This window comes from Molossus molossus, unplaced genomic scaffold (genome assembly GCF_014108415.1).
Source record: "Molossus molossus isolate mMolMol1 unplaced genomic scaffold, mMolMol1.p scaffold_m16_p_1, whole genome shotgun sequence".
Classification (NCBI taxonomy): Eukaryota; Metazoa; Chordata; class Mammalia; order Chiroptera; family Molossidae; genus Molossus; species Molossus molossus.
Genome location: NW_023425344.1, coordinates 229,331,944 through 229,402,847, shown reverse-complemented (window position 1 = coordinate 229,402,847; position 70,904 = coordinate 229,331,944). Strand labels below are relative to the sequence as shown.

The following is a 70,904-nucleotide window of genomic DNA, read 5'->3' as shown; positions in this document are numbered from 1 at the left end:
GCTATAATTTTTGGAAACGTCTTCCTTCTAGGCTACGGAGCACAAACTCGCAGATGCTGCGGACACACCTGGTAATGCACACACACATGTGCACACACATGTACATACAGGCACAAGATCTTTAACAGAGTTCCAGACACTCTATGGACGTTGCGCCGAGCTTCGCGGAGTCTCGCGGCTTTGCTTCATGTTGGGAGCGACGGGGGCAGCTGCACTGGACGGGGTCGGCGGGCTTTCGCAGCCAGCATGGTGTGCAATGCACGCACATGCGTGTTGTTGCTCGTGAGCCTTGTCCTCCCTCCCGATCTAGACTGTCACGCCGTTGAGAACAGGATGTTTTCTGGTGGTCCCCTTACTGCCTGACAGTCTGTTTCGGTTTGTGTCTGTGCACTGTGGGGTCGAGAGACGCCAGGTGATATGCGCTGGAGAGATTTTTGTTAGACGCGTCCGCCATCCCGGAGGCACCTTCAGTAGCCATCACCCCACCGATGCCTCAAAGGTCTGTCTATGCCAGCTCCTCATCAGCTGCCCCACCCTGCCTCCCGAGCCCCTGCTTTTCTTGGGTCCCCGCCAATCCCTTACCTCCCTTTTCCATCTCACACACAGAGCCTCCAGTACACTCCCTGAACTCCTGCCTCCCCCCTGTGATGTTTCTTTCCAGTGACTAGCTAGATGGAGTCTGAGGGGCTGCGGGAGAGGGGAGGACTTGGAGCTGTGGGGGCAGGGCCTGGGCCTCAGGGCACACGCCCCCTCTTTGGGACCTTCCTTCCCCTGAGGTCCGACTGAGGCACCAGAAGTGCCAGAACTGCAGCCGAACCTCTTGATGCTCGGATGGGAAGGGCCCGAGGAAAGGAAAAGGGTCCAAGTCCTGCCGCTGCCAGGTCCACGGTCTCCTGCTCTTGGAGCTTCGGGTTCAGAGGCTAGAGTATGTGGGGAAAAAAGTGTGCTTCCTCCGTCTCCCTCCCTGGGCCCGAGGAGGATGTGCAGGGCCTGCTGGTTTCTGGGTGATGTGCCTTCAGGGTGGGGCTGGAAATGACCACTTGTAGCCTCCCGACCCTGTTTGACTTGGAACCAGCTCTGCTTGGCGATGAGGCCTGGGCTGTGCTGTCTGGAGCGGATGAGAGGCAACCGGCTTCCCCGGGCACTGTGTGCAGTCTACCGCGGCCGTGACCTGCTGTGGGCGGGTGCTGGGGAGCCCCAGGCCCAGCCCCAGGAAGCTGAGCTGAGCTACGCGGTGGGGGTGTGCTAAGGGCGGACGGAGCCTCCTTGCCACCAGGGGCTTGCTGGGATGAGAGGCGTGGCCCCGCAGACAGGTTGGGAGTTGTTCTTCAGCCTCACACACATCTCAGTTCGACCTCGGATAGAGACCTCTGTCCCCAGGCTTGCAGAGCAAGACATATGCCTTCGCAAGTGTTCTTCTGCTGGCCATATGCTGGGGGGACAGGGTCACTGCTCTGCTCTACCTGGAGTCCCCCTTGCTGCCCAGTCCCCAGGGTGGTGCCAGTGCCAGAGAAAGCCTCTCGCCATCACCCTCTATCTGCTGGCGACACAATGACACCTGGTGGTCTTGGGCGCCATCACAAGGAGACCCCAGAGGCCCCTTGTGGGCTGAGCCCTGATTCCAGCATCCCACGAGACATCTGAGGGGGAGGGGGCGCCCCAAGCTCCGGGGATGCTGCCTCAGTACATTCCCCCAGGGGCTGAAACCCACCATTTCCCCCAGCCCACAGGCCTGGGCACGGGACCACTGGGGCAGGAGATGGGAGAATTCAATGCTCCATCACACGAGGACCTTTGGGGGCCTGGCCAGGTTGTGATGTTGTGGCACTTGGCCACTAGGGTGGGATGAAGCTTCCAGAAAGGTCTGGGAGCGACTGGGCTTGGGGTGAGCCCTCAGTTCCAGAGCCCGGGGATGTTCGGGGCAAAGCAGATTCTGCTGCCCTCCTCAGGGCCGAGTTGGAATTCCCGCCGGCCCTGGCCTGGGAGGACACACCGCTGCGGACGTGGACGGAGGGGTGGACTGGAGTCACCAAGTCCTCGCCCACACCGAGGGCCGCGCCTGCGTTTTGGGGACCACTGAATGAACGGGAAGGGTTTTATGTGGCTTTGTCACCCACCTCGTATTTTCATGACGTGACGTCGTCAAGGTCACATGGCTACTGAGTGGAACACGCCGGGCCACAGTGACAGAGCACGTCCCGTGGACCACGGGGAGCTGGGGACCCCAGCTCACCCCACAGCACAGCCTCGCAGGCCTCTAATACCAGCTGACCGGCCACTATTCGTGCTGGTGTCACGAGTGACCTGGCCTCTCTTCTCACTTTGCCGGGGCTGAGGCTGGATGTGGGCTGCTGGGGCTGGGGTGCAGTTTCACAGTGTCCGTGTGAGCCTGGTGAACTCTGCGTCGGCCGCCTCATCTGTGTAATGGTTATCCTGCCGCCCGCCCCCCAGGGTGGCCATGGGACCCCGGGCGGAGGCTGGGAGAGGGCTAGAACAGCGCCCCCAGAGGTAACCGCTGGGAACTCCTGGCTAACCGTGGGCTCCCACCCACACAGACGAGCGTGGGCCTTCCTGCGGGGTGGAGGGAGCGGGTCTCCGTCAGCTCAGGCCGCCACAACAAAGTCCCGCAGGCTGGGTGGCTCAAACAACAGACATTTATTTTCTCACAGTTCTGGAGGCCGGATCAGGACCAGGGTGCTAGCGTGGCCGGGTTCTGGTGAGAACCCTCCTCCTGGTGCAGACAGCTGCCTACTCGCTGTGCGCTCTCAGCCTTTCCTCGTGCACGTGCTTGGAGATCTCTCTCTCTCTCTCTCTCTCTCTCTCTCTCTCTCTCTCTCTCGTCCTCTTCTTATAAGGACACTACGCCTACTGGACTAGGGCCCCATCCTTTTGACCTCATTTAACCTTAATTGCCTCCTGAAGGCCCTGTCTCCAAATACAGTCACATTGGGGGTTACAGCATCAACACATGAATTTGGGGAGAACACAGTTCAGTGCATAGCAGAGTGGGACACGGCTCCAAGAACCCAGATACTGTGGGCATGCTGACCAGTGATGGGAAGACCTTCTCGGCCCCGTAGCTGGGGCTGTTTCCCCAGCCAGCAGCTTGAGGCAGTGAGAAGGACAATTCCAACTCACCAGGCATAGACCTGGCCTGGTGGGCTATTCGTAGCCCTGAGTCTCTGCAAATCGCAGTCAGGGACAGCAGACCTCCCATGATAGGGGCAAGTGTTGCATGCACAGCCCATGCTGATGTGCACTGCACCCTGAGAACCCCTGCTTCCCATCTCTGGGGAGAGCTTGCTGGAGGCAGTGCATGACAGACTCCACTTGCCTGTTTCTTGGGGTGCTATGTGATGAGGGGCAAGGACATCTGTTTTCAAGCTGCTATCAAATTTGAACTTGAAAAGTGTGCATGGTGGCACTGGGCCATGGGTTAGGTTAGGAGAGTGCCCCTCCACAGGCTGAAGCTAAGAGACTGTCAAAGCACATGGCAGGAGTGATGTGCTGGGGTTCTGGGGTTTGCTGGCTCAAGCTGGAGGCATAAGCTGGTAGATTCTACCCTTCCATGGACTCAATACCCTTCTCATAGCCCTACTGCGGAAGGATTGTACTTTAGGACTGTTTCAGTTGTAAGGTAAAGAAACCCAAACCAAACAAGCTTAAACAGAAAGGGAATTTATTAATCCACCTGAAGGCATCACCTTCAGGCACAGTTTGATCCAGGGGTTTAAACAATGCCATCAGGGCTTTATCTCCCTCTTGGCTCGCTCTGTATACTGGCTTTGTTCTGTAGATGGTCTTTCTTCCTGTGTCAGGAAGATGACAGCTGGTAGCCTTAGACCTACATCCTTCCAGCCTAATAAGTCCCTGGAAACACCATTTCTATCTTCCTATCTTTGTATCTTAGGGAAGAGTCTTACCTGGTATGCTCAGGGCCAAGCCCATTAATGAACCAATCAGCATAGGGAGGATCCTCTCACTGAGAGGCCTGGGCCACTTGCCCACCTTTACATTCTTGGAAGGGGGTAGGGCACCATGGCTGCCAGCTGCCTCAGAAACACCTGGAGAGGGACAGGAGCTCTGCAGAGACTCCAGAGGAAGGGGGAGGAGAAGGGAGATGGATATGCAAAGCCATGGCTGCCACACTCTTCTCAGGGGAGCTTGCCCAGGAGGACTTTCATCTTCAAATCAGAATGTCGGTCCAGGAATGTTAAAATTGATCAGGTCCACTCAACTCACTTGACAAATGAGAGCGCTGAGGCCAAGGTAAGTGCTTTGCTCAAAGTCATCCTCTGTTCTCCTGCAGAGGCATGACATCATTCCTGGCTCCTCTCTAGTAATTTCAGTCAAGAGCCAAGTGCAGTGGCCAAAGGGCTGTCTGAGAATCCCCTCCTCCACCGAGGAGCTCATCAGAGAGCCAGGAGGTGAGGAGGGTATTGCAGGAGGCTCCTTACTGATCAGCCCTGGGCGTCTGTCTCCCTGGCTCTTCGCCCTTCTCAGGGTTAGAGTCCAGGAGCCCCCACCCCTCTCTCCCGCTGAGGCCAAGGAGACTGCAGATGGCTGTCAGGGCCTGAGAAGGTGTGGCTGGGAGACTGGCTAAAAATGAGGAGAGATTACACAACAGTGAAGGAGACCTCACGTGTGTCTGTGTGATTCATCTGAGGCTCTGAAAGTCATGCTGACCTCTGCGGGGGGGCGGGGGAGGGGCGGGAGGGGTGGAGTGGGCTTGGAACAGCCTGGTAAATTCCGGTCAACACGGGATGCTCAACCAAAATCATCTCGTTTCAGGTGCTATCTTAATCAGGGGTCCTCACAGGGCAGGGCGTGCAGTCAGGAGAGGGACCAGGAAGGAAGGCAGCTTCTCCTCCTTCTTGACACATGACATCAGATTTCTCCTAATCTCTGTGCACTGGGCCACCTGGACCCACTTTCCCGTGTCCTGGTATGGCCACCACTTCCTGCTACACCCATGCCATTCAGGTCCCCTTCCCTCAGAACACTGTCCTCCTTCTCTCGAGCTCAGCCCACATCTCTAGATCCGGCTCAGATCGTGCCTGCTCCAGATTTCTGCCTTGATTACTCTAACTCAGTGATTCTCTGCTTCAGTTTTGCCCTTCAGGGGACATTTAACAGTGTCCGAGCCATTTTGGTTGTCACAAATAGACCCATCTAACAGGTAGGAATTATTAGCAGGGATGCTGCTAACCATCTTACACTGCATAGGACAGCCCCCAAAACAAAAGATTATCCAACCCCAGGGCCTGGGGCAGTGCTACTCAGATCTGATCCAATCCCTCAGCCTGAGCCTCCTCCCCAAGGAAAGTTGGCTTGCCTGGGGTTCAAATCCCTGCTCCCCGCTCACTAGCGGTGTAACCTTGGGCAAGTATCTCAACCTCTCTGGCCCCTGTTTCTCATCTCTAAGAAGGGTCTAATAAGAGCACCTACCTCCTAGTGTTGTGAAAATTAAATGAATTACTGTATGTCTCAAGAGTTTGGAATGGTGTCTGGCTCAGAGAAGGCGCCCACGATATGTCAGCTATCACTCTTCTAATCAGTGGTTCTCAGGGTCGAGTGTCCCGGAGGGATGGTGTGGGGAATGTGTGTGCCTTCAGAGGTGGCAGAGTCTCCCCTGAGCATTTACATATTGAAATTCCTGGTGTTTTATTAGAAACTAGTTTTTTCCTTTATAACACAGTTAGGGCATTAGACTGATTTAGAAATATTATGTCTGGCCCTGACCGGTTTGGCTCAGCGGTTAGAGCGTCAGCCTGCAGACCAATGAGTCGTGGGTTCGATTCTGGTCAAGGCCACATAATTTAGTTGCAGTTTGTCCCCAGCCCTGGTTGGGGTCGTGAGGGAAGCAACCAGTCGATGTGTCTCTCTCTCACATGGATGTTTCTCTCTCTCCCTCCCACTGTATCTGAACAAAAATGAAAAAAATATGCTTGGGTGAGGAAATATGTCTGTAGGTAGGTTATAATATGATTGACAAATTTACTTTCAGGTTGTGAAATTATTATGAAATATTTAAAAGTAAGTTTTCAAAGCAGCACTGGGTGTCGGGCCTCAGAACCACAGTTCTAGATGAATAAATGTAAGCTGCCACTCCTGTTTGAGCGAACCCCCCCCCGCCCCCGCCCCGGGCTGAAGACTTGGCCCAAAGGCACAGTTAAGCAACCTGACCAGCTCTCCACAACCCCTCCATGCACACCCAGGACCAACCCAGTCCCACTCTGCCCTCCCCCCGCCCGCCTACCCCAGCTGGCTGGAGCCTCCAGCCCTGAAGGTACCCTACCTTTAGAGCCGGGCAGGGGTGCCCACAGCTGGGGCAGGCACCCAGCCTCCTGCCCTCCTCCAGGAAGGGAGCTGCTTTCCCCCCATCCTCCTGCCTGCTCAGCCCCAGGGTCCTGCATCTCAGGGTGGTCTCCACTCCAGCTCCCTCCCGCGACAGGAACACCGCCTGAGCTCTGTCAGGTTCGCCTTTGCTGCAAAATGATCCCTGTAAGGAAAAAATGGACAAAGTCACAGAAGAGAAATCACACCTACTCTTGTTATCTGGCGAATGTTGCTGCTAATACTCTGTGTGTTTTTTTCTTGGAAATCATACCTCTGTATTTTATTTTATTTTATTTTTTAACAACCCATTTACACATGCTGTTTTGTAACCTGCCCGCCCCCCCCCCCCCCCCATTGTATATCTTGAACATCTTTTCAGGTCATTAAATATTTTTCTACCAAGAAATGTCAATGGCTGCCCAGTGTTCCATAAATAAACTGTGATTTATTTAACCAGTGTATTGATTGCTGGACATTTTGTTCCCCACTCCTGACCTTGTCTGAATCCTGGCTCTACTCAGTAGCTGTGCGATACCAGGAAAGGCACCTCCTCTTTCCGAGCTTCGGTTTGCTCACCTGTCCACCGAGCGGCTGGTGCCCCACGCCCTTGGCATTGCTCAGAAGATCCCACAGTGGTGTGTGACGCAGTGCCTTGGCACACGCCCCGGAGTGTGTTCTCAACGTGGGTATTTATTCTTTTCTCAGCTGCACCTTCTTCCGCCTGCTCGGTGGCTCTTGGCCACCCTGGAAGATTGCCCCGGGGTCTTCCTGTGATTGCCATTCTCAGGGTGTGAGTCTGCCCCCCAGCTGGCCAGGCTCCTGCCAGTCTCCTTGTTGCAGGAACGAGAGAGCATCGGATGGTCTCAGGACTGGAAACTAGCACCAGGTGGGGAGCGGACAAGAAGGCCAGGCTAGCTGCTCCATGGCTCGGTCTGGATCACGTCAGCTCTCTTAGGCAAGAGCCTCCTGGGAGTTGCTGTGCTATGAGTTCCGGGCCAGCAGGAATGACCGTCCGTTCACTTCTTCCAAAGCGAGTGCAAAGATGGGTTGGGCCCGTGACGGGCTACGTGTTCCCACCTTGATATCCAGAGACGTGACTGTCCTGGACAGCGACCATGGTCCAGGAGCTGTGAACACCTGCCAGTGGCTATTCCTCCCAGGACCGTCCCTGTGCAAAGGTCTGAGCGTGCCTGCCCTGGACCAGCTTGGGGAGCCTTGTCCCCAGCCAGCCCTCCCCACGCCTAGCCACTGGCCCCGCTACCCCCAGCACCCATTTTCCGGCAGGATGAAATGCCCAGGCCCAGCCCCTGGTTCTGAAAGAGGACTCTCCGCTGAGATACCTGCTTCTAACTAGAATGCAGGCCCTCAATAACCACGTCGAAAACTGTGTACAGGCCCTGTGTGCGTGTGCACACGTGCACGTGTTTCCTCCCAGGCCTCCCACACTTCTTCTCCCAAGCATGCCCACACTCACTCATACATTCTCTCTCTCCCTCTCACACACACGCGTGTTCACACACAACCACCCTAGGCAGGTGCCAGACGGCAGTTAACTCACCATGAGGCCCCTGATGCCAGACCACAGTCCACCTTTTTAAATTATGACTAAATTTTCTCTCCCCCTTAAGGGGCCTGCCCTGCCAACAAGAAATGAGACAGAGCTCTGGCTGGTGTGCCCAGTGGTTAGAGCATTGGCCCTCTCACCAAAGGGTCGCCGGTCCAATTTCCGGTCAAAGGCAGGTACCAGGGTTACAGGTTAGATCCCTGGCCCGGGCAGGGCACGTGCGGGAGGTAACCATCACCATCAAGGTGTCTCTCTCACATTGGCGTTTCCCTCTCTCTCCCTCTCTCCCTCCCTTCCACTCGCTCTAAAAATCAATGGAAAAATATCCTCAGGTGAGGATGAACAATAACACAGAAATGAGAGCGAGGCCTGCCCACCGTGACCCCTGTCTGTCTGTCTCTGTCTGCACCACGAGCAGGGTGCTGAGTGGCGTGTGACACGCTCACCTCCTCTTGACCTACATGATGAGCAAACCACAGGCTCAGAGCCCTGGGAGGGCGCCGAGGGGCCCTGGGCGAGGTGACGGCCGAGAGGCAGGCGTGGCCTCGAGAAGGAGGCAGGAGGGCGGGTGGGCCTCCGAGTATTGAGAAGATCTCATCAGATGAGGCGTGAACATCGTCCCCCAAGTTCAGAAACAATACAGACTCAGTGTAGAAATCCTTACCATTGGATTGAATTTAACTCAAGTGAGTGAGGGCCTACTGTGTGCCAGGCACTGCCGGAGGCTGCCAAGGAGAGGAAGCAAATCCCACGTTCCTTTCTCCCCAGGGCAGTGGGTCACCCTTTGGGGGTACATTTGCCCCACTTTCTTTCTGAAACAGGCCTTCTCAAATGTCATGGTCAGCACCACTCTGCCGCGGGGAGTTCCCATCAGGACGGCGAAGGGCCAGAGCGCGGGCCAGGGGAGCCCTGGGCAGCAGGAAGCACATGCGGCGGGGCTACTGCTGTCCACCATAAGCGCTCGCCCCGAAGGGGCACCGACAGACGCTGCCCCTGAGCTACGAGGCCTAGGCTGTTGCTCTCTTTTGGTTCTTGGGCATGTGTTTAACTGTTTCTCCTCTCTTGTAGCACACTGGTTCTCTGCCCTTGATGATTTTGCCTGCCAGGGACATGTGGCAGCGTTAGTGACATTTTTGGTGGACACCATGGAGGGGGTGCTGCTGGCACTTGGTGGGTAGAGGGGTTCTGGTGAACGTCCTTGTACACCAGACCGCTCCCTGCAACAGAGAATGCGCTGGCCCCCACGGTCACGCTGCTGAGGTGGAGAAAGTCTCCCGAGCCGCTCAGCTCTGGCTGCTATTGTGTGGTCGCTCTAGCAGCATCTCCCCATGTGTAACGTGGGATTTCCAACTCACTGTGGGCCCAGAAACCGGTTCATCCGGCTTGCCGGGACTGGTTCCCAAATAAGAGTAGAGAGGTGGAACCCAGCTCCACGGGCTACTATGAGTCAAGCGCATGCGCTCCGGGAGCCTGGCTTAGCCTGGGGTGAGGCTCGGTGGCTCTGACAGTGGCAGGGAGGTATCAGTGACGGGGGCTCTGGGCCTTTAAGAGGGGTGTCCAGACACCAAGAAGAGACTCTAGTGCCCAAAAGGTGGCTTCCTCCCTCCTGGTTCGACTCTGGCCTGTTTCTCTTCTTTAGTCTCTGCCAATTCTATTTGGCCATTGGATCCTGGTACCTTTGGCTTCTACTCCCCAGTGTTCCAGTTCCCAGCCACCCCCATGCCTTACGCTGCTCTGAGATTTGCCTCCTCCGGGTGCTCATCCTGCAGCCAGGCAGATGAAACAATAGGCTTCTTCCCTTCTTCCAGGCTTCCCACAGCGTGGAAAGGCAAAGAGGTTGACTGGTGACCTCTGGGCCAGCAAGGCTGCGTCAGCTTTGGTTTGGGAATGTGCTGTATATACGATGTGCCAACGCTCCATTCTTGGCTCGGGCTTGCTCACTCCAAAGTTTTAAGGACTTCTTTGGTTGTGAGGGATGGAAATGACTGGCTGAGCTAAGCAAAACAGGAAGTCTGTTTCTATTGGAAAGACCCCAGAGGTATCTCAAGAGTCCCAGGACAGTCACGGGGCCTCAAGGATGCACTGAATCCAGGGCCAGAGGCCCTGTGGTAGAACGGAGTCCTTCCTCCCCTCTGCCTTCTACTTCCGGCCTCCCCTCCCCATCTGTAGCCCCGCTTTCTGGGATGTAATTTTGGGATGGAAAATCCAGCGAAAACAATGGCAGCTGGGTTTACATGTCCTCCATTCAAAGGAGCAACCAGCCTAGGCTGGAACCTCTTGGTTCTGATTCAGAATTCCTGGGGAAGGTCTTCGACCATAGGTATGCAGCTAGTTGTCCATGGTGACATTTATCCTGATGGCCAAGACAGGACACTAAAGGAGAGCTTGCCAATGATGCAGAGACAGAGCCCCCCCCCCCCCCCCTCCCCGCACCCCCAGTTCTGAGTGCTGAGCCGTGAACAGCTGGGCTGGGTTGAATTGAAAGCAGAGACACTGTGCAGGGCAAGTCTGTGACGGGGAGGGAGGGCCTGGCTAAACTGTCCTCAGTTCAACATACTTTTAGGAGAAAAGACTATCCAATCCCCAAGGAGTTCCCCCTCTGAGGAGGGAGTCAGACAGAAAACTACAGTTCCGAGTTGGTATGTCCAGAACAGTGGTACAGACAGAGTGCCCTGTGCGTGCCAGGGAGAGGGGGTGGCTAACTACCAGGTCACATGAGCTCAGGAAAAGCTAGAGGAGGGAACAGCATTTGAAGGGAGCCTTGAAGGATGGAGGAAACATCTGGTTGGCTGACCGAGGGAAGAAGGACATGCCTGTGCTCATGGGAAGCCCTGGGACCTTGGGTGACTACAACATCCGTGGGAGGATTTCGTCTTCCCCTTTTCTCATAGTCCCCTCTCTTCGCAGCTCCTCCAGGAGATTCCCATCACTGCTGTAACGAATTGCCACCAGTTTGCGGCTTAAAGCAACAAACATTTATTCTCGTACTACTCTGGAGGCCAGAAGTCCGAAATGAGTCCCAGTGGGGCTAAAATCAAGGGAGTGAATCCGTTTGGCGCGAGAAGAATCTGTTTCCTTGCCTTTGACAGCTTCCAGGGGCCACCTGCATCCCTTGGCTCATGTCTCCTTCTTCCATCGTCAAAGTGCATCCTTCAGCATCTGCTTCCGTCACCGATTCTCCTCTTCCATCCTTGACCTTCTTGCCTCCCTCTTCATAAGTCCCTGTGGTTACATAGAATCCACGTGGATCATCCAAGATAATCTTCTCGCCTCCAGATGCTTAATCACTTCGGCCAAGTCGGTTTTGCCATGTAAGGTAATACATTCACAGGTTCTGAGGGTTAGGATACGGACGTCTTTGGTGGGGACAGGGTTACTTGGTCTACGAGAGCCTCCTTCACCACCTTCTCACTTTCCTCCCTGCTGGAGGCAAAGCCACCCATGAGGCTGGACAGCCAGGGGACAGATGACACTCCTGGGAGGGCACCCCTCAGCTGTGGTCGGGGAGCAGCTGGCGTCCGCTTTTGGCTGTCCTAGCTTAAGCAGACGGAAAAGGTCTTCTCAGGCTGTCAGGTGCAGCCAGGGACCCTTGTTCCCTGGGTCCTAGTTTCTCCAGCTCCGGCGGCAGGATGTGTCAGGGTTGTGTAGGGTCTAGATGGGAGGAAACCCTTCCAATTCTGCATCCAGCTGTGTTAATAAATCTCCCCCTGTGTGCAGGTCCCCCGCTCAGCTCCTTCTGGTCTGTTCTTTGTTGTTGTTGTTAATCCTCACCTGAGGGTACTTTCCATTACTTTTTAGATAGAGTGAAGGGGGTGGGCATCGATATGGAGAGACACCTAGATTGGTTGCCTCCTGCATGACCCTAACTGGGGCAGGGATTGAACCTGCAACCCAGGCACATGAATCAAACCCTTTAGTCTGAGGGCCAACGCTCTAACCACTGAGAAAACTATCCAGGGAGTGTTTTTTTTTTTTTTTTTTTTAATTCTTATTGATTTCAGAAAAATAGAGAGAAAGACAGAGACAGAAACATGGATGAAAGACAACATCCATTGGCAGCCTCCTGCATGCCCCTTACTGGGGATCAGGCTCACAACCTGGGCATGTGCCCTGACTGGGAATCAACCCAGTGGCCTCTTGGTGCATGGGTTGACACTCAGTCACTGAACCACACTGGCCGGGCAGCCAGGGTGTGTTCTTTCTTTTTATCCTCACTCGAGGACATTTTTCCATTTTTTGTTCAGACAGAGTGGGAAGGAGAGAGAGGAAGAGAGAGAGAGAGAAACATCGACCTGAAAGGGACATATCGAGTGGCCACCACCCGCACGTCCCAACCAGGGCCAGGGATAAATGGCAACCAAGGTATGTGCCCTTAGCGGGAACCAAACCCGGGTCTCTCTGGACCGCAGGCCTACGCTCTAACCACTGAGCCAAACCGGCCAGGGCCCAGGGTGTGTTCTTGATGGGCCAATAGCTCGTGGGGAGGAGAGGGGAGTGCAGAGCTGCCCATATCTGCCACAATCAAGGGTTCCTGAGACCCCCAAAGGCAGCTAGTTGCGTGAGAAGGAAGTACAGCCTGCCTGGAGCAAGGGAGGTCACCAGCCCCATTGTCCTCCCTGCTGCGGAGACACAATGGAGTTTGTGTTCCATCTGGGACTACATTTTAAAAGGGACCTTAAAGCCAATCCTGGGAGCGTGTCCAGGAGGAGAGGAGAGGGGAAACATGTCACATAATGAGCAATTACAGGAAGTAAGAGAAGAATTAACATTTGTGGAGTGTCTAAACGTTAAGGTCTGTAATCACTCCAGAAATCCTTGAGAGAAACACATTCATCCTCTTGAAGCAAATGAGCAAGAGCCTAAAAATATCTCCTGAAGTCACACGAGTAAGGAAGGTGTGGCACTGGACTTGGAGTCTCCCAGACCCCTCCCCTGCCTCCCCCAAAGTGAAGGCCTCAGCCTTGCTACAGAGCTGCCTCTCCCTATAAGAACTTCGGAGAAAGCTTTGGAAGCAACTGCTTGTTGCCCACCCAATGCTTATTCTCCATCTCCCCCCCCTCCCATTTTTTTCTTTACTAATAGCACCATCATTTTATTTGAGGCATCAATGAGTCCAGATTTAAACGAACAAAAGATGCTTTTTTTTTTTTTTTGCAACTAGCGCAGGTTGTGAACACAATTCTGGCCTGTGTGACAGAAACAGAAGTCTGCTGGGTGTTTCTGGGGAAGTTTTGTTTCCTTGAACTTTTCCTGTTTTTTTTTTTTTTTCCCCTGCTTGGAGTGTGGATTGAAGTCTGGAGGTGGAGCAGCCACCTTGCAACTGTGAGGCAACCATAAAGATAAGAGCTACCTATTCATGATGGTGGAGCAGAGAGATAGAAAGGACTAGGGACAGCGAGGAGCCCACAGAGCTGTTCCACCTCCGGGCTGCCCCGCCCAGGCCTATTGTGACGTCCAGCGACGTCTGCCAGTGCATTTGGCTAAGCCGCTGAAGTCGGGCTTCTGTTCCATGCAGCTGCACTCAACCCCTGTGAGTAAAGAGGGACACGGCATCTCTCAGTAAAGGCCTGAAGGACTGTCTTTGGAAGTGGGTTTGGACTTTTTCTGTTTCTGGGGACTGTGGAAGCTGTAGAAACAGAAACTGGCTCAGCCAGATGGAGGAAGAACCTTCTAGCCATGCTCTGGGTTCTTGGCTCAGTGGAAAAGTTGATGGTGAGCCAGGGAGAGTCCTCACCCATGGGAGAGTGTGAGCAGAAACTGGATGACCCCAGCTGGGGCTGGACTGAGACAATGTTTGGATCAGATAGAGGCTGAACTGGGTGACCCGAGCACACGTGAGGCTCAGCTATGTCATCATCACATGACTTTCCTAATTGTGCGTCTGCAGGATTGGGCAGTGGGCCTTTTTCTAGATGCACATGTAAGGGAATAAGCCTCCCTTGATAAAAACAACTATCAGCTCTAGGCTAGCCCCAGAGACAGAATCCCAGACAGAGGCTGAGAGTTCGTGGCTGGGTTAGATAACCTGGCTGTTCTGACTTCAGGAAAGTGTGTCATTCAAAATCCTCCCATTTGCCCTGGCTGGTCTGGCTCAGCGGTTAGAGCGTCGGCCTGCGGTCCGGAGAGGCCCAGGTTCTGTTCCCGCTGAGGGCACGTACCTCGGTTGCAGTTTGTCCCTGGCCCTGGTTGGGTCGTGCAGGTGGCAGCCACTCGATGTGTCCCTTTCACGTTGATGTTTCTCTCTCTCTCTCTCTCCCTCCCACTCTATCTGAAGAAAAAATGGAATAATGTCCTCGGGTGAGGATAAAAAAAACAACAAAACAACAAAATCCTCTCATTTATAAGTGGCATGAAATCCCTCAAAGGGAATTTATTTACTCAGTTAACTAAAAGTCTTAGGGGTGGTTGTTTTCAGGCATGGCTGGATCCAGGTGCACAGATGATGTCATCAGGAACCTCTTTCCTCCCATCTCTCCGCGCTGCTTTTCCCTGGGCCGGTTTCAGTCTTAGGCAGTGTTTCATTTAATGGTGGCCAGATGGCTATCAGCAAATTTAGACTTGCATCCAGCAGCCTAGCAACCCCAGCAGTGAGAGGGTATTTTTTCTCCAGTCATTCAGCAAAAATGCCCACTTCTGATTAGTCACAGTGGTCAAGGACACACAGTGCTCACACTAATTAGGCCTGGGTCACGTGCTCCCCCGTGGAGCCTGGCGGATGGGTAGGCCTACATGGACTCCAGAAAGATTTCAGCCTGGTTTAATGCTGGTTCCATCCTCTGAGCTGCTGCAGAAACCGACCACAATCCAAGCACTTCTAGAGGCTGTTGGTTGCCCACCACCCTCTTCCTATTTGCAGGTGAAGGCAGTTTGGCCACCCCTGGGTCCTGGGGTTCCTGCCTCCTAGGGGCTGTGCTTCACGTGCTGCTGCCGCCGACTAGCTCTTGCCCTGCACACTTCCCTGCCCAGTAAGCCGCCCCTGTCGTAATGACTCTCCACAATGCCCCTCCACTCCATCCCCCTGCCCAGTAAGCCGCCCCTGTCATAATGACTCTCCACAATGCCCCCCCACTCCATCCCCCTGCCCTTGCTTGGTTCAGGCCACGACTGCTCTCTCCCGAGGTCCTCCTGTTGTCTCCTAACTGGTCTCTGCCTACAGGTTAACCCACCACCTACGGCAGCTTTAAAACATGTCTGCAAATCTTTGACACTCCTCTTTCCAAAAGGTGGAGGCTAATGGCTCTCCTAGTGAGTGTAGGCTGGACTATTTCTAACGAAGGGAATGTAGTGCAGGGACTATGTGATTCCATCATAAAAACCCTGTGGCTTCTTCTTTTTCTTTTTTTTTTTTAGCAACATTACTCAACTTGGTTTTATTAATTAATCAATTAATTAACTAAATTGATTTGAGAGAGAGAGAAAGAGAAAGACTGGTTTGTTTTTCCACTGATTTATGCATTCATTGGCTGCCTCTTGTGTGTGCCCCGACTGGAGATGGTACCTGCAGCCTTGGTGTACCGGGAAACCACTCTAACCAACTGAGCACCTGGCCAGGGCTGTAGCTTGCTTTTTGTTCTCTTGGATCGCAGCTCGGATGTAGCTGCCACAGTAAGTGGCCCTGAGGGGGGCCCATGTGGGCAGGAAGTGAAGCCTCCTGCCAACAGCACTGAGTGAGCATCTTGGAAGCAGATGGCCCAGCCCCAGTCCAGCCTTCAGACAGCTTGGCTAGAACCTCAGGAGAGACCCTGGTCCAGAACCCCCCAACCAGGCTGCTCCCGATTCCTGACCCTCTGAAACCAGGTCAGGTCATAAATGTACATTGTTTTAAGCTGTTAAGTTTTAGAGTAATATGTTATGCAACAATAGATAACAAACACTAGTAACTAACACCCTCCAAAAAAACAGCCAAAGTAATCTTTCTAAAATGAAAATCCAATCAGGTAATTTTCCTTCTCAGATCCTTCTGTGGATCTACAACTTTCAAGGTGAAGTCCTAACTCTTCCTTGTATTACACAGGGCCTCCCTGCGGGGCTCTCGGGCTTCACTTCCAATGGTCCTTCCTCGCCCTTTCCTCTACAGCCATGCACCTCCTTCGCCAGGCCATGCTCTCTTTGGTTCTTGTCCAAGTTGTTCTCTGCCTGGATTACTCCCCAAACTCCCCCTTCCTTTAACTAACGAACGAACGAACCAACCAACCAACCAACCAAACAATTAACAAACAAGAATGGCTTAGGCCCTAATGGATCCTGCCAACCTTGGGGTCTATGGCAGACAGATTCTGGTTGGCCCATTGACCCTTGTCTCCTGGTGGTCTAGCCAAGAGAATATGGCCAAGCGTGTGAGGGCAGGTAAGTGAGGGTACCTAGACATGAATTCCCGCTCCGAAACCCTTTGTGACTTGTCCCAGAGATAACCAAGAGGTGATGGTTGGTTTGGCATGCTGACTCATCGCTCTGTAATTGCTCTCAAGTTGGCTCACGTCTGTGCATCTTTTTCCATAATACAAGCTCCATGGTGATATCTATTTATTTCATCCCTCCTCGGCCACACCTACCCCACCCTCTCCTCGTCCAGCGCGCCTGGTGCCCGAGTCGTGCTCACCCAGTGAATGCAGAGGGAGGGCTGAGTGGGAGGCAGGCTGGCTGGCTTGCTGACCCAGGAAGGACGACCACCACCTCTTTCCTCTACTTGTCACACAGGGTCTTGTTCCCCCACTTTTCCAGGTCAGGTTGTCTGGATGCAGAGTCTGAGGCTGGGACCCTTGTGCAAGTGAGTTTTTGAGGGAGGCTCTCAGGTGAACCTGTAAGGGAGCGAGGGGAGCAGGAGGGGCCGGGGAAGATGCTTGGCAAGCAGGTGGGTTCAGCAGAGGTCTCCCCCCAGCCTGTCCCTCAGAGACCTCTGGGGTAGGAACGGCACCACCAAGTTTGTTCCCCCCAGAGGAATGGAGACTGTCTTTTGTGCCCAGTATCATTCAATCATTGCCTCTGTCTACAAATAACCAACATTTTGGACCAGGCAGCTCCAGTAGGCCAGGCAATTCTCAGAAGAAAGGGTTGCAGCAGCTGTAGATGAGGGTGCCAACCTGGCCCAGGGGATCACTATGCCCAGCAACTTGGATGTATAGCCTCTGGCCAGAAGCTGCCCCGCTAGGTCCACTGCAACCAAGGCTTAAGGCTGCCAGGAACCTGAGGCTGGGGCTTGGGAGCCCAAAACAGGCCCCAGTCTTTCCACGGAACTGTTGATAAAGAAAGACTGGGTACTGAATAATGTCCCCCCAAATTTATGTCCACCTGTAACCTTAGAATGTGACATCTTTTAAAAGAAGGTATTTGCAGATGTAATAAGTTAAGGATCTTGAGGTATAATAATCTAGATTTAGTGTGGGCCCTAAATCTGAGGACTAGTGTCCTTATAAGAAGTCAAGAGGGCCCGGCTGGTGTGGCTCTGTGGTTTAGCGTTGACCCATGCACCGGGAGGTTGCTGGTTCGATTCCCAGTCAGGGCACATGTCCAGGTTGTGGGCCTGATCCCCAGTGGGGGGCATGCAGGAGGCGGCCCATCGATGTTCTCTCTCATCGATGTTTCTCTCTCTCTCTCCCTCTCCAATCCTCTCTTTCTAAAATTAATAAAGAAAAAAAAAAAGTGGAGAGGATGCACAGAGACACATAGGGAAGGTCACCTTACGCTGGAGGCAGAGATGGGAGTGATGTGTCTGCAAGGCGAGGAACACCTGGAGCCACCAGAGATTGGAAGAGGCAAGGGAAGACCCTCCCCTGGAAGGAATGAGATCCTGTCAGCACCTTGACTTGGCCTTTGGCTTCCTGAACTGTGAGAGATCACATTTTTGTTGTTGTTAATCCTCAGATTTTTTATTGATTTTTTTAGAGAGCGTGGAGGGAGCGAGAGAGAAATAAACATCCATGTGAGAGAGACACATCGATTGGTTGCCTCCCACATGACCCCGACCGGAGCCAGGGACCAGGAAATCGAACCTGCAACCCAGGTATGTGCCCTTGACCGGAATCAAACCTGCAACCCTTCCATTCATGGGCCAACCCAGCCAGGGTGACAGAATACATCTTGTCCTAAGCCACCCCGCTTGTGGTAATTAGTTATGGCAGTGCTAGGAAACTCATACGGGCCCGAAGGCCTGGGCAGTGGAACACACACCACCTTGGCTGGGGGTCTCCCTGCTACTAACTTCCGGTGTGACCTGGGCAACCATTTCCCCTCCCCAAGCCTCAGTTTCCTCACTTGTAACTAGAGAGGAGCAGAATGATAATCAGCCAGTTCTAAATCAGGCAGGGTGCGCTGCTCACCTGAGATTCCCAGGCTGCGAAGTTTTAAAGAAATATAGATTCTACACTGGTTATAAGGTTGCTCAAGGAACTTGGTGAGACATTCAAGGAACTTAGTGAGACCTTCAAGGAACTTAAGGAGACCTCCAAGGAACTTAGTGAGAACATCAACAACATAAAAAAGGACCAGTCAGAAATGAAGGAGGCACTAACTGAAATAAAGAATAATTTACAGGGAATCAGTAGTAGAGTAGGTAAAGCCAAGAAGCAAACAATCGATTTGGAATATAAGGAAGCAAAAAACACCCAATCAGAACAGCAAAAAGAAAACAGAATAACAAATAATGAGGATAGTGTAAGGGATCTCTGGGATAACTTCAAGCGTGCCAACTTTCAAATCATAGGGGTGCCAGAAGGAGAAGAGAGAGAATAAGAAATTGAAAATCTATTTGAAACAATAATGACAGAAAACTTCCCTAACTTAGTGAAGGAAACAGACATACAAGTCCAGGAAGCACAGAGAGTCCTAAACAATATGAACCCCAAGAGGCCCACACCAACACACATCATCATCAAAATGCCAAAGGTTACATACAAAGAGAGAATCTTAAAAGCAGCAAGAGAAAAGCAGTTTGTTACCTATAAAGGAGCTTCCATAAGACTGTCAGCTGATTTCTCAAAAGAAACTTTGCAGGCCACAAAGAAGTGGCAAGAGATATTCAAGGTGATGAAAAGCAACGACCTACAACCAAGATTGCTCTATCCTGCAAAGCTATCATTTAGACTCAAAGGACATATCAAGAGTTTCCCAGACAAGAAAAAGCTAAAGGAGTTCATCACCACCAAAGCAGTATTATATGAAATGTTGAAGGGTCTTCTTGAAGGAGAAGAAAAACAAAAATATGAACAATAAAATGACAATTAATACATATTTATCAACAATTGAATCTACAAACAAAATGAGCAAGCAGAACAGAAAGAGACGCATAGATAGAGAACTTTTTGGTTGCTTGCCAGATGGGCAGGGGCTGGGAGGATGGGTGAAAAGGATGAAGTACAAATTAGTTGTTAGACTGATGAACCTCAGCGGGAATCGAGGAGGGAGGGCAGGATGAGATAAACCAAAGAACTTCTATGCACATATGCATAACCAATGGACAATGACAATAGTGTGGGGAAGGCAGGAGGGGACCGGGACTGGGGAGGAGGGAATCAAAGGGGGAAAAAAGGGGGGAACATCTGTAATACGTTCAACAATACAGATGAGTTAAAAAAAAAAAAAATGAACAAAAGAAAACAAACAAAAAAAGAAATGCAGTTCCCAGGTGCCTTCTGCTAACCCCTGGCCAGGGGTGTGGCGCCAGACCCAGCTCAGGTGACTGGCACAGCAGGAAGGCACCTGCATCTGGGGCCCCATTCGGGCATCCCAGGAAAAGCAGGTTTCGGAGGAAACTTCCAGCTCCGGATCCGTGAGAAACAAGTTTCCAGGGCAGCACGTGAGAGTGGGTAGCTGGCCGCACATGCACTGTGAAAACAGACAAGCTCAGAGCAGAGGGTGTGGGGTGCGCTCTCACTGCGGGAAACAGATGGTATAGGGCTGCACGGCGGGGCCCACAGATGCAGGCCACACTTCTGAAGAGGTCCTGGGGTGGGGGGCTGCACACTCCCTTTCCACATTCTGCTCTCTGTCGGTTTCAAATGTCTTATCTTGTGCATGTATGACTCAACAATTCAATACGGTTTAACACAAACAAACAAAAAAGCCCTGGTGCTTGGAACTGAACGTACGAGAAAGAGAAGTTTCTTTGCTCCTCCCTCTCCCCACCTGCTGCCAGCCCCCCGGGCAGTTCCGCTGCGGGGTCTGTTGGTGTAGTTGTGCATCTGCCTCCTGCGGGCGCCCTGGGCTCAGCAGAGGGTGGGTGCTGAGCAGAGTGGGCGATGGGCAGACGGCCCCAGGAGCCTCAAAGCTAGAAGCTGAGGATTTCCCACACATAAGCCATCATGTGCCGGCAACACAAGCTGCAAAGTAGCCACAAGAGGCCAGCTCGAGGAGGTGGCTGGCTAGTTTCATAGCACAAAGCCTTACACTCAATTATTATTGTTTAACGAACTGAATTGCCAAATGAGTGCTGGAGACAGAAAGTCCTATGGGTTTCCAGGGAGAAAAAGGGTGTGAACAGGAGGGGGGAGGAGCCGACCAGGTTCAGGTGTTGCTGGGGGCGGAGGGTGTGGGGCCGTGGGCATCCCTGGGTACCATCTCCCTAACCAGCACGTTTTAAAGTCCTGTGTAGACATAAAGGTCTCTCAGACCAAGATGAAGAAACATCTGGAGCTGAACTTCTCCAACTCTCTGCGGTCGAGGCCCAATTGTCCTCTTTTTAATTTCTCATCAATGACGGGCCATTTCTTTTGTAAAATATAACACAAAAGAACGGCTGGGAAAAAATGAAATGAACAAAGAGACATACAAAATACAAGCCCAGTTTTTTTTATTATTAGATTCAACTGACATAAAATGACTGTCAAGTTGCTCTGAAGGGACCTCAATGCTCGCTGACAATTTCGTACTCATCCTGGGCCCAAGGGTGTTCGCCGGGGCCCCGGATCACCCGCCCAGCAGCCTGGCTCCAGGAGAGCCTCCCACAGCAAGATGCTGAAGGTTCAGGAAGATGACGGAAGGGTGGGCCTTGAAGACACTACTAGCACTTGGTATCCATCTAGACTTCCGCCGGGAGAAGGCCCTGGGAGGCAGGAGGACCAAGCTGGGGCCTGTGGCGTCCTGGTATGTTCATGGTTCTGGACGCCTTCACGTTGTGTGGTTTGAGTCCCGCTCAGCATCTGTGTGGGGAGAGGCTGAGCCCTGCAGGGGTGCCGGGTAGAGGCCAGGCCACAGCCTCAGTTTCTCCTCTACTCTCCCAAGCCGTTTAGTCACCCCCCCAAGTTGCTGAGCCCTTTCCACCAACAAACGCCCTGCTGGTGGACACATAGCTCTGGTCCTGAGCACGCTCCTTGGCGAGGGTCCCTCCCCACTCCCGGCAGCTTGTCAAAGTGGGTCCCCTTCCCGGAGAGGTGCTGGAGAACACAGCTTTCCGTCTGATACAAGGCCAGCCATGTGCTAGCGCCCAGTGTGCGAGCCTCCTCCGGGGTTACTCTCTGGACAGGCCTCCCTTCGATGGCTCTGTCAGGGAGCAGTGTATTAACTGGTCTCCTTGCGGTGATGGGGACAGTGATACTAAGAATAACAAGAACTGCCCTCTCTGGACTCTGAGCCAGGCCCTGCGCTCCGCACTTTATGCTCATTATCTCGTCTAGTTCTCACCACCCTAAGAGGGCAGGGTGAGTACTGCTCCCATTTCACAGACAGGCAAACTGTCACCCACAGTGGATGCAGCCTGTCGAGATCGCAGGCCGTCGGTGGTAGAGGCAGGTAAAGCCGTCTATGCAGCTCTAAGCTCATATTCTGGACCACGGTGTGCAGGCCTCTGTTGACGAGGGGAAGAGCCTGGAGCAGGGTCTAGGTGAGATTCTCTGAAAGGGGCTGGGCCAGGGACGGTAGGGAAACCAGGCTGCAGGGTTTCCCTGCATCATCTCTGTTTCTCTGGCAGAGGAAGGAGGCAGCCCTCAGCCTCTCCCCTCCGAGGTTCACCCTTTGGCTCTGGGCTCACATTGCAGACGGGCAGGTTCTGACAGCTCAGCACTGGCTCCTGGGATGGCTCAGCCCCTCTCCCTGGGCTTGCGAGATGACAGGCAAGTACTAGCTGATGATTTAACCCTAGGACACTCCTCAGCCATTGAGCTGCAAGATGATGAATAAAGATGTCAAGCGGTGGCTTTTACATTTTTTTAAAGGGTAAAGATTTGGGAGGTAAAATCAGGCAAGGCTAATTATCCCCTTTCTTTGCCCCCTCGAATAGAGATGGTCTCCAGGTCGGGGAGGAAGAAAGCTGGGGGTGGGGTGGGGAACTGTACCTGTACCTTCTCACCTCCCCACCAGCTGGACTGAATCCTTTGGGGGTCAGACTCTAGCGGCCCCAGTTATGTTTGGATAACCGAGAGTAGAGGGACCAGCGCCCTGCTCTCTGCCAGCCAGTCCCAGAGGTTTAGTGATGCTACGTGAGGTCATGGGCAGCCCAGCTGGGAACTGTCCCCCATGGGATGCACCCCAAAGTCTTTCTGCAAGAACAAGGATGATGGAAAGGGGAGGCTGAGGGTTGGAGGGTCCCAACGAGGGAGGGAAGCCAAGGGGCGGAGCATGAACCCAAGACTGAGCCGTGGGCCCCAACACAACAATCTGGGACCTGTCTGGACCGCTGAAGTTAGACTCAGCCCCAGAGAGGAGGAGGAGAAGGGGAGGAATCATGATTTTCATGGAGTTTAAGCATAAAACGATTTAGAAATGATTGCAGCAATTAAGTTTATCTGGAAGTTATCAGACTACATTGCATGTTATCTGAGATAATACAGGGGCAAATTTAGCTTATGATCAAAATTAAGCTTGGGAATGGGAAAAAGAAAGAAAAGAAAAAGAAAGCTTATGTTCTCACCTGTCCCTGGGAAGTTGGCCCAGGCATCCCCAGGATTTTCTGCTCTGGGAACCCAGCAGGCTGAGCCTCCCTGCCCATCCTCGGATGGCCACCTGGGGTCCCCAGGGACCTCTTGAAGCAAAGGGGCCTCATGAGGCGACAAGCTAAGATTCACCCCTATGGTTCTTTCCTGACAAGTGTAGGGGGCTCTCTGGGAGGAGAGAGCGACAAGCCCCCGGGGGATGCTGTGGTAACGGCCCTCACGGCACCCCAGGGGAGAAGCCTAGCGTGTACTGAACCCCTACTAAGTTCACAGCTTTGTTAGATGTGTGCACAGCTCTCCACAGACAAATAATATGTATCACGTACATAGAAAAGTTATGAAGTGTACTTGATAAACGACCACCCTCGGCCCCCCATCTCCAGCCACACATGGCACTCACTCCTCACCACACCTGGGAGGTCAGTCCGATTGCTCCCATTTTACAGATGACGAAACAGAGACACACTGAGGTTAAGGTCACGGAAGCCAGTGAGTAGCTGAGTCAGGATCTGGGCTGGGTTGGTCTGAGGACAAAACCGTGCCTTCTGTCTGCTCTTAGCTCGCTCAGTGAGGGTCAAGTTCCCTGCCCAGTCTTTCTGTGCTCGCATCCTGTGCAGGCCTGGAGACTCACCCCCTCCCAGGTGTCTGCACTGGGCTGAATCACAGAGCCCGGAGGGAGGGACCTCTGGAAGCTGCGCTGTTCCCTCCTCCCCACCTCCGCGCCCTCGCAGCGCCAGCGTGGTCTCCCCCGCCCCCGCGGTCGAACGTGAGTGCTGGCGGCCAAGAGGATGAGAACACCCACTTTATCAGCTGCTTCCAAGCTTAACCCACGGAGTCATTACTGCTGACCACAAAGAAGGCAGGCCCGGGCTTGGATGTCTATTATTTTGGTGACCTGGCCAGGGGTCAGGCTGGCTTGTGTCATGTGGTTTTCACTGCCTTCCCTTGTCCCTTCCCCTACCCCATGGGCACAGGCTGCCTCCCGCATCTTCAGGCAGCAAAATGAGATGACCCCTGCCCCAGGGCAAATGCCGGAGGGTCCCTGAGCTTGAGGGTTCTGGAGCCTGTGTGTCCCCCCCCCCCCCCCGTAACTCCAGGCGTGGACCACAGACCCTCTGCCCAGCCAGCTTCCTCAGATACGTAGATCTCATGGTTGGGTCTGGGGCCAAGGGTCAGGCCTCAGGCAGGAACAGAGGTCCAAACGACAGAGCACAACTAGGGTAAAACTCTGCTTAGGGGGAAACTGAGTCAGCTGGGCAGAGAGCAAGCAGGTGGCGGGGCGGTGGAGGTTAAGGGGTCAGGCCGGGGCCCTATTATGGGAAGATCATCTGGTCAGGAGGGAGCAGCTGGCAGAGGTGCCCTCCAGGGTAACCAGAGGGGACCCCCCCAGGCCCTGCAGATGTAAAGGCCTGTCCGGGGACCCTCTTATTCTTAAAGGAGACATGAGCGAAGATTTGTGTTCTGCAGTTTTGTAGATTTGGTAGACCTGGAAGCAAGTCGAGGTACTTTGGGATTCTCTCAACACTGGAAGGCAACTCACATCGGGCCTTCCGAGCTCCGCATCCGTGCGGCGGCGGACTGAGGGCCCGAACAGGGGAGGACAGCCCTGGTGGTGCTGCGCTGGGGGCTGGAGCTCCAGCTGGGACCTGGGAAGCCCTTCCAACGACGCGTCCAGCTCTCGCCAGCTTGACAGCACCCCAAGTCTGAGAAGCAGGCTTGGACTTGCCACTGAGCAGAGGGAATGTGGGGATACAGCTCGGCTTGGGGGTGGACAGGATCAGTTCAATGACAACTTTGAGCCAGGCATGGACCAAGCCCCTCACACTCCCCAGTGAAGTCTGTGCTCACAGTGACCCCAGGGAGGAACTATTAGTCCCCCCTTTACGGTGAGAAGCTACTGCTGGGAGCTGCAGCTGCGCCGGCGAGAACTCCCCTGCCCTGCCCAGGGGCACCTCGCAAGGCTGGCAGCAGGAGCCTGGCCTTGTGGTTGTGAGTATCACTTAGCTGTTCCCCTCCCTCACTTTTAGGAGGCTTGGTTTCCCTGTCTGCAGCGATGGGAGCGGACCGGCCAGGAGGGCAGCCAAACAAGCAGCCCCGGCAAACCTCTGGGACCGTGCGAGGCCTCAGAAGGCACGGGGGCCGAGGGAGCCACGGTGCCATCCTGGGCATGGAGAGTGACGGGAGGAAAGGGAGGGGCAGAGACTGGCACGCAGCTGTGAGCTGGGGCCACGGCAGGGAAGCTTGCCTGGGACGCATTTTGAAATGCTTAGTCCATCCACCCTTTAGCCCGCTTCCGCGCCCCCGCAGAGAAGCAAGCCTTCGCTGCCAGTTTCGCTGTGTCCCTCCCTCGCCCGGTCCTCTGGGTCTTGCTCAGGTTGGCCAGCCCTGAACTTCCCACAGTGCGAAGAATGACCGCTAAAGAGGTGCCCAGGACGTGGGGCTCCCAGGAGCAGCAGGGTGGGGTCCTGGGGATGCCCCTGAAGGAGGGACAGAGGGTGGGGGTGTGAGACAGGTCCTGCCCTGGGGCTCCTGGCTCCTGCCGGGCCTGGCCAGTCTCTGCCAGGGAGGGCAGACCCTGCTGGGCCTGGTTTCGAGAGCTGGCCAGGCTCCAGGCTGGGCCCCAGGCAGACCCTCCCAAGGCGAAATCTCGCCTCTCTCCCCCAACACACAGGGTTAGGCCCCCTTTCCACCCTCCCCAGCCCTGGGTCCCCTCCTGCCAGCTCATTTCCCAGCACCGGCTGATCCTGGACCAGTGGAGGGCGAGGGAGCAGCTGGCCAGCCGCTGGGGTGGGGACCGGGAGTCTCGGCCCTGGCAGGCCGGCTCAGGCGGAGGGAGTGAGGCCAGAAGGCCCAGCAGCTTTCTGGAGAAATTTCTGAATTACCTCCTGGCTGGAGACCACAGGCCAGAGGGGGCCGGGCTGGCTCCGCTCGCTGAGGCTCCGAGGCCTCTGCCCTCCTCTCCCCGCCCCTCTGCCCACACCTCACCACTGCAGCCCCCTCCGGGGCGTGCTCCAGCTGAAGGGGGACATCAGCGCACCCCACGACCCCGTCTGTGGAAGAGGCAGCCCAGGGCCCAGAGGGGCTCGTCCCCCGGCCCCTGCCTTTCTCCCCGGCCTCACCTGCAACCTGTTGAGGTCAGGACTGCTCTTTCTCTCTCCCAGAACCCAAAGCCCAGCGGCCTCTCGTTTCTTCACCTTCACTGGATTGTTGGGGAAGGAGGATGGGTTGGCTGCTTCTGCGCCCTCCAATTCTGTTTCCCAGACAGGAAGGCCCTTTACGGATAAACGTCCACGCCCTCAGACAGGCCCAGCTAGGTAACTCGTGGAGAAATTATGAGGAATGTGAGGGCAGTGACCAGAACACGAAGCCAGGCCGGGCCCTTCTAAGCATAGGGCCTGGTGTGACCGCACAGCGAGCACCCACGACGCCAACCCTGCTCCCGGGAAACCGGCCCTTCCGCCCACCCCGTCTCTCTCCTGGACCGTAGCGGTCTGAGATCTTGGCTGGCAGGCGGGCCTGGGCAGACGCCCACCCACTCTCCTCTCATGTTTCACGTGGTCCTCACGGCCAGCGTCTCACCCTGACCTTCCTCCCAGAGAAACGGGCAGCAGGAAGGCCTGGGGGATCTCCACCCCATGCAGGACCACCCACCCTAGACAGCCAGGGGAGGGCCCGGGGGGGCCCGGGCCCAGGGCTCCCCCAGCGGCCCGCAGTGTGCCAGGCCGTGCTCTGGGCGGGAGGCGGGTGGCAGAGAGTTCCTGCCTGGCGTTCTGGTCCCCATCAGAGTCATTCTTCCTGAGGGGAGGGAGGGGACGCTCCAGGTTGCTTTGCCAGCCCCAGGCCGGGCCTCCACGCAGCCAAGGCTGATGGCTTTATTCTTTGTCTCCGATGCCCAGCAGCTGGCTCAGCCTCCACCTGGCAGGGTGACTGCCCCTGGGCTGTTCAGTCCTCTGAGCCAGGGGGACGGTGGGGGCCCGGGTCCAGGAATGACTTGGGAATTTGCCTGACTTTGGCAGTGGCGGCTGGGCCATCAGGACCTGCCCAGGAACTGGAAACGACGCCCCCACTTGCGGGGCAAGGCCAGGCCAGAGGGAAGGTGGGCCGCACAGGGCCAGAAAGCAGCCACCGCTCCGCCCTAGTGCACCCTTCAGGCCCCAGCTGGTGCGAGACACCCCTTTCTGCTGCCCCTGGCTCGGCCGGCTCCAGGCCTGCGCCAGCTTCGGGGGGGTAATGCCCCCAGCCCCCCATCAGGAGCACTCAGGCAGGGCCTGGCCAGGGCCGAGCGGTCTGTGTGCAGTGTCCCGTGGCTCTCACAAAGCCACAGCTGGTCGGACCCGCTATCCCGCGAGAATCAGATTAGCAGAGGAACGGGTTCCATCCACGTGGCTGCTGCGTGGTGCCCTGCGCCGTGCCCTTCCTTCCCAGCAGGCGTTGCAGCTGCGATGTCTGCGCGGCTGTTTGCTGAATGTGCGCCTTAGGGCTTAAGCCCGCTCACTGAGGAGAGCTGCCGCGTGCTCACATCCAGCCGACCACGGTGCTCAAGGCTGTAGCCCGGTGCCACCCTCGCCCGGGGCATAGCAGGCCCCGTAGCAAACCCCAGCGGAACCCTGCGCCCAGCCCGAGCTGGACACGGGGCAGGAGCAGCCGTGGCTTCACGGAAGGAGATTGGGGAGGGGGAACGAGGTCCTGCCACCTCCCTCCCAGCCCCACTCAGGGGTTCTTGCCAGTGAGGCGTCCGGGGGTCTCGGGGGTCTCGTCTCTCACGGAGAGCCCGCCGGCCCCGCTGGTTCTTGGCTGAGGCACTGCCTCCCCAGCGCCGTAAGGCAGGGTCCCCGCAGCCCGCAGGGTCTGTCTGTGGGCTGGGGAGCTGGACCACGTCAGCAGGAGGCCTTTTCTGGAAGAAACACATGCATTTACATGCTTCCCATGTGGCCCATGAGGCGATTCAATCCGCAGCCTCCGGCATCAACCCACAGAGCTTTGCAACTGTGGGCGTTCACCACAGGCGTGTGGACACCGGGCACCGCCAGGCTGCGCTGTCTGCGGGAGCGGCTCACAGGAGACCCCAAGGGAGCCTCTCAGCCTCTCTCCCATCCTTCAGATGTAGCCACGGATACCGCTGAGCCCTACTGGTCCCAGGCCTGCTGCTAAGCATGGAGATCCCCGAACAGCAACCCAGGCCCAGACTCACGGGCCTCACAGTCCGCAGGGGAGGGTCGCGTCCCCAGACAGTGGAACACAGTGATGTGATCGGGAGCACAGGGCCGGGCTGCACCTCCCAGGGCCTTGGGCTGCAGGTAACAGAGGCACCTGTTGGGAGATCTGATATTTAGTAGAAACGCCCCCCTCCCCCGGCCCTCTCATCCGCTGTCACCTCTGCCCGCATCTCACCTGCTCCGCTCGCCTGTCCCCCGGCCTCCTTGCACCATCCGGGAGAGGCTGCGTGTGAGGCTTATTGGCGTGGCCACTTTCCTCAACTGCCTTCCAGAACCCCACATTCGGGCTCTCTCCCCTCCTCAATGGGCCCCCTCAGTCCCCTTTGCTGGTTCTCCCTCTCAGACCTCGTTCTGGGTTCCCCAGGGCTCAGGCCTTGGTCCTTTCTCTTCACTGTCTGCACGCAGACCCTCAGGGGCCTCACCTGGCCTCGTGACGCCAAGTGCCATCTATTCGGCCAGTCCACACCTGGCACGTACCCAGTGCAGGCCCGCCCCCAAGCCCACTGGACGTCCAGTGCTGCCCGCCCCCCCCCCCCCAAGATGGACTCGACGGCCCTCCATTAACTCCTGGCCTCTGTCTCGCCCCCGCACCCAGACCTGCGCCACGGCATTGTCCCACCGCAGTGACGGAGACTTCGTCCTTCCTGCTCGGCCCCAAGCCTCGGGTCACCCTTGACTGCCCTCCGGCTCGCACAGTCCGTGCCCTATCTGTTGGGGCACCTTGCTGGCGCCACCCTTGACTATACCCGGACCGCCTGCACCCTTCGCCCCCACTGCTCCGCCTTCAGTGCACCCCGTGTCCTTGCAGGGGCCCCCCGGCGACCTTCCTGTCCTTCCCGAGGCCCTGGAGCTTCTTCTCAGCGCAGCAGCCGCGTCCCTTTCAGAGATATGGGGTATGCCACCCCTGCCACGACCGGGGCACGTGGCACTCGCACCCCATGTCTATCACGGCCCTCAAGACCGAACCTGACCTGACCCGTTCCCCGTGACCTCCCTCTACCGCGTTCCCCTTCCCTCGCTGCTCCAGCCACGGGCGCTTACTGGTCCCACGAGGACCCCAGACAGGAATGTACGTGGGCTTGGGCTCAGCCTGGGAAGAACGCACTCCCCCGACATCCACAGGGCTCTCCCCCAGAGCCTTCAGGCCCATGCTCAGGTATCCCTTCCTACCTGTTGTGAGTTGTAGCCCCTCCCCCTCCCAGCATGACCCTCCCGCTCCATTTTCTCCCCATAGCACTTCTTGTCCTTCTGACTACTGTATGGTTCACTTATTGACTCTCTTTCTTCGCAGTCTCTTCCTGCAAGAATGTACACTCTGTGTAAGGGACGGGTTTTGTCATTTTTACTTACTGATGTATCCCAAACACACAATAACCCTGGACACATACTAAATCCTTAATGAATGTCTCTTGAATTTAATTGAAGTCATTTACACTGTAGTATAAATAAATGCACATGATCTTTCTCTCTGTCTCTGCCTCTCTCTCCCACTAATTTCAAGAAGAGACTATTTTCTCATCACAATTACAGTACCCTTGGGAGAGGCATTTGGGGGGCTGTGAGTTTTAGAGACTTGAAATAACAGGACTTAATGAAGGAGAAGAACTGAGCACGTCCTCGAGCCTCCCAAAAGGCAGAGGGGGCAGAGGCAGCAGCTTCCCGGGCGGGCACGGCAGAGGGAGGGCCAGTGCCCCACGCATGTTCATGGTGAGACTCCAGCAGGCTGCCTGGACAGCACGCGGGAGAGGCCGGAGAACGACTCTGCAGTGCAGTCCTTTCGGCCTATTTTGGAGGCAGGATGGGCTCAGGAAGCAAACCGGAGTCCGCATTCGGAAGGCGTCTGGCTGCTGTTCCAGACGCTGGACCCTGACCTCAGTGAGGCCCCTCCCCAGGCCCGGGGAGGATCTGACCTTTAGGCCGTGGTCAACTTTTAAAACATTTCTCATTTGTTCAGATTTTTTTCCTCATTCTGAATGAACATCCACGTTCTATGCCTAACATCGTATTTGTGAATTTGTATTTTTAAAAGAGGGTCCCCAAATTGTATAGGCTCAGCCCCCACAGAGCCTGGGTGGGCCCGAGTGGAGAAACCTGCTCCCCAGGCCGGTTGAGAGTTGTAGGCCAGAGAGTTCTCCTGAGGTGTGACCTGTGTCGCTGAAGCCATTAGCATTGCTGCCTTTTTCAGGCACCTAGTAAGGAATTTAACTTCCCTGAGCCAGTCCCGGGTTCTCTCTTGTTTTGTGCTTCCCCGACCCAGCCTTGGAGAGCGGGGGAGCTTCGCCGAGCTGGAGGACTTGTGAGATTGGAGCGCCCTCTGCTGGGCAAACAGAGGCACAGCCAGGACAGAGGTCCAAGCCGCGGGGAGTGGCTGCCGCAAAGCCCAGCTGTTAGGACACCAACTGGGGAGCAGGTTGGTCTGGGAATTATTACACAGGCAAGCCCCTCCTGTTGGGCATGGACATAATCGAGTACCAAACCGTGTCTCAAGTGTGAGCATGCTTTTGCACATACACCTTCCGTTCCCCTTGGGCCTGAGGTGACACCAACCACCCAGAATTAGCGTCAGATGCCACCATCTAAGGGCTCAGTTCTCCACAGACTACCCCGCCTTCAGGTGCCAGCTATAAGTGGGCCCCCAGGACACCTGCACCTCTCACCAGCCAGCTGCAAAATAGGGGTCTCCCATGACCCCCTCAATTTTTACAGTTCTCTGGAATGACTCACGGGACTCCCTGGACGTGCTGTGATCAGAGTTGTGTAAGGGGTGTGACTCAGGAGCAGCCATATGAAGAGACACGCAGGGCAAGATCTGGGAGACTGCAGTTTCCGGCCCTCTCCCCAGGGGTCGGGGCGCACCCTCCCAGCGCATGGATGCGATTACTCCCCGGAAGCGCGCCAAGCCTGTGTGCAGTCTTCACTGGGGTTTCCTCGCGGAGCGTGACTGAACACGGGCTGCAGGACTCAACTCGATTTCCAGTCCCCTCTCCTGATGGGTGCAAGTCCCAGCCTCTGCTCACCTGCTGGTCTTCCTGGGGCCCTGCCCATCCCGAATCTCTCTGGGGCCCACCCCAGTCACCTCATTAGCATAACAGATTCTCTTGTCTCTCAGGAAATTCCGAAGGTTTTGAAGCTCCTGCCAGGAACTGGGATAAAAAACCATTATGTCCTTCATTCTGCCGCAACCATGTGCACTGGAACGGAGTTCTGCCTCATTCACCCCGTCACACAGCACCCAGCCCGCCAGCCCCATGCCACTTCCCCAGTTCATCAAGGGCTCCCTAAAGTGGTGGCGAAATGGCACCTTATAAGGCACCGCTGGGCCCGAGGCGCCCCAGCCGGGATGTCGCTTCCTGAAGAGAACTATGCCTTGTCTCTAGTTCAAGGCCGCTGGTCAGCCTTGCCAATCATTGTTTCCTTTTGTTTAAAAGAAAACAAAACTAAACCAATCCCAAGCGCCCTGCTTGACAAGGCAGCCTGGACAGGGCAGCTCCCACGCGGGCCACAGAGCAGAGGCTGCAGCATACTCTGCTGGCCCGCAGGCCCTGGACCCGAACAAGCCCACGGGCATCGGGCATCGGGCATCGCCGCCACCACCGCTCCCAGGACTCCACCCAGCAGCCAGAGGAAGTTCTCTGTGGGCCTTCGTTCTTTGGGACACCGGCTCCTCCATCTAGCCCGGCGAGTCGGTGTGTGGTGTAGGCAGGGTCCTCAGTCCCCACTGCCCCTCCTAAGGTTTCTAAGGTGAGGCATCCCCAGCCCAAGAAGGGGGTTCAGACCTCAGCAGCCAAGAAAAATGCCAGACGTCCACTGTGTCCCCTGCATTGTCCACACAGTGCTGCTGGTCCCTAGCCCTCCCACCTTCCTCCAATTCTTAGGATTCTGGACAAATTTTTTTGATTTTATGCAAGCCTTAAACCAAAGCCTGAGACTGGAATGATTCCCATGATTTTCAAAGATCCAAGTGCTGCCCTGGCCGGTGTGACTCAGTTGGTTGGAGCTTCGTCCTGTACACCAAAAGGTTGCCAGTTCGATTCCCAGTCAGGACACATTCCTAGGTTTCGGGTTTGATCCCTGTTTGAACTCTGGTTGGGTTGCGTTTGGGGGCAACTGATTTATGTCTCTCTCACATCAATGTTTGTCTTCTTCTTCTCTCTCTCCTTCTTGCTCTAAAATCAACAAAATCATATCCTTGGGTGAGGATTGAAAGAAAAAAAAGGTACCGAAGACCACAGTGCTCAGGTTTTTCAAAGGAGGCTGCTCAGTTTGGCCCCTAATGTGCCCTGCCAGACCACGGCTCCCTGTACCCACCCCTCCCTCTAGGAGTGGAACTCCGCTGTCCTGAGGTCGTGGTTATATGAAACATTTCTTATGTGCCAGGCCTTGGGCTCAGGGTTTCACATGCAGGATTTCATTAAATCATCACAGCAACCGAATGGGGAGGGGTACCGTTATTATCTCTATTCAAGGAAGAGGAGATTGAGATTCAGACAGGCTGAGTGACTTGCCCAAGGTCACAAAGCTGGTTATTGGCTTAGCCAGGCAGATTCGAACCCAGAACTGCCAAGTTACAGAATGTGCATGCTTACCCACTTCACAATTCTGGGACACAAAGATATTCCACACACTTCCTTCTCTTCTCCTACCCTCGCTGCCCTGGTACAGTTTCTGAGCAAAGTAGGGGGCAGGAGGGCATAGCCACCTGACCTTGAGAAATCGGCCACAGTAAATGGAGCATCACTATCTGCCTTCCCGTCGGCCAGTCCAACCTGACCTGAAGATCATGCGTGCTTACCAGTTGAGTTATTCCTCACGTCGTTTCAGAAAGGATGCACACAGAGCAAGTGCACTGAAGTCTCCCTGTGTTGATACGAAGCTGTGTGGAAGCCACAGAGAGGCAGGGAAGCCTGTATTGGTTAAGACTTCAAGGACCCAGAGCCCTATTCCAGGGTCTGAATCTCAGCCCCACCACTTACTAGGAGGAGGCCTTGGGCAAGATGCTTAACTTTGCCATGCCTCCATTTCCCCAACTGTAAAATGGGGATAATAGACTGCATGGCACAGGGTCACTGTGAGGATGCAGAGTTCGTGCACAAAGCCACATCGAATTGGGTATGGAAGGAGGTGCCCTTTCTTGGGCTGCAGCTTGACCCCTTTCAGTGCTGGACATGTGAGCTAGCGCCTCTGGGCCATCCTCGACCTGATGGCCTCTCTTACTCCTGCAAGGATCCTCTACCAACACCCTGGACTTGAGCTCCTGCTGGGGTCCTTCTGCCTCAAAGTCCTCCTGGCTTGGCAAGCTGCTAAAGTGTAGAATCAGGCCACCGTCAGGGTGTGTGCCTTGTGCAGGCCCCCTCAAATGGAGCACGTCTCCTCTTGGGCTCTTGCCCTGCTCCAGGGTGGGCTGACTGGGGGTGGGGAATGTTTATGGGGCTTCTACTGGGTGCCGGATTTCCTTCCTTACAACAAAGGAGCAAGGTAGCTGTTAGCAACCTTGATCCACAGTGAGGACACTGAATTCTGGAGAGGTCTGCCCAGGTGTCAGACTGCTGGGCCTTTCAGGGCTCAGATTTCACCGCAGGCTCCTCAGGAGCAGAGGTTTTGGAGCTCAGGGCAAGTGCATGGTGGAGAGAGGAAAGCCCTCAAAACCCAGAGCACAGCCGGCACAAGGACTTTTGGAGCTGACCTGACACCTAGTGGCCACAGGTAGGAATTACTCCACCGTTAGGAAGGCTCCAGGGCTGTTGCAGGCAGGGTTTGGGCTTGGCAGGCCCTTCGCTTACTTGGGGGTGGCAGTGTCAAGGGGTGGAGTGACCTGGGGGGTCAGGGGTGTTGGGGAGATTTCAGCTTCCCTGTATCTCCATCATTCTTCAATAGCTACCCAAGCAAAAAGTAACACTTGATTTAAAAATTGTTGCCTTTTCACTTTTACGCCAAAGGTGAATCAAAGCATCTGGAGAAAGCGGCGGTTTTCATTTGTCTACAACCGACAGTTCATAACGAATTTTGATACTTCGTGGTCTCTTTGTCCCCAGGTTCCACCCAGACACCAGCCGTGATTGGACATTCACTTACAGGTGGGGGACTTGATGGAGAATCTTGTGGATTAGAATAAACTCAAAAGACATGGTCCCTGACTTCCAGGGGATTTGGGTTATTTGGGGAGTTGGAGCAAAAGCATCTACATATCCTGAGGGGTATGGTGGGTGTGAGTTTCAGCCCACAAACTCCTTGCTGAGTTTCTTCCTTTTCTTTTCATCATCCTAATTTTGACTCAGCCCCTGTACCACCCAATTAAGGGAAATTCCACATCCGGCTAAGACTTCGAATGAGGAAGGGAGAGGGGAAACTATGCCGTGGGAAGAGGGACACGCATCATTTTGAACAATGACTCTGCCACCTGTGCGGAGAGGCCGCAGCGTCACCCTCAGCCTCATGCAGCAGAGGGACACCCGCGGGCTGGTGACTTGATGCCTAGATGCTCTGAAGTGCCGGTTCCCGGACGCCCCCAAACTCTCCCCGTTTTTCACCACTTGCCCCAAACAATTGCCAGCTGCCTGTGTTTGTTCAGTCCACAAGTATTTATTGAGCATCTACTATATGCCAGGCCTCATGCGGGGCTACAGAGATGTATGGGACAATCCCTGCCCTTCTTCACCCTCAGAGATGACTGACAAAATTAACCCAAACCCTCCCCCGCTCTGTGTATGCTGTTCTTGGCTATTCCTGCTCTCCTTTTGCTAAGCTCCTCATGTCCCCTGGTTTCCCAAGGAATATGAAAAAGAAACGCAGAATGGCAGGTCCCTACAGCAGTGGGAAGCCTTTATTGCAGCTGTCCCACTTTTTAGGTGGAACCACAAGGCTCCAAGGCCAGGTGGCCAGGTAGTACCTGGCCTCCACTAGAAGCCGGGTCTCTGCCTCTCATCCTGGCTTCGCTCCACCTGACCCCTCGGCATTGCTTTTGAAGGGCCCTGTCCTCATTTCATGAGCATCTCTTCCCTCTGCCACCACCTCCCCTATCTGGAAATCTCTCCCCTTCACACAGTTTCAGTGACTATGGTGGCTGCTCTGTGCACTGACCTCCTCTGCACTGCTCTTTCCCCGCTGCCTAGCAACCCCAGTGCAGTCCCCCTTTGTCTTCCTGGTTCTCAAAGAGGCCGCCCAGGACCCGTCCCCTGCTGGTCCCTAAAGCCCCAGAGCGTGCTCCCCTGGCGAAGGGCACACAGCTCGCAGCCCAGGGACGCTGAGGCCAAGCTTTATTGGCTCCCTCCCAGGCCTGGCCTTCGTGTTGGTCCACTGAAGTCTCAGCCAGCTCTCCGCCTCCTCCTCGCCACCATCCGACTTGCCAGGACTGCTCTGTCGCAGAAACCTCTTCCCAGGCCAGACTTGTTGCTATGGCTTCGCCACTGACAAGACACTGGTTTGAAAGGTAAGGGGGTAATGTTGAGCGCCAGTGCAGCCTCTCCCGGCGTGGCGGGGCACCGAACATGGGTGAGGGTCGGTGTGAACACGGGCAGGGGCAGATCTGGGTCACGCTGTTGGCAAGGGGTTGGCAGGAGGCTGCGGTTTACAATGCGCACACCCTTCGGCCAACACTCAGCCCAGGCCTGCTCCCCCGGGCCCGCCAGAGAACATGCTCCGAAACACTGTCTACAGAAGGATGCTGGTGACAGTATCATTGGTAGTAGCAAAACAGAAACGAAATGCCCATAAAAATGAGATTAAATGACAAGGCTTCCCTACTGCGAAATACCACGTGGCTGCAGAGAAGACTAAGACGGCTGTAAGTGTCCTAGCAAGGGAGGGTCCCAGACACACTGAGGCAGAGCAAGTTCAGAGGAACGACACAGGTGAGTCCCTCTGTGGTGATAAGAAGCAGTGTGTGCGTCTGCGTCACACTTATGCGACCAGCTCGTGTTCTGTGCGACGACCACAGGCCAGGTGCAGCTCTAAATGCTTTTATGGGCACTTGTTCATTTAACCCTCAAAACCTCCGAAGCCATGGGCACTAGCATTAGCCCCCAAACCCAGATGGGGAAACTGAGGCACGGGGCGGTTGGGTAACTCGCCCAAGATTCCACAGGAGTGGGACTAGGATCGGAGCTCAGATGGCCCCAACCCGAGTTTTTAACCGTTTCGTCACACGCACGCACATACTGACTGCAGGATTCGTGGGAAGAGACAGGGACACTGCACCTGAAACAGTTTGTGAGTGCGCTCTGGGAGGCAGCCTGAGGGGATGGGGAGGTCTCCCTTCATTTTCTCCCTGTTATACCTCTGTGGATCTAGAATTTTTATAAGCACATAGTATTTGTCACACAAAAAAATGAATATCAAAAATTCATGCAACGACTCTGCTCTTCAGTCAGGACTAATAGCTGCAGAGTGTGGTCTCGGGGCAATGTGATGGGCCCATGAGGGCCGCCCCCTCAGTGCTCAAGACTCAGGGACCCAGACCCCAGCACTGCATCTTTTTTTTTTTTAATCCTCACCCGAGGACATTTTTGCATTTATCTTCAGATAGAGCGGGAGGGAGAGAGAGAAACATCGACATGAGAGAGACACATCGACTGGTTCCCATCCACATAATCCCAACCGAGGCTGGGGACAAACTGCAACCAAGGTTCGTGCCCTCAGCGGGAACTGAACCTGGGTCTCTCTGGTCCGCTCTAACTGCTGAGCCAAACCGGCCAGGGCCCAGCACTGCCTCTTGATGGCCATGTAACCTCGTCTCCAGAGCTGGAGGATTTGCTGGACCCGGAACCTGGTCTCTTGATCTCTGGGCACGTTCCACCCGTGTCCCAAGGAACAAGAGGCTCTGTTTACAGAAGGGCAGGTGGAGATATTCGGGACAGAGGCCTGGGTGATGGGGGGATGGTGTACAAGCCTGAGCCGTCTTTGAGGGGCCTCCTTGCTGGATGACAGCTCCTTCGGTGTGTTGTGCCCACTTGATCCTTACGAAACACTCTAGGTGCTGTGGTTAACACCTTACTCTAAAGACCTGGAGACGGCGCCCTGCGCACGGCCACACCCTTACTGACAGTGGGGATTGCAGATGGGTCAGCCTGCCCCACCGGCTGCGCTGTGGCGTCTCCCCACGGAGATGCTGATCGGAGAAGTCTTGCCAGGCAGGATCGGGGCGGGTCCTCCTCTGATGGAGCTCCTTAAGGACACCAAGACACGAGGCTGCAGGGCGCGAGGGGAGCCCCAACCGCAGACCCAGCGGGGCCCTGTGGCCTTGGTGAGGAGGTCTGGCACGGTGGCAGGCTCTGGGACCACCCGGACTGGGTTCAGTGGCCATTGCTGCCCCTTTCCAGCGGTGGGCTCTTAGCTCCTGCGCCTTCCTTCTCTGAAACTCGATTTCATCATCGATGGCTCCGGGGTGGGGGCAGGGAGTTCAGGACACTAGCACCGCCTCTGGGTGCCATGAGAATCAGGCACCTGTTCCTGTTTGGTGACTGGCAGAGAACTTGGCACGTGGCAAGGACTCGCGGGTGTTGGTTATCGTTATTACTATTGTCATAGTCCTTTCCTATCTCTTCAAGGACTCGGCCTAAGTGACAGCCTGCGTCACTCCCTAAGCGACAGCAGAGTTGAATGACCTGCGGTTCCCCAGGGCACCATGCTCAGCTCACACTTCAGCTCTTGGTGCTTGATGTCCCTCTGCCCGCTCGTCTACGTCTCTGTGGCACCCCTGCCTGAGTGACACGTCCTCTTTGGGCTATCGTGGTACCTGGTGCACACCCTTTCACCATGCCAGGGCCCAACACCATGCCAGGGCCTAACCACTTGCTCCTTTGTGGCCCCTCCTATCTACTGTGGGCACTTGTCCCGGAATGTGGCCGCAGCCAGCGTGTGCGGTTGAGGCTGAAGCTGGCGGAGTGAGCCGGTGGGAGACAGCAGGGTGGGCAGCGGGGCAGCTTCGGGGTGGGGCAAGGAGCTGCTGTGCAGGGAGATCAGGCCTAATAAAGCGCAGTCGTGGCCCCTGGAGCTCAGGCCAACGTGGCCAGGGCGCCTTCTAGAGAACAGAGGGCCTGCCTGGGACAGAAGCTGAATGGGCTGGGCCGCTGGGCCCGTGCTGACCTGAAGTCCACCATGCCGGTGCTGTCTTCCAGCCGCTTTGTCAGCTCCCTGAGCTGCGACCGGTTTAGGGGGACCTGGTTTTGCTGTGGATAGAATGTACGAGGTTAATGGAGCTCTTGGCTTACCTGCTCTCCTGGCCACCTCACTACACACACGCGCACACACACACACTCACACACACTCACACATGCACACACACACTCACACACTCACAACACACACACGCACACATACATGCACGCACACACTCACACACACATATGCACACACATGCACACATACATGCACGCACACACTCACACACATATGCACACGCACGCACACACTCACATACACTCACACTCACACACGCGCACACGCACGCACACACTCACACACATGCATGCACGCACTCACACACTCATATGCATACACACATGCACGCACATTCACACACACGCACACACTCACACACGGACGCACACACTCAAACACACACATGCACGCATACACTCACACACGCATATGCGCGCGCGCACACACGCACACACTCACACACGCACATGCACACTCTGCCTATGGCACTAGGGATCGGCACACCTTTGTCATGGCTTTCCAGAACTCGCCCGCAGACATCTTCATCGCCCCAGTAGCACTCAAGCTCTTGAAGAAGTCCAGGATGGTGATTTCCTTCTGGTCCGCATAGCTCTGCGAGAAGCAGGAGACATAGGAGCAGACGCTTGGCCTTATCACATCTGTAACAAGTCTTCCTCCAGCCCCACCACAGGGTGGCCCAGCCCCGGACCTAGCAGGCCGAGGGGAGTGTGACAAGGTGGACCCCGGACCTTGAGTCTCCCAGATGTGAGACTTACTTAAGATCAAGAGTCCTGCGCAGCATTGAAGGACAGGACGGTGATGGCATTTACGTGCATTGTTTAGTTTTGTTTTGTTTTTTTTTTTTTTTTTATTTATTTTTTTTAATCCTCACCCGAGGACATTTTTCCATTTTTTGTTCAGATAGAGTGGGAGGGAGAGATAGAGAGAGAAACATCGATGTGAAAGGGACACATCGAGTGGTTGCCACCCGCACGACCCAACCAGGGCCGGGGACAAACTGCAACCAAGTTACATGCCCTTAGCGGGAACCGAACCCGGGTCTCTCCGGACCGCAGGCTAACGCTCCAACCGCTGAGCCAAACCGGCCAGGGCACATTGTTTAGTTTTGAAACTGCCTCTGCTGACACTAGCGTAGATGGTGCACCGTGAACGGTGGGTGGGCTGTCGGCTCAGAGGCCGGAAGCCCAGACCACAGCCCCATGTGTGACGGGCAGGACTGACTCTTGGAATTCATTCATTCTCATCATTTCACACACATGCTTATGTGGGGACATACGGTGTCAGAGTATTTTAGAAATAATATTTTATTGTCTTTGTTTCAAAAATATTACCCAGTCACATTGTAAGGTAACTTTAGATTAGTAGAAAGAAGAAAATGAAAAATAATCCATCGATCTAATCCCACCCTCCAGAGGTAACACCTTGATGTATATTCTTTCATCTATTTGTCTGTCTGTCTATCATCCATCCACCTATCATTTTCCTACTATACACAGTTTTATGAAATGCACTGTACCAATACCTTGCGAACACCTTTTCAATATTGTTAAAATATTCTTTTGGGGTCCTTTTGTGGTATCTTTCTCACCTGAATCCTTCAAGGCCCTGCCCTAGCCCACCCCAGCCAGGAAGCATCTTTTTCTGTTCGTCCAATCCGACACGCCCTCTAATTTGGATTCTGATTATATTTGCACCTTTGCCACTTATTTATCAGCAGTCACTGTATCTGTCCTATTTTCCAAACCGGATCGTGGGCCCCTGAGAAGGACAACGCTGCACATTGCGTGTGCGGCCTGGCTTCGGCCAGGAGATCCTTCCCTGTGCTGCTCTAAACAAGGGGCAGGTCCCCCTCTGCGCAGATAACTCCATCCCCGTTCCCCGGAGCATCCTGCTTCCCTCGCAGAACTGCTTTCCCCTTGGTTCCATCCGAGGTCACCGGACCTATACAGATTCTTGATACCTCTTTGCCTTTTAGAACTGGGGGGTGCCAGCCGTGGTGGAAACCCCGGGCCCGGGGCTGGCTGCCGCTCTGAGGCCGTCAGACCAGAGGAGTTCTCGTATCTCCTAATAGCTCTCATGGCCTAACATCCCCTCGTAGCCCGAATAGGCTCTGATTTTTTGTTTTCATTGTTACACCTGCCTCCTGTGATCGCCAGAGACAGTCTAAGGCTCAAGCCAGGTAACCACTGGCTATAAAGGACTTGAGTGTCCCTTTCACTGAAGCCACCAAATAGCTGTCCTGACCACAGGGTGTCTTGGTTTCCTAACCAGCTATTGAAAAGAGCCTGCATTTATTGGGTGCTTAGTACATGCCAGGCGTCGTTCTAAGCATTTCCTGAATAGCACAGAACTTAATCTTCACGGCAGCCGTGCTAGGATGTGCACTTTTATACCCATTTCACAGGTGAAGAGATTGAGGCACAGAAAACTTCAGTGACTTCCCCTCAATACTACAAGAGGAGCCTGGCTAGTAGAAACCATCCTGACTAAGCCCCTGTTCCCTTCTGCCCAGGCATCCGGAATCCACAGGGAACAGTCCATGTCCGAGACAGTCCTTGTCAGAGGACTGTGCAGACACTCTGGGGGAGGAGAGACTCTGGGTAGCTGACGGGCCAAAGGACAGCCTTCTCCGGGGGTCCCTGAGGGGTCCAAGAGGAAAGCAGAAGCTTACCTGGATCAGTTTCATGGGGTTTGTCCACTGGAGGATGGTCTTCTTGACCGAGAGGCCTTGTATTGACTTGTAGACCACGTCCAGCTGGGGGTGGACGGCATACACCCCATCCAACGTTTTCACGAACTGCTCGGACACCATCACGTTCTGGGCAAGGAGACGGGCTCGTCACGGGGAGAGCACCGCCACTGAGCCATCTGCCGCCCAGACCAGTGTCCCAGCCACGCCGGGCAGAGTGCTCCGTCTTTCCAGGGAGCTCTGCGGGGCTGCTTCCAGGCTGGGGTGGTTCACGGTGTTTAGAGCTCGCGGCTTAGCGTGTAAGCCTCCCAGGTGATTGTCAGATGTCCCATTTGTCACACACCATCACCTCAGCTCCTCTCCCAGACGGCAAGCGTAAGGGGCCACGTGTGACAGAGGAGACGACGAGATGGGGCTGCGAGGCTGGCCCCGAAACATGGCAGGTCCATCTCCGCACCAGTGTGGGTCTTCAGACCAGGTGCCCTGGAAGAGGACCCTCCTTCCCATCCGGGCACGGCTCCAGACGCACCGGGAACTCCCTGGTGGAGGTGCCCGGGGAGCGGGGTTCCAGGCCGCAGGACAGAATGTGTTCTGAGAAACAGCGTTTGACCAAACCTGGCCTCCACGGGCGTGATCAACCTGCTTCATTCCTCAGGGGTGGTTCTGAGCACCTCCTGCCTTCCAAAGCATGAAGCCCATGCTCCAGGGCTGCAGATTTACCCTCTCCCCTTTGTAGATCGTCTAGAGAAAGTTCTAGCAGCATCTACAATGAAGGAATCCCAACACCACTTAGCGTTATGGCAGCATGGTTGACAGAAGGGAAGGAAAAGGCTAGTTCAGGCCCATTGGTTCTGGGAGGCTTGTTAAGTGGCAATGTGATCCCAGCTCGTGGGTTTACCGGTCACCTGGGGCCGACACAGCACCATTTCTAACATTCCCTCAGACACGCCAGGGCGGGGCCTGGCTCCCCGCCGTCCAACCAGCTCTGTGGGAGGGAACACCACACATCCACACAGTCTGGACCTGCGGCTGAGACTCAGGCAGGGCAGGGCGGGACGAGGGCAGCACTGTGGGCTGCAAGGTCAGAGCTGTAGGGTGAGGGTAGAGAGAGGGCCTCCGACACAAAGACCCATGAGCACAAGAAGTCTGGGCAGGGAGGAAGGGGAGAGGGAACACAGTGAAAAGAAAATAGGGATGTGTTTTAAGATTTCATGATCTGTGGCAAAACTTGAGTCAAAATGTCCTTATTATTCAGATCCAAGGAGCTTGGGTTTAAATATTTAAAATATCATCACTAATATAATTGCAAGGCATTAAACATTGTATTTGTGTGGCATTAAAAAAAAAGTACCACTGTACCTTTTTAGGACTCAAGAGTAGGAGGCAGAAGCCCTGGGTTTACTCCTTGCTGTGCTTCTCACTTGCTGTGTGGTCCTAGGCAAGGGACCTAACCTCTCTGTTTTTAGTTTTATTTTATGTAAAATGGGAAAATGAAGAAAAGTTCTTGTTATGGGTTGAATTGTGTCCTCACCAAAAAAAAAAAAGATCACTTGAGGAGGAAAAAATGGCGGCGGAGTGAACGGAGCTACACAGACCATCTCCCAGAACCAAACTGGAATTACAACTATAACACAGACAAATCGACGGGAAAAACCAACAGAAAAGCAGCTTGGAGGACCATACAACGAGGGACACTGACTCGATCCCGGTAGGCTTGCGAAGGCGCGAGACGGGGCTGGGAGCCCACGGTCGGCAGCTCGGCAGCGGCCTCAGCTGGGAGCGGCGCCCGCGGGTTACACTCCCAGGCGGCTCCACAGCGCAGCCGGGACAGAGGCTGAAACAGCCACAGCCACTCACCTTGGGCTCCGGCGGAGGGAGGGCAGACTGGACTGGAGCTGTGTCGGGACACTGGGGGTCTGGAGGGCGCTCGGAGCTTTGGCTGAGTGCAGCCACTCAGGACGGTGGCCACATTGCTTCTTCCCAGGGCTCTGAGGAGAGGCAGCAGCCCCTCCCTCGGAGATCCAACCCCACCCTGTGGGCCATTGAAGTGCTAATTGAGGCTCACTAACTACCAGCATCTGCCCCACCCTCGGGAAATCCCCTTGTGCTAAGCACCTGAGGGAGCTTTTCAATCAACTGACAACCCAAAACTCATCAAGTAACCTAGACTGCTAGCCTCCAGGCAAAAAGCTAGAGGATAACAGTACGTTTCCTGGGCTGGCAACTTTAACCAGGAAAGTACAACTATAACACTTGACAGTGGTGTTCAACGTGGGTCCTCCCTCACTCATCTAAACACAGGAGAGGGAGCCACAAACAGCAGAACACCAACACCCACAGGGAAAACTTGACAGGCTCCAAAGCCCACCGTGATAGCCAAAATGGTGAAACACAGAAACAGAAGCCAAATGAAAGAGCAAGAGACCTCCACCGAAGATGAGATCAATGTGGAGCAATTAGGCATGTTAACAGAGTTAGAATTCAGAGCCATGATCTTGAGGAAGCTGAACAGCATGAGTAAGGACATAGAGACACTGAAAATAAGCCAATTGGAAATTAAAAACCAACAAGAAGAGATAAAAAATGATATATCAGAAATGAAAAACACATTGGAAGGTTTAAAAAGCAGAGCAGAGGAAGCTGAGGACTGGATCAGTGAATTAGAAGACAGGGTAGAAAAAATCAACCAATCAGAAAAACAAAAGGAAAAAACTATTAAAAAACAGGAAGACAGCTTAAGAGAACTATGGGACAACTGGAAACATAATAATATTCGCATCATAGGAGTCCCCGAAGAAGAAGAAAATGAGCAAGGGATAGAGAATATATTCAAAAAAATAGTGAGAGAAAACTTCCCTAATTTGGTGAAGGAAGAAGGCATTCAAGTTCAAGAAGCACAGAGAGTCCCAAGTAAGAAGAACCCAAACAGGCCCACACCAAGACACAGAGTAATTAAAATGCCACAAATTAAAGACAAAGAGAATCCTAAAAGCAGCAAGAGATAAGCAACAGGTTACCTACAAAGGGAACCCCATAAGGCTCTCAGCTGACTTCTCACAAGAAACACTACAGGCCAGAAGAGAATGGCATGAAGTAATCAAAGTAATGAAAAACAAGAATCTGAATCCAAGACTACTCTACCCAGCAAGGCTATCATTCAAAATAGAAGATCAAATAAAGAGCTTCCCAGACAAAAAAGGCTAAGGGAATACATTAGCACCAAACCAGCACTGCAAGAAATGTTAAAAGAACTGCTGTAATTAGCAGTAGAAATGGGAAGAAAAATAGAACCACACTAAACAAAAATGGCAATAAATAAGTACATATCAATAATCACCTTAAACGTAAATGGATTGAATGCTCCCATAAAAAGACACAGAGTAGCTGATTGGATAAGAAAGCATGACTCATCTATATGTTGTTTACAAGAGACCCACCTCTCAACAAAAGACTCACATAGGTTGAAAGTGAAGGGATGGAAAAAATTTTCCAAGCAAATGGAAAGCAAAAAAAAAAGCTGGGGTAGCAGTTCTCATATCTGATAAAATAGATTTCAAAATGAAGACCATAACTAGAGACAAAGATGGCCACTACATAATATTGAAAGGATCTATCCAACAGGAAGATATAACCTTGATAAACATATATGCACCCAATATAGGAGCACCAAAATATATTAAAAATCTTCTGGAGGACTTCCAAGGAGAAATCGACAACAATACAATCATAGCAGGGGACTTCAACACCCCGTTGACAGCACTGGATAGATCCTCTAGGCAAAAAATTAGCAAGGAAACAGAGACTCTAAATGAAACACTAGACCAAATGGATTTAATAGATATCTACAGAGAATTACACCCCAAAACTACAGAATACACATTCTTCTCAAGTGCACATGGGACATTCTCAAAGATAGACCACATGATAGGACACAAACTAAATCTCTACAAGTTCAAGAAGATTGAAATCATATCAAGCATCTTCTCAGATCACAATGGCATGAAACTAGAAATCAATTGCAACAAGAATATGCAAAGACATTTCAACACATGGAGGCTAAATAGCATGATATTAAACAATGAATGGGTCACCGAGGAGATCAAGGAAGAAATTAAAAACTTCCTGGAAACCAATGAAAATGAACACACAACACAAAATCTATGGGATGCAGCGAAAGCAGTTCTGAGAGGGAAGTTCATAGCACTACGGGCCTACCTCAAAAAACAAGAAAAATTTCTAATTGACTGTCTAACCTCACAACTTAAAGAATTAGAAAGCAAACAAAAAGAAAACCCCAGAGCAAGTAGAAGGAAGGAAATAGTAAAGAGCAGAGCAGAAATAAATGACATAGAGACCAAAAAAACAATTCAAAGGATCAATGAAACAAAGAGCTGGTTTTTCGAAAAGATAAACAAGATTGATGGACCCTTAGCTAGACTCACCAAGAAACAAAGAGAGAGAACCCAAATACACAAAATCAGAAATGAAAGAGGAGAAGTAACAACCGACACCATGGAAATACAAAAGATCATTAACAACTACTATGAACAACTATATGGCAACAAATTCGACAATCTAAGCGAAATGGACAAATTTCTAGAAACACACAGTCTCCCAAAACTATTCCCGGAAGAGATAGAAAACTTGAACAGACCAATAACAACTAAGGAAATTGAAGAGGTAATCAAGACTCTCCCAGCAAACAAAAGCCCAGGCCCAGATGGCTTCACGGGGGAGTTTTACTGAACATTCAAAAAAGAACTAACACTCATTCTCCTCAAACTATTTCAAAAAATTCAAGAAGAAGGAAGACTTCCAAACACGTTCTATGAGGCCAGCATAATTCTAATTCCAAAACCAGAAAAAGACACTACGAAGAAAGAAAACTACAGGCCAATATCCCTGATGAACATAGACACCAAAATCCTGAACAAAATATTAGCAAATCGGATCCAGCAATACATCAAAAAAATTATTCACCATGACCAAGTGGGATTCATTCCAGGGATGCAAGGCTGGTACAATATTCGCAAATCAATAAACGTGATACACCACATAAACAAAATGAAGAATAAAAACCACATGATCATATCAATAGATGCTGAAAAAGCATTTGACAAAATCCAGCATCCATTTCTGATAAAAACGCTCAGCAATGTAGGAATAGAGGGATCATATCTCGACATAATAAAGGCCATATATGAAAGACCTACAGCCAACATCATACTCAATGGACAGAAACTAAAAACATTTCCCTTAAGAACAGGAACAAGACAGGGATGTCCACTTTCGCCACTCTTATTTAACATTGTACTGGAAGTCTTAGCCACAGCAATCAGACATGAAGAAAAAAATAAAAGGGATCCAAATTGGAAAGGAGGAAGTGAAACTGTCATTATTTGCAGACGACATGATATTATACATAGAAAACCCTAAAGACTCCTTCAAAAAATCTACTAGACTTAATAAACGAATTTGGCAAAGTAGCAGGATACAAAATTAACGTCAAGAAATCGACGGCATTCTTGTACACCAATGACGAACTCACAGAAAGAGAAACTGAAAAAACAATCCCATTTACCATCGCGCCAAAAAAATTACGATACCTAGGAATAAACTTAACCAAAGAAGTAAAGGACCTATTTGCAGAAAACTACAGGTCACTGAAAAAAGAAATAGAGGAAGATATAAAAAAGTGGAAGCACATACCCTGTTCATGGATTGGAAGAATTAACATCATTAAAATGTCCATACTACCCAAAGCAATCTATAGATTCAATGCAATCCCCATCAAAATACCAACGACATATTTCATAGAACTAGAACAAATACTTCAAAAGTTCATATGGAACCAAAAAAGACCCCGAATAGCCACAGCAATCTTGAAAAGAAAGAACAAAGTAGGTGGGATCACAATACCAGATATCAGGTTATACTACAAAGCGACTGTAACCAAAACAGCCTGGTACTGGCACAAGAACAGGCATATAGACCAGTGGAACAGAACTGAAAACCCAGAAATGGACCCAAGGCAATATGCTCAATTAATATTTGACAAAGGTGGCAAGAGCATACAGTGGAGTAAAGACAGCCTCTTTAATAAATGGTGTTGGGAAAATTGGACAGCTACATGCAAAAAAATGAAACTAGACCATCAACTTACACCATACACAAATATAAACTCAAAATGGATAAAAGACTTAAATGTGACCCGTGAATCCATAAAAATTCTAGAAGAAAATGTAGGCAACAAAATTTCGGACATCATACAGAGCAGAATTTTCACTGATACATCACCTAAGGCAACAGAAATAAAGGAGAAAATGAACACATGGGACTACATTAAACTAAAAAGCTTCTGCACAGCAAAAGAAACAATCATCAAAATGGAAAGGCAACCCACTGTATGGGAGAACATCACTGCCAATGATGTATCAGATAAGGGGTTAATTTCCAATATATATAGAGTGCTCCTACAACTCAACAAAAGGAAGACAAAGAACCCAATTAAAAAATGGGCAGAGGAGCTGAATAGACACCTCTCTAAACAGGACATACAAATGGCCAAGAGACATATGAAGAAATGCTCAACATCACTAAGCATCAGAGAGATGCAAATTAAAACAACAATGAGGTATCACCTCACACCTGTCAGAATGGCCGCCATCAACAAATCATCAAACAACAAGTGTTGGCGCTGGTGTGGAGAAAAGGGGACTCTAATACACTGCTGGTGGGAATGCAGACTGGTGCAGCCGCTATGGAAAACAATATGGTGCTACCTCAAAAAATTAAAAATTGAACTTCCATTTGACCCAGTGATCCCACTGCTGGGAATATACCCTAAGAAGCCTGAAACACCAATCAGGAAGAATATATGTACCCCCATGTTCATAGCAGCACTATTTATAATAGCTAAGATCTGGAAACAGCCCAAGTGTCCACCAGTAGACGAATGGATAAAAAAGCTGTGGTACATATACACAATGGAGTACTATGCAGCGGTAAGAAAGAAAGATCTCTTATCCTTTGAGACAACATGGAGGGACCTGGAAAGTATTATCCTAAGTGAAAGAAGCCAAGCAGAAAAAGACAAATACCACATGATCTCACTTATATACGGAATATAATGAACATAACAGTCTGAGGAATACAGTAGACCCAGAAACATGGAAGTAGGGCACAGACTGACATCCCTCAGAAGAGGGGGTGAGGGGGTGGGGGGGTGGGAAGAGATAAACCACAGAACTTATATGCATGTATGCATGACCAATGGACATGGACAACTAAGCCGGGGACGGGGCGGAGGTGGGGTGGGGTGGGGGGTGCCAATGGGGTAAAAAGTTAAAATATCTGTAACAAAAAAATAAATAAATAATTCATAAAGAAAAAAAAAAAAAGATGTTGAAGTGCTAAACCTCAGTACCTGCGAATGTGACTTTATTTGGAAATAGGGTCTTTGAGTTAAAATGAGGTCATTAAGGTGGGCCTACTCTCATATGACTGATGTCCTTATAAAAAAGGGACGTTTGGCCAGTGTGGCTCAGTGGTTGAGTGTCGACTCATGCACTGAGGGGTTGCCAGTTCGATTCCCGGTCAGGGCACATGCCCAGGTTGTGGGCCCGATCCCCAGTGGGGGGCATGCAGAAGGCGGCCAGTCAATGTTCTCTCTCATTGATGTTGCTATCTCTCTCTCTCTCCCTTCCTCTCTCTCTGAAACCAACGAAGGAAAGAAAAGGGGATGTTTGGCTACAGAGGGAGACATGCACACAGGTGAGCCAGAAGGCAGAGGCTGGGTGACCATCTACCAGCTGAGGAAGGCCAACCATTGCCAACAACCACCAGATGTTAGAGGAGAGGCCAAGAATAGATTCTCGCTCATAGTGCTCAGAAGGAACCAGCCCTGCCAACACCTTGATCTTGGACTTCCGGCCCCCAGAACAGTGAGACAATGTGTTCCCACTGTTTAACCCAGCCGGCGCTTTGTTACAGCGGCCCTGGGACCTGCCTCCCAGAGCAGGATCACGGGAGCTGGCGGTGTGGAGTCACTCTGGGCCAATGCACAAAAGGGTAGACAAGCACAGGACCTAGTCATGATCAGCTGTCACTGTTAGGGTTCGGACAAGAGGGCCGCAGAGTGAAGTCCCTTCCTCAGGCTTTCCACGTCCATCAGGGATTTTTTTTACCCCTCAAATACTGCTCTGAGTAGAGTAGGCGAAGTTATGAAATGAAAACACAAGTTGGCCCGTGTTTCCCTACTCAGATCCTAAAAGCCCTGTGATTCTGGGAACGTTCTGGGGTTCAGGACCATCCATCAGCGAAGCTGGCGTCACGGTCTGTGCCGGGCGCCCCCTGCCTTTTTCCTGGTGTTTCCCCATCTCTGCTCCCAGGCCCACGCGCAGGCGCTCCGGGGCCCCGATCTGGGACGACTGCCGGCTCCTCCGGTCGGAGGGAGCCCTGGGGGGCGGGGCTGCACTCCAAGGGGCGGCCTTCCCATGGCGCACGTGTGGGAGGCCTGTGAGGGACACAGCTGTTGGCACCTGCCGACACAGCGTGGCCGCGGTAACTGGTGCAGGCAACTACCATTCGATTACTTACGGAAATGTCAAGGTTTTCCATCTTGGATTTGGGGTTCTTCTTGATGGACAAGATAAGTAAAGTAGCCCCGTCTATGCTTATAGGGTTCAGGAAAAGCTGTGGGAAGAGGGGGAGACAGGAGGAGGTTGAGAGGGGGACAGAAGGGGCTGGCTCAGCGCACGGCCTCCATTTCTTTTTGTTTATCCTCACTCAAGAACATTTTTGCATTTATCTTCAGACAGAGCAGGAGGGAGAGAGGGAGGAAGAGAGAGAGAAACATCGATGTGAAAGGGACACATCGACCTGTTGCCACCCACACGATCCCAACTGGGGCCGGGGACAAACTGCAACTGAAGTACGTGCCCTTAGCGGGAACCGAACCCAGGACTCTCTAGTCTGCGGGCTGACGCTCTAACAGCTGAGCCAAACTGGCCAGGGCATGGCTTCCATTTCTTTTCATCAAATCACAATCTCTGTCTTTCACCCAGACTTCTCTGTAAGCACCTGTCTCCCTGTCCATCTGTTTGTCCAATCATCCTTCTGCCTGTCCATCTTACTGTTCATCCATCCAATCCATCCACCCACCTGTCTATCCCACTGCCCGTCCATCCATCCATCCATCCATCCAACAGGCATTTACTGGGGGCCCTCCATGTGCAGTTGCTGGGGTAAGTGCTGAGGGATGCACAGCAGACTTGAGAAGGTCTCTGCCCTCAGGTAGCTTATGCCGTAGAGGTGGACACAGGCACATAGGTCAATGGCATCAGAAATGCGACGATGACAGTGACAGAGGTACACACTGGTATTGCAGGAGCATGGACGGGGACATCCAGTGCAGAGGAGGGGACACTTGAGCAAAGCCTTGCAGGATGAGTGGGGATTAGTGAGGTATGGAGAAGTGGGGGTGAAATAGGACCAGAGGAGAGAATAAGATGCAGCAAAAGCCCAGGCCGGTGTGACTCAGTGGTTAGAGCACCGGCCTGCAAACCACAGGGTTTTGGGTTCAATTCCCCATCAAGGGCACATATCTGGGTGGCAGTTCAATCCCCAGCCCCAGTCAGGGTTGTGCGGGAGGCAGTCAATTGATGTCTGTCTCACATCGATGTTTCTCTCCCTTCCTCCCTCCCTTCCACTCTATCTGAAAATCAATTGAAAAATACCCTCAGGTGAGGATTAACAAAAATAAATAAATAAGATGCGGCAAAGACGACACGGTAAGGCAGTGCCAAGCAGCAGAGGTGTTGAGGAAATGGTAACGTCCTGTGAGCAGGGCAGAGAGCACGAGGCCACAGAGCTGGCCCATCACACAGGGCCTGTGGCTTGGCTAAGTACTCGGGGACTATGCCAGCGGTGCTGGGAGCCCCCGAAGTGTGGCGTGGACGCTGACAGCTGGAGCCTGGAGCCCCGCACTCTGCTTACTCGCTCTCTGGCTTTGCGTGAATTCCCTGACCTCTGCGTACCTCTCGTCTAGGGCTGCTCTGAGGATCAGCAAGTCAGTTCAAGCAAAGCATTCAAAAGAGTGCCTGGTAGAGCGTAAGCAGCCGATGAATGTTAGTTATCCTGTTGAAGGCTTTCAGCTAGGTTCCATGATGAGGCAGGCTGACGTTTTTATTGAGCATCTACTGTGTGTCAGCGGTTTCCCAGGCTCTGAAGAAAGAGGGACGTGAGCCCCGCCCTCATGGGGCTCTGGAGTTCTTCGCTTGCCTCACTTCCCCGGGGAACTGTTTTCCCAAGACCAGAGGAAGGAGGGCTGGGTGGATGTGGAGAGCAGTAATTCTTCGGGTGGCAAAGCGAACGTGTCTCCCACCTGTGACCCTACTGAGAGTTATAACTTAAGCTTTTTTCTTTCTCACTTTCATTTTTTTTTTTTTATCCTCACCCGAGGACATTTTTCCATTTTTTGTACAGATAGAGTGGGAGGGAGAGAGAGAGAGAGAAACATCGACGTGAAAGGGACACATCGAGTGGCTGCCACCCGCACGACCAACCAGGGCCGGGGACAAACTGCAACCGAAGTACGTGCCCTTAGCGGGAACCGAACCCGGGTCTCTTCGGACCGCAGGCCGACGCTCCAACCGCTGAGCCAAACCGGCCAGGGCTTCTTTCTCACTTTCAAAACATTTTTAAAATTTGAAATATATTTATTATACTTGGTCATTGTAGAAAAAATTTTAAAAGAGGTATAAAACATGTTCAATTCCCCTAAATCTTGATTAACCAGGAACAACTTTTGCTGCCATTTTGTTGAGGCAACTTTTTAGTCTTCAAGTTCAGGTTCTCTGAACTTTCCTTGGCTCCAAGGGCCACCGAGGCCGAGTCGTTTGCAGGCTGGGCCGGTCTCGCTTCTCTGAGGTACACTTGGTCCCACGCTAGCCAAGCCGGGGTCTCAGCTCTCCCGGTCACGAGATGGCTGACCGGCCCGGCCCGGCCTCCACTGGTCAGAATCTGACTTCCTCTGGTCACCTTAGCAGCCCTAAGGTGGTTGTCCCGCGGATAGAAGCTCATGTTCCCTGATTCCTGCCATTCTTCTTCCACCAGAACCCCCACCTCTGTGGTCCCCCCGAGCCACCCCCACATCTTGCGGGAGTCGGGGTTGCAGTGGACAAGCCAGGGAGACCTGACTTGCCTCTGCCTCCTGTTGGCTGCGTGGCCCGAGCAAGTCACACAGCCTCAGTTCCCTCATCTGACAAGCGGAGCTAATGGAGCCACGTTGGAGGGTTGGGCTGTGAGTAAGGAGGCGCATCACCCGACACAGGACGTGACTCATGGTGGGAGCCCTAGAGGGGATCCTCATCTGTCTTCTGTTTCCCCACTTCCCAGAGCTTCTATGTTAGAAATTCACATCCATCAGCAAATTATTTTAAAATGAAACATGTCTTCATTCATTCATGTAATAAGTATTCACCGGGCACCTACTGTATGCCCAGCACTGTGTGAAGTACAAGGGCTATAATAATGGGCAGCACGGACACTGTCTTTGTTCTCATGAAGCTCCCACACTAGTTGAAGACGGTCATTCAGATGAGGGTGTAAAGAGAAACTCTGGCAAGTTCTGCATGAGGGGTGAACAGGGTCCCCGAGGAGGCGCTGCTCACGCTGCAGTCTGAGGCAGAAAGCAGTGCAGTAAGTGGGGAACATCAGCCAGGCAGAGAGCACTGCAGGCCCAGGAGGGGCATGGGCAAGGCCCTGGCAGGACCAAGGAGGTGAAAGAGGCCCCAAGGCCTTGGGTGGGAGCAAGGGAAAGCATGGGGTGAACTGAGGTTGGAGCAACACACAGAGAACTGGATTTCAGCAGCAGAAGGCCATGGCGGGGGCGGGGGTGGGGGCGGGGGGCGTCTAAGCTGGAGGAGAGTAGATGGTGGTGGGGGGTGGCACATGGAAGTCAGATTTATGCTCAAGAGCCTGCAGGAGACCCAAACGGGAGGAAGGAAGACCAGTTAGGAGATGAGCACTGGCAATGCACCAGGTGAGAGCAGAGGGTGACATCGGGTCTGCGGCAGAGGGACGGCCAAGAGTATGTGCACACGTGAAGCACAAGGTGGATTTTCCAGTGACTGTCTTCAGCAACATCCAGCCCCATTACCTTGCTGCCCCCATCCCAACACACACAGACACACACATACCCACACATGATGCACGGATACATACATGCATGCACACCCATGGACACACACACATGGATGCAGGGGCACACACAGAGAGATGCACACACAAAACGGCCCCTTCCTAGCTAGGTAAAGACTCTACCTTCAGAACTTTGAGGCTCTCATTGAACTCCAGTCCTTTGCTGATTTTGGAGACCCCTTCAGTGCTGATGTCATTGCTGCTGATGTCTAGGGAGGCCAGGCAGCTGTTGAGTCTGAGGACCTCTGCTAGGGCCGCAGCCCCCTCGTTCCCAAAGCCATTCATGGAGAGATCCAGTGTTTTCAGGGTGATGTTAGCCTCCAGGGAGCGGGGAGAAGAGACCCGGCGTCAGGGTTGCATTCTACCTCCTGCTGGCTGGGAACTCAGGAGAGATCTCTGCCAAATCTTTCCAGATCTCCCCGCTGGGCTGTGTCCCAAGTATTCCTGAGACTCATTCCTTTTGGGTCTTGGTCATTCCTTACCCCATAATTAAACTGCTCTCTTGAAGTACCCCCAAAGATGCCACCTGGGCCCTAGCAGGGGGCATTTTCCTAGATAGAATTTATACTGAAGAATAATGTGCATCTAGGCATTGTGGGAAGAGATCAGCAATGTGGAGAGCTCAGTACAACCGCATCAGTGGTGACCATGAGAAGGGTTCAAGATGATGGGGCGGGACCTCCCCAGCACCCCTTCCCTGGGACTCAACACCACTCCCAGGGAGCACCTTACTTTGAGGCCATTGCTCAAGGCCATGGCCGCCTGTGAGCAGAGATGATTCCAGCTCAGGTCCAGTGACAGGAGCCCTACATTGAGGGCTAGAGGAGAGGGGGAGTCGACTTAGCATCCCCTGCATCCCAGAGAGCCCACTCTCAGGGTTGGCAGATATCCATGCCGCTGGGCCAAAGGATTACTCAATGCTCATGAAAAGTAAGACCACAAGGCAACATTTTTCCAGTTACTCATTTAAACACAAAATTGTAAGATGATCTCCAGTGCTGACAATGATGAAGTAAATTGATCATACTCGTATATACATTGCAGGTGGCAAGCGAATTAGTACTATTTGGCAAATATCATCTGGTCACAGGTATTTTCCTATTAAAATGTGTGCACCCTATCACACTGCAGCACCACCTCGGAGACTCCTGCTGGGGAGACAGGGCATGAGAAGAACTATATACTTGTAGCTGTTTGCTGTGGCATCACTTATCAAAGTAAGGCTGTGGCTCATGGGGGACGGGTAAAGTGTGTCACAAATATCCAGCTGGTGGAATATTATGCCACCATTAGAGTAGATGGAGATAGCCTGGCAGAGGGGTATCTACGCAGGGAGTTTGTGATGAGCGTGGTGCGTTCTAGTCGTGAAGTCGTGAAGTCGCTTATGCCGACACCTGCGGGAGCCCAGGTGGCTCCAGAATTTCCCTACTGTTCAGCTTCAGGGACACAGTCCACTGGAAGTAGCGAGGCAGCAGGCTTGTCTAGAAGCCAGGTTTGCATAGAAATTGCACTATTTTACATATTAAATTTAAAGATGCCATTATTTACATGTTACATTGGGTTGGGAAGACATCCCCTTTAAACACATTATCATTGTTATTTTTATTTGGGGAAGGTGACACCGTTGAAGTCAAGGCTAACACACTGCCGCGTGGAAGGAACTGCCTTCAGGCCGCAGGCTCCGGAAAACGCCTTACTCTATTTTAAGAAATTTTGTTTTTAAGTGGGCAGGGTACTGTGTACTGTGTACTGATCATGTCTCTCTCTTGTGCCAACCACCAGGATGTATTTTCCGTCAAGTGCACAACCCCTTATATTAGTTTGAGAACAAACTTTCTCCATTCCTCTCTCTCATTCTCTTCTTACCCTTCTTTCCCCCTGTCAATTCCTTCACGCAGTTACACCTGCACACCTGCATCTCTCAAATGGCCACAAAACTTACGCTTTAACCCCGTTCTCCCCGCTCGCTCGCTGGGGGCCCTTGGGCAGGTTCCTTCTCCTTCCCTGGCTTCTGTTTTCTATGTAAATGGAGAATCAACCTGTGCGAGAGCTGTGAGGATGGTGTAAAAAGCCCAGCACCCTGCCTGTCACACGGCAATCACTTAATACTTGGTAGCTTCGATGATAATGACTTTAAAAGCTGCAGACACAGAATGAGGAGGACCGCTTAAGAGAGAATGTTGTCTCACTTTATGTTTTAAAAATCAAAAGTTTCCAAATGTTTGAAAATAAGTTTTCAGACGGAGACTGGGACTGCCCGACAAGTCTTTTACACCTGGTTCCTCCCTCCTAAATCCTAGTTCATACTTTCTCCCTGTCCTCTAACCTGGCGGCCTGGGCCGCTCTCAGCTGGGACCTCGCCTCCACTTCGGGCGGCGGTGGGCCTGGAGAGCTCCTCCCTCCACCTCCGCCGGCCCGCACCTGCGCCCCCTGGCGGCTCCTCCCTTCTAGGGACTGGCCGGTCGCGCCGCTCTCCGAGGCGACCCCTCTGCTTTTGTTCCGGTGCCCCTGCCTCTTCAAGGACATTGCTCCTGTACGTATCTCCTTCTTCTGCACCACCAGTCTCTTCTTCTTTTCCCCTCTGAGCATTTGACGCCCTCAAACACCTTTCTGTCCTCCCTGTCACCCCATCTTTCTGTTCCAGCCTGGTCCCCCGAGCTTCTGGAGTTGCCCTTGCCACTTCTCTGCCTCCCATTTTCAACTCACCCCACGCACACCTCCGCACTCGGGATCCACACGCACCCACTTCGCCCCGGCGCTTGTCAGGGGCGCCCGTGACCTCCACGTTACCAAGTCCTGTGGTCACTTTTCTGTCCTCCTCTGCTTTGACTTCCAAACAGCACTTGACCCAGCTGATCGCTATCCCCTTCTTGAAATACTGTGTGCCCCCCCCTTTTTTTTTATCCTCACCCGAGGACATTTTTCCATTTTTTGTACAGATAGAGTGGGAGGGAGAGAGAGGAAGAGATATAGAGAGAGAAACATCGATGTGTCCCTTTCACATCGAGTGGCTGCCACCGCACGACCAACCAGGGTCGGGGACAAACTGCAACCGAAGTACGTGCCCTTAGCGGGAACCGAACCCGGGTCTCTCCGGACCGCAGGCCGACGCTCTAACCGCTGAGCCAAACCGGCCAGGGTTGTGTGGCTCCTCAATACCTCACTTCCCCTCTTATTCCACTGGTCACTCCTCAGCTCTTCCTGCCGCTGGGCAGCACCTAAAAATGTTGGGGTGACCCGGGAAGTCAGTAATGGCCACCTACTCAACTCTATCTCCACTCCTCACCTGGACCATCGCACCTCGCCCCATGGTTTCAAATACACCTGCATGCCTTTGGCTCCCACATGCATTTGTCCGGTCCTGACCAAGCTCTAAACCCACATGGCAAACTGCCTGCCTGACATCTCCACGTTTGTGTTGGACGAGCATCGCAAACATCACATGGCCCAGATGGGAATCCTGGCTCCTAACTCCTGCCCCTCCACACCTGTGACTCCCTGCGTTTTCCCCATCTAAGAAAGTGACACCGCCATCTGACCCGTATCTGAAACAAAATAACCATGAGTCTTTCTCTTTCTCTTTCCCTCATTCTTCGCGTCAACAAGCCCTTTTGGCTTTACTTCCAACATAGACTCTGAATCCATCCACTCTGTTTATACCACCTGCTCCCTTAGCCCAAGCTGTTATCCTGTCCTGCCCAGACACCACATGGGCCTCCTGATTGGCCTTCCTCCTTCCAGTCTTGTTCTCCTAGATTGCATTCTTCATATAGAAGGTCTAAAACTATAAATCAAACTGGGTCACTCCCCACATTCGCATCCTACAACGACTTCTCATCACATGTAGAATAAAATCCAGACTTCGTACATGTCCAAGTCCCCAAAGAGTGACATGAGTGTCTGCAGGCCACTTTGATGACCTCTTCTCCTTCTATTCTCCTCCCCTGGCCACTCTCCAGTCACACTGTCCCCTGCCCCCCACGTTCCTCAAACATGCCAAACTCGATTCTTTCTGTCTGGAATGCTGAGCTTCCAACCTAGCATAGCTGTTTCTGCAATCACAGTCAGGCCTCAAAACAGACCCGCCTTCCCTGTGGGGCCTTCTCTCACCACCCACCTAAATACCCCAACATCCCCACCACTAAGAGTTTCCTCCCTTGTCTACTCATTTCACCAGGGATGGACATTTAGGAGCTTTCTATTTTTTTTCTTTTATAACAAGTTTGTAATGAACCTCCTTAGACATTTCTCTCTCTCTCTCTCTCTCTCTCTCTCTCTTTCTCTCTCTCTCCCTCTCTTTCTGTGTGTGTGTGTGTGTGTGAGAGAGAGAGAGAGAGAGAGAGAGAGAGCTTCTCTGAGACATGTAGACTAAAATATATACAGCTTCAATTTTACAAAATACTGTCAAATTGCTCTTCAAAGTGCCTTTACCTGGCAGTTTCTGAGTGTTCTTATTTCTCCCTGTGCTCACTGCACTGTATATTCTCTGACTTGAAAATTTTTCAGCTTTAGTAGATGACAAGGGGGAATCTTTTTGTTGATTTATGAATTTGTACTTCTTAATCCTTTCACCTTTTTCACCCATTCCCCAACCCCCCTCCCATCTGGCAACCAACAAAATGTTCTCTGTATCTATGAGTCTGTTTCTGTTCTGCTTGTTCATTTTGTTTGTAGATTCATTATTGATAGATATGTATTTATTGCCATTTTGTGGGCTCATATTTTTTATCTTCTTGTTCTTCACAAAGACCCTTCAACATTTCATGTAATACTGGTTTGGTGGTGATGAGCTCCTTTAGTTTTTTCTTGTCTGGGAAACTCTTTATATGGCCACCAATTCTAAATGACAGCTTTGCAGGATAGAGTAATCTTGGTTGTAGGTTCTTGCTTTTCATCACTATGAATATTTCTTGCCACTTCTTTGTGGCCTGCAAAGTTTCTTTTGAGAATTCAGTTGACAGTTTTATGGGAGCTCCTTTGTAGGTAACTAACTGTTTTCTCTTGCTGCTTTTAAGATTCTCTCTTTGTCTTGAACCTTTTTCATTTTGATGATGATGTGTCTTGGTGTGGGCCTCTTGGGATTCATCTTGTTTGGGACTTTCTCTGCTTCCTGGACTTGTATGTCTGTTTCCTTCACCAAGTTAGGGAATTTTTCTGTCATTATTGTTTTAAATAACTTTTCAATTTCTTGTTCTCTTTCTTCTCCTTTTGGCATCCCCATGATGTGAATGTTGGCACGCTTGAAGTTGTCCCAGAGGCTCCTTACACTATCCTTTTTTTGGATTCTTTTTTCTTTTTGCTGTTCTGATTGGGTGTTTTTTACTTCCTTATATTCTAAATCAATGGTTTGCTTCTTGGCTTTACCTACTCTACTATTGAATCTCTGTAAATTATGCTTTATTTCAGTTAGTGCCTCCTTCATTTCTGACTGCTTCTTTTTTATGCTCTTGAGGCCCACACTAAATTCATTGAAATTCTCACTAAGTTCATTGAGCATCCTTATAAACAGTATTTTGAATTCTGCATCTGTTAGATTGCTTATCTCCATTTTGTTTAGTTCTCTTCCTGGAGTTTTTGAACACTCATGTTTTATACTACAGAAATGCTGCAAATATCTACTCCCAGCTGTTGCTTGGCTTTTAACATTGCCCCAATGGCGTTTATCTTCCCCAGTTTTAAACCTATTGTTGTCAAATATACGAGTCGTTTTTGTTACAGTTTATACTCACTGTGTGTATGTAATAATCGTTAGCCTCCCTGAGGTCAGCAAATTATTTTTCTAGATGTTCCTCTAATCATTTTAAAGTTTTACTTCCCACATTTAAAATGTAGTTCATGTGTGGTTCACATCACATCTATAATTAGAACACTCAATAATAATAAAAACAGGAGATGCAGCTCTGACAAGGGACTGTTTGCCAAGTCCCTCCCCTTTGCTGGCCCCTCCCTTCATGGGGACTCACCCAGCATGTGTCCCAAGAGCTCCCCTCCCTTATCAGAGAATTGGTTGTGACTGAGATCTATTTCCTTAATTCGGTAATTGGCCTAGAGAAAAAAACAGTGGAGAGAGAGGTACAGTGGTCTTCTATGGGACTGCAAACACCTCGCAGATCTAAGGTCATTGTAATGAAGGGCTCCCACATACCCAAAATTAGGGGGACAGGGGCCTTACACTGAAGACAACTTCTTGTTCATTTTCTATTTGACCACTGATGACACCTGGGAGAGTTTACTGCCATCCAAACAGCTCCACCACTTGCTGTGGCTTTTGCCAGGATCAGCCAAGTCCAAACACTCACCAGCTCCTTAAACCATGCAAGTGGCCTCATTTCCCTATATCCGGAGACACCCCAGGTCCCCCAGATGTCCAAGGATATCTCCCGCATGGCTCAGCTGTACCCACCCCCTGCTTCTTACCGACAGGGCCTGGCAGAGCAGCTCTGCAGAGTCATCCTTGAAGTTATTTCCTGTAATGAAGGAGGGTGTCAGCAATGCCCGCCCCCCGGGTAGGGCTCCCTTACCCTCCCATAGCTCTGCCAGTCCCTTCCCTTTGGAACAATCAGGTAGAAAAGGTGGCAGGTACTTCAAGCAAAAATATGGACACAGAAGAAAACAGGAGAAAAAAGGGCAACTATGTATCATCCCCTTTACTGTTTCCTCCTTGCTCTGCCCTGACTGTCCAGGGAGTTCCGGGACCGGCACTATCCCCTGTGCACTATTGGCAGCATCAACCCCTGGCCTAGTGCCTAAAGTCTGTCACATTATAGAAAATGCCAATGGAGTTTAAACAGCAGAGACAGACCAGAAGGGGATGAGTGAGGAAAATCCAAGAGGCGCTGAAAAGCTCAGTAATCTCAATGAAAAAATACCTTAACATTTAAAAAAGTCAAAACCAACACAAAAACACCTGTGACAAACAAAAGTTTTAAATTTTAAATAAGGACAGGATCTGCTGTAACTTCGCAGCTAAGCCTCATTCATCTCACCCCACTCTGTCCCTTTTGGATGGTGTTTTTATTTAAAGTGTAGCTATTTTGTTCATTGCAGGTTATTTTATTTTATTTTATTTTTTTATCCTCACCCGAGGACATTTTTCCATTTTTTGTTCAGATAGAATGGGAGGGAGAGAGAGGAAGAGAGAGAGAGAGAGAAACATCTACGTGAAAGGGACACATCGAGTGGCTGCCACCCGCACAACCCAACCAGGGCCGGGGACAAACCACAATCGAGGTACATGCCCTTAGCGGGAACCGAACCCCGGTCTCTCTGGACCGCAGGCCGATGCTCTAACCGCTAAGCCAAACCGGCCAGGGCTGCAGGTTATTTTTGTATCAACTTTGACTTTTAAAAATATTGCATCAAGATATTATTACTTAGTTACTGAGCTTTCTGGTGCCCCTGAACTTGTGCCACCGAGGTGAGTGGCTCCCTTATCTTACCCTAGCCCCTGCCCTGCTAAGCAGTCTAAAAGATTTCTGGGACAAAAAATGACTTCTCCCCAAATTTCTCCTTTGAACCTTTAATAATCTTTGTATCTCTTGCACCTAAACCGTGCTTGGCACATCACAGGTGCTCAATAAATGCTTACAGAATGAATGAACGAACGAACAAATGAATGAACGAATACATCCATCAAAATACAAATACATCTTTGGCCGTGTCTGGTACCAGTGCAATAAAATGACATAAAAAACTAGCCAGTGGGTAAAATAAGGTGATTTTAGAATTCAGCAATTCAAGGAATGATTTGTTCAGCTATAATTTGTTCAAATACTGCTGCTTACCCATTCTCTTCTCCTTCTGGAACTCTTATTAGCTATATTGAGTCTATTCATTGTTTTATATTCTTTAACCTTTTATATTCTCTATATCTTTATCTTCTATGCTACAATGCTAAATAAAATATCCTTTTATCTGTCTTGTAGGTCACTAATTTTATTCCCCTATACCTAATTTGCTGTTGAATTTTTCCATTGAGTCTTTAATTTCAATGATTATGTATTTTTTATTTCCAGAAATTCTATTTTGGGGGAGATCTTTTTAAAAAATAGTGATTTGTCCTTGCATTTTTTAATTTTTTGTTTTCTTAATTACATTAAATATAGTTTATAGTTGGGTGCAAGATATCTGCTTGCAGTTTCACTTAGTTAATAGTGCTCCCATGCTGTTTAGAGGATACGTGATATGGTCACTCAATGTATAGTGTGTATCTGATCATTACATTTCTGAAGTTCTTGAGCCCGATGTTGCCACTTGTTGAATCTGATAACTCTCACTGTGTTTTGTTTCGATGTTTTGCAATTTTGGACTGTAAACGCATCTTTGGGAGAGCTTTATCTGTGGGAATCTCAAGCAGTATGGAGCATGGGTCAAGGGGTTGCTCCTCCAAATCTCCAAAGAAATGTGTTGCTGTTGCATGCTTCAGGGTATTACCAGCAGAGGATCACTGTGTATGTTAATTTCTTGCCTTAGTGATTCTAGGACCCTGCAGGTGGTGTAAATGCAAACCACACACCTGAGTGAGGGCAGGTCTGTGGGCACTAGAATCCTCAATGGACTTTCAGTTTTCTGTGAGACAATAAACTAATTAAAAGCAGGTCTACAATAGGGGGTCAAGTCGCAATAAATGCCATTAAGGGAAACCAAGCGGGAAGACAGCACAGAGAGGAACAGTAATGCAGAGGGCTGCGTCCACAGGATGGTCGGAGTACGCCCCCCAGGAGATGACATCTGAGCCGAGAGTGAATGAACAAGAGGGTGAGTCATGCTGAGATATCTGGGGGAAGAGGCTTTGAAGCAGAGACAGGAATGTTGCAAAGTGAGTCAGAAGTGGATTGTCCAGGAAAGGCAGGAGGCCAGTGTGGCCGTGGAGAGGGGGCCAGGATGACCGGAAGGGCTTGACAGGGTGCAGACACAGTGTTCTGGCCTCTGAAATCAGAAGGGCCTGGTCTGGTTCAGTTAAACTCTGATTCTGTCTGCCTGTCACCTTCTTGTTTTCTCCTTTCAATTTCCAATGTCCTCTCCCTCCTCTTCCGCAGGCTCACCTGACAGCTGAAGGTTAAAGAGCGAAGAGGAGTTTCTCTGGAGAAACTCTGAGATGATTTTGGCCCCCTCCAAACCAAGAGCATTGTCGGAAATGTTCTAAAAGGCAAGAAAACAGTTATGCATGTACAACTCCCAATAAAGGATCCTCATTCACAAATGGTGTCAGAGCGGGACTGACTTGAAACCTACACTAAGGGAATAGAGTCCCGGTGGGGGGGGGGAAGAGGGGTCCCGGAGTGAAAGGATGGGAAGGATTAGGGTGGTCCAAAGGAGAGAAGAATGCTAGGAGCCCAGCTTCTCTAGGGCCTCGTAGTTTCCTACCGCCACAGGGAACAGGGTCCCCCTGGCCAGCCTCTGATGAGAAGTCACTTCTGGAGGAGAGGGGCCCCCAGACTGGTTGCGGAAAGCCTGCAGCTGGCCTCGGCTCGGGTAGTGGTGGTGGGAACCAGCAGAGCAGGCACAGTACCAGCTCCTGGAGGTAGTAGTTCTCTTGCAGCATCTCCACTAGGCTCAGGGTGCCCTCCTCCATGATACAATTGTCTGCCACCTCCAGGGAGATCACAGTCGTGTTGGACTTCAGCCACGAGGTGTGGGGAGAAAGACAGAGGTGGTTGGTGACCAAGTCAGTTTCCTGACCTTGCCCAGACCCGTCCCCTCTCTTGGACATCCCAGCCCTGTCAAAGGATGTTGGAGATACAGGCTGGTCATTTTGGAGGAGTAGATAGGAACAGGAGAACAGTGCAGGAGATGAGCCAACCCAGTGATGGCTGAGACAATACAGGTGGGCAAAAGCAGGTTTATAGTTGTGAGTATGTGAAACACGGTTTATTCTTGTATTATTAATTATTGTATTTACTTGTATTACGACTGTAAACCCACTGTGCCCACCCCTATATATTTTATATTTATATTTTAGATGCATATTTTCTAGGGCAATATGCTTATTCTTGGCACCTCCACCAAAAGGGGCTCTGCAGGGGAATTTAGAAGAGGAACATTAAAACAAAGCCCTGAGTCCGGCTTAGTGGTTGACTGTTGACTCATGCACCAAGAGGTCGCTGGTTCGATTCCCGGTTAGGACACATGCCCGGGCTGTGGGCCTGATCTCCAGCGGGGGACATGCAGGAGGCAGACGATCGCTGTTCTCTCTCATTGATGTTTCTATCTCTCTCTCCCTCTCCCTTCCTCTCTCCAAAATCAATAAAGAAAAATAAATAAATAAAACAAAGCCCTGAAAAGTAAGAGGTACAGGATGAACAGAATGTATTTTAATTATTTAGCCTCAAGGAGAGAGGCCTATGACCTACTCCAAGATTTAGGAGAACTTGATGCATTAATAAGAGTGTTTAAGCCTAAGGCTTTAAACATACAGCATTTGCTGTGCCTGCTTCGACAGAATCCTTTCTTCTAGTTTAGGCTTCAGGCATTTCTGGTTCCCTCTTTTAGTCAGGACGTTGCCTTGGGCTATTTGGAAGCAGTTGGACTTAAATCTTAAATAAATCTCTAGATCCAAGCTAGTCTGCATTCCCACAGGAAGGAAATGACTGGCACTGAAGCATGAGGGATTGGGGTTAGCTCTAACTAGAACTTGTATTCTTCCCTTCCCCACTGAGCTCCCAGGGCAGAGGAGCACAGAGAACAGACACATGTTTGGATGTGAGCATTTTCAAAGCACACCACGCCTGGGAGAAGCAGCAGGCGGCAAGGAGACCTGGCTTCAGCAAAAGGGAGCACGTGGCCGGGTGAGTTGCTGCAATGTGGGGCGGTCTACCCAGGGCCTTCATGAGGTGTCTTCTGGTCTCAGCTCTCTGCTATGGGCAAAATTCCACCATGCTCCAGTCAAGGGAGATGGCTCAGGTGGCCTTCCAGTCTAGGTGTCATTTAGCAGTGTCCAGAAACAGGTCAACTGACCACATCCAGAGTCACCCTGGGACCCGCACAGCGTGTGGTGCAGCAGGCAGACCGATCAGCAACTCCGTTCACATCCATCTCACTCGGGCAAGTTCGTGCTGGCCGCCCTCTGTGCTGAGTGTTGGGGAAACGGGATGAACAGAGAACTGAGCTGCTCTCCAGGGTCCCCCACAAACCAAGTGCAAGCCTGGAGACAGGCGTTTGAGGAATAGAAGTGAAGAAGCGTGAAATACGATCCCTGCTATCAGGGCACCTTTCATCCTCACCAGGTAAACCCAGTGTGCAAAGGATCAAGCAGTGCACAAGATAAACAGAACCTGAGTTTACCACAATGTCGCAGTGATGAACTGTCAAATAAGTGACAGAGAATCAAGGAAGAAAAGCTCCCCCAAACAGGAACTGCTGTCACTAAGAAACACATGGCCCAGGTCCCGAGAGGATTTCATTATTATCCATTTCCCCCATAAAGCTCAGGAGGTAATGGTGCACTCCTAACACTTCATTAATCAGTCTTTCAAGGCTCAACACATTTCAAGATGGCTTTGTTCTTTCTCTGCTCGTCCCTTCCTCTCCTCCCCCTCCCCCCAAAGCAGCACAGTCTCACATTTTATGTAATTTCGTAATGGGCATGAGCTAAATGCAAATGCTGTTATATTTCCAAAAATGACTGAGTGCTTTTCCTTTTTCTAATTGAACTTTCCCCTTATTGTCCTAAGTGAACAAGCAATGCAGTGCTCACATACAATTAAGTTTTGGGTTTTCCTGGGATGGGAATCAGTTCTGTACACAATCGATTAGAATTATAGAAAGCAATGGCGAATTCAAGGTCAAGTTTTCGTCCGCCCATGCCAAGCTGAGAGAGAACATTATTCCTACAGGAAAACACGAGCCACTCCACAGTGTGATCCTTAAGAACCACGACGTCGCAAAAGGTAGACATTCAATGGGATGGCTCAGTGGTAAACCCATGTATAGTAGCAAAGGTGAGCTTTGGAATTGAGACCCGGGCTGATACTTTGTATTGTGCTCTCGAATTAGCACCCAGCTCAGCCACTTTCCCGGGCCCACGGGCTGGTTCCTTTGTTTCCCGCAGAGGAAAGAGCATCAACTTCCAAGGCCCAGGTCTCTAGCCGCCTCCTTCCCAGGCCCTCATGGGGAGTCCATGCCTGTCGGGAGTCCAGCAGAGCCTATGGCAGGGTTGGCATAAAGGATGTAATTTAGGGTGTCTCTGACTCTTGGGCCCACCACCCTGTCAACTCCCCACCTCTGCATGTGTCCCCACTGGCATGCTCACCACCAGGGCTATGGCAATGGCCTTGGTACCGTGGGGGCCCAGCCCATGGTGGTTGAGGTTCATGTAGGACTCCTCCATGTTGCGGAGGAAGCAGGAGACAGGCACCACGCCCATCAGCTTGCAGGCCTCCGTGTACAGCTCCTTTTGTCCGGTGGTGAACAGTTTCTCGGTATCTGCAGAAAAAGATACAAATGGATGAAGTGGGGTTTCTCTTCTGCCTTTGCCACATCTCTCTTCTAACCCCAGGCCACGTTCGCTTCCAAGGATCTGTCCCGGTGGGTGTAAGCTTTAGAGGGCGAATCCAATGGGGGAGTCAGCCGGCGGTGGGGAGGGAGACTAAGTTCGGGAAGCCTCACATGGGCATCTCCCTTCGGGGAAGAGACAAAGGCCCTGGGTTTAGGCCCCAAGCTTTCCTCAGAGAAGTAGCCACATCTCCTGCTTCCTGGGTTGCTGCACCCAGAGGCTGATCACCAAGGATGTGTGAAGGCCTAGGTCTCCTGCTCACCTTGGACAGCTCTGAAAAGCCCAACAGACAAGCAGCGGGTGAGCTGTGGTGGTTAAGAGTCTCCATTTGGGTTTTAGTTTTGCTACCACGGTTAAAATATGAGCCCTAAATCAAGCATTACTGAACATTTAGAGAAGTACCAACTTAAAAAGCCCAAGTTGGGCAGAGTGGGCTTCTCAAGGTGGCAAATCAGGGCAAGATGGAGAGACCCCCAAATCAGCCAGAAACAAGGAGACTGCACGTGAGCGGGCTTCCCTCTTCGGCAGACTCACATGTCATTTTTCCTCCAAAAAGGACTGTCATCCCTACTTGACCAATGACAAATCTAGCCCCAAACTACACACAGCTGATCAGTGCTGAAGCCAGCTCACAGGATTAGGGCCTTCGCCTCTCCATTCCAACCTCCCGGAGCCTTTGTTCTGTGGGCTGTAGGGCAGCCTGGCTCGTGGGCAGTGTCAGTGGGCCTGGCTGGGTTCCGGGTGCCCCCGCAGCTTTGTCCTCATGAGGCGAGGCCCGCCGGCGGCAAGACATCCCATGCCAGCTGGGGTCTAAGCCCGCATCTGCTTCGTGGCCAACCCACCCCGAACATTGTGAAGGCGGACGACGAGAGCTTTGCTGGTGCTCGGACAACAGCTTGACAAGAACGCTGACTTTGCAGGCACACCAGAGACTGGCCTTCTCTGTGCTGGGTGTAGAGCAGGGTTTCCAACCTCGGCCCTCCCGACTGACATTGGAGTTGGGCAATTCTCTGTTGTGAGGGGCTGTCATGTGCAGTGTCGGGGACTTAACAGAATTCCTGGCCCCTCCACCATGAGATGCCAATAGCATCTTCCCACCCCAGTTTGCCAAATGTCCCTGGGGTGCAAAATCACCTCCGAGTGAGAACCACTCTTGAGTAGGAGAAAAGCACGAAGTGGGTGAGCAACTTCTGCTCCCTTGGTCTCTCTTTTGTAGCCTCACACAAGCTTGCGATTCGCACCTGGCTCATGTCTCAGGCCGTCCCAGGAAGCCCTGTCTGCCCCAGTCCCAGCACCTCAGCACCAGCAGCAGGGGCACCAGGAGCGGGGCACCAGGAGCGGAGCCGCTGAGCCCCAAGCTCCAGTCTCAGCACAGAGTTGGCGCCAAATTTAATCATTAGAGGTTCTCGTCGGCCAAAGCAACGTGGGTACCTCCCAGCTTTGTCCTTGGCACTGACGCTGCTCTGCTGGATTCTGCTGACCCCTTCTAGGGGTACTCACTATGCTTGTATTTTAGAGGCAGCTTGTAACACTGACTTGCAGGGAGTTGGGGGTGGGGGTAAGGGGGGGAATGAGTAGAAGCAGGAGTCCCTCATTTTCTTTTTTTAATCCTCACCGGAGGACATTTTTCCATTTTTTGTTCAGGTAGAGTAGGAGGGAGAGAGAGGAACAGAGAGAGAGAGAGAGAAACATCGATGTGAAAGGGACACATCAAGTGGCTGCCACCCGCATAACCGACCAGGGCCGGGATAAACTGCAACCGAGGTACGCACCCTTAGTGGGAACCGAACCCGGGTCTCTCAGGACCGCAGGCCGACGCTCTAACCGCTGAGCCAAACCGGCCAGGGCAGGAGTCCCTCATTTTCCAGTCAGGTAAAATGCAGTGTTGAAAGCAACATTCACAACAGACTTGAAGTAGAAAAGTCAGAAAAAGAGCAACAAGATGTCCGGGGGTGGCAGGGAGGAGGTCTGTGTGCAGGCTGAGTTGTACACGGATCACGGTGGGGGTTATGAACTGACCGTAGAGGAACTGGACGGTTGAATTGGGCAGAACAGCCTCCCCTGCATCTCTATGGCCTCTGTCACTGCCCACTGCCCACCACCCAGCCGTCAGAATGCAGGAGCGGAAGGGTCACTGGGGAGCCTCGGCCTGGGATGTTTGAGGCGGGCCTATTGGGAGGGACCAGCGTTGTTCTCGCCTTGCTTCACAAGTGTCCTTTGTGCCACTTCTCTCCGTGGGGAACTGGGAGGGAGAGGGGAGTGGAGGTATTATCTGCGGTAACAGAGTCTTTGCTGCAGCTCAGACAGTCCCCCGCCCTCACCCCTATACCTATGCACTTGGATTTGTGATGGGACTCTCAAGTGGGGGAACAAGAACTCTAATGGGAGTAGAGGAAAGTCACCGGAATGCAGGATGGGCCACAAACACTCCATGGGTGCCCGGAATATGGAATGCAGGAGGCAGATTGACAGGGCGGGCTGAACTTGGGGTCAGCGAACACTGGGAAGCTCTCAGTGGCCTTGGGCAACTCACACAATCTCTTTAAGCCTCAGTTTCCTCCTCTCTCAAGGCAGGTAGTAATGCTACCTCCTGGGACTACGCAAAGGTGATGTACGATGCCCCCTGTGGAAACATTTGGAACAGCAGAAATTGCTGCTCACTTACTGGTTCAGCTTTCAGCAAGCTCTGCTCATGAGCCAGGGTCCGGCATGGGGCAGCTGCTGCCACCAGCCTCGAGGAGGACATGGCACAAGACTGAGCACAGGCCTTCTGCCATCTTCCTCCTGCAGGACGGCCTGCCGGGCAGAGCCACGGCCAGCTGGGGAAACCAGATCTCTCCCGCTTCTGAGCAGGAGGCGGGCTGCCCCCTCACTGTCTGAGCGCCCACTCTCACCTTCGATCTCGAGGTCTGTTTCTGAATTCTCCCGGCCTGCTTTCTCCTTATCGACGGGCGTGGGAACTTCGGCTTCACAGTAGAGCATTTCATCACTGCTCTGTGGTGCTGGCTGGGTCTCAGTCTCCTCTGGAAGAAAAACACATCTCCTTGATTTTGGAAATGAAACCTGCCAGCCTTTCGGGGGGAGCCACCACGGCTTCCCTCCACCTGTTTCCCTCCTCGGCCTCCCAGGTCCCGGCCGCAGCCTTTGTCCCCCAGCTTCACATGGCTCAAGATGCCAGGGGACTCCATTCTGCAAGCCCTCCCTCCCGACACTGCTGCCTCCCAACCCGGCCATCTGTGGGGTCTCGTGCTACTCCCCACCCCTGCCGTGCTCTCTGGAGAACTTGCTGCCCTATTCCCTGTTTGGGGGCCTGACTTGCACGTTGGCTTCTTGCTCCTTTTTTTTCTTCTTACTGGTTTGAGTGGGGTTCAGAGTTGTTTTATTCTTTTGGGGAAAGCATGAGTCGTTGGCAGGCACAAGTGATGCTGGAGGGGCAAGGCAGACGACTCGGTCAAATGTAAAATAAACCGGAACAGGAGCAGTCCCAGGAATCAAGAGGGATAAGGGGATTCCTAAGAATTTGACTTCGCTTCTCCTCCTTCCAACCCAACATCTACTTTATGGCCATGAAGAAGGCAGGGCTTGCAAAATCTCCCTGGGGTTGAAATTCATTGCCATGATTCAATACATGTGTCTTGAGCTTCCCTCCCTTGCTAGATGTGGTTTTTCTGTCACTGGGCCACTGATCTGGGACCACCCGTGGGCTCCTGAAAGCCACACACAAATGTTCAGAGCTCGTCCTCCTGTATCAGCAGGAAGCAGTGGTCTGGGGAAGCCAGGCTGCACTGCCAAGTGGCTTGTCAGAACTTATTCTTTGGGTGGACTGAGTGTTTGTGGCAGGAGTCCCAAATTTTGACCACCTAGATTCTAAAATGAGGGTTCCTAGTGAGTCCACACAGGTCTGTTTCTTTCTTAGTCCCTGTCCATAGACCTAAGCCCTAACACTTATTGCCCAGCTTGTAAGACAAGGTTCTGTGTGATAAAAGGTGGATGCAGCTAGTGGCCTGGTAGTTAGAAGACATACAGCAGCTTAGCCAGAAAATGTAGCTATCAAGAAGTGGTGACTTTCTGAGTCTTAATTTCCTCATTAGTCAAACAATTTTAGAATTCAATCCAACTAGTGGGATGCTGGTAAATGTTTAATTGGCGCTCCAGAAAAAAAATCCTGATGTGTAGTGATAGCCAATTCCAGTGGTGTAAATGTTTCCAACATGGGCGATTTGAAACTCCCAACATGATATCAAGTAGCTCGAAAAATGAAATTTAAAGTCGGTTAGAACTGGTAGGAGCCAATTCCAGCACAACATATATTCAAATCTCTCGCTCCCTGTTTGACAAGTGCTGAAGCCAAGTCGATAGAACACATCATCCCAAGTCTAGAGGGTCCCAAGGGAGAGGGCACTGAGTTTCTGGGTTTATGTGATCACTGGGTGTTATACTGAGGTGGCCTGGAAGAGCCTGAGTGGTGAGAGATGGGAGGCCTTTCACCTGTTGTCTTGGACTCAAGAGGTTCGTCATTGTCCATGGTGCCAGGGCCCTCTCGGGGGCTGCTGCCAGCTTCTTGCCACCTTTCTGCTGCTTCCCTAAGCAGCACACCTGTCCATTCACCTCTGTCTCAAATTTTGTGCACTCTGCCCTCTCAGAGACAAATCCCAGGGTGGGGTGGGGGGGAGGTATAGTTATCTTTCTACCCCAGCAAGCCCTGGGGAGGTCGGGCTTTGGTGGGAATTGGACGTGTATGGATTTGGCCGCAGCTCTGGGAGTGGCAGCGACTTCCCGGAACCATCAGGAAGACTGGTACAGATGAATTCCTAGGAGTCCTGTCGAAAGGATGCCCACCTGCCTGCAACTTTATGACTTAGGAGCCACTTTCATTTCATCGGCAACATTCCATGACCTCATGCAGACATTGTGATCCATGTGAGTGGACCTGGCAACAGCAGGCCTGCCACCCTCTTGGTGGCGCTGACAGTCATCTTTTTTCATATGTCTGCTGGGGCCAAGCTAAGGCTTGGCTGTGATTATTCAGGTGCTGTGGGGGTGCCTCTCAGCGGTGGTATATTTCCCTCTGAGTCAGGACCAAACCCAAGCCCCTTAACCAGGTGACTGTGAAGACCTGCCACCATGTTCTTCTCTCAAGGTGGTGGTGCTTCGGGTACGAAATATTTCAGCAATGGGTGAAGTTCATTTTCGTCTTCCCAGTTCTCCTTCCTTTTTTCTTTCCCCCTTGGGACAGTATCCTCAACCCTGAAGCAGAAGATCAAAAGCAAACACAACAAACATACTTCTATCACTACAATTTGTTGCAGCCAAACCATTATTCAATCCAAACTACTGGGCTGCCTAACTTGAGACCACTCAACCG

The 70,904-nt window shown here is 52.1% G+C and overlaps 1 protein-coding gene across 1 annotated transcript; it reads right to left on the bottom strand.

The window, feature by feature from the left end:
• Nucleotides 1–37,790: 37,790 nt before the first annotated feature.
• LRRC74A (leucine rich repeat containing 74A) lies at nt 37,791–70,064 on the bottom strand. Its single transcript, XM_036251283.1, has 14 exons — nt 70,028–70,064; nt 68,434–68,562; nt 65,297–65,469; nt 62,558–62,665; nt 62,091–62,187; nt 59,464–59,513; nt 59,010–59,091; nt 53,779–53,864; nt 53,170–53,364; nt 49,444–49,539; nt 40,828–40,974; nt 38,640–38,747; nt 38,061–38,143; nt 37,791–37,920 (listed from the first exon to the last, which is right to left on the bottom strand). The coding sequence occupies exons 1-14, from the start codon at nt 70,062–70,064 to the stop codon at nt 37,791–37,793; spliced, it is 1,521 nt and encodes a 506-aa protein (XP_036107176.1).
• Nucleotides 70,065–70,904: the final 840 nt, after the last annotated feature.

What these genes read in the sequence shown, in the direction of transcription:
- LRRC74A (XM_036251283.1), bottom strand. Translation starts at nt 70,064, where the DNA reads ATGGACAATGACGAACCTCTTGAGTCCAAGACAACAG. An exon ending in ACTACTACCTCCAGGAGCTG is followed by an intron (nt 62,188 to 62,557) that starts GTACTGTGCCTG and finishes CTTGCCTTTTAG; the next exon opens with AACATTTCCGACAATGCTCT. An exon ending in AGAGCCTCAAAGTTCTGAAG is followed by an intron (nt 49,540 to 53,169) that starts GTAGAGTCTTTA and finishes CTCTTCCCACAG; the next exon opens with CTTTTCCTGAACCCTATAAG.